At 42.5% G+C, this 72089-nt stretch overlaps 1 protein-coding gene across 1 annotated transcript; it reads left to right on the forward strand.

Moving 5' to 3' along the window:
* Positions 1–5595: 5595 nt before the first annotated feature.
* OPRD1 (opioid receptor delta 1) lies at positions 5596–38968 on the forward strand. Its single transcript, XM_063444450.1, has 3 exons — positions 5596–5930; positions 23667–24019; positions 37579–38968. Exons 1-3 carry the CDS (start codon positions 5695–5697, stop codon positions 38109–38111), a joined length of 1122 nt encoding a protein of 373 aa, XP_063300520.1. The 5' UTR covers positions 5596–5694; the 3' UTR covers positions 38112–38968.
* The last annotated feature ends 33121 nt before the right edge of the window (positions 38969–72089 follow it).

Below are 72089 nucleotides of genomic sequence, written 5' to 3' on the forward strand. Positions count from 1 at the left end.
TGGTCACACTCCCCTTCCTGGTGTGCCTCCTACCTCTATTGTTGCATTGCCGAGCGGAGAAGATCCCCTAAAGGAGCTTCAGTTTTCTGTACCCGGCCAGACTGACAGGGAGTGCTCTCTCTGTGAGCACCTCCTGTCAGTCTGGCCAGGTACAGGAAACAGAAGCTCCTGTACCGTGCTCCGCTCCGCTACACTCTGTACACACTGACAGTCACACACTCAATGACAAACACACAGACGTCACTGACAGACACAGACTCATTGATCTGACACACACTCATTCATTGACACTGACAGACCCACACTGATTGACACTCATTGACAGACACACTGATAGTCACACACAGACTCAATGACAAACATACTCTCACTGATTTGACAGACACACTCATACACTCACATGAACACACACACTCAGTCACTCACAGACAGACGCTGTCACTCACAGACTGATGCTGTCACTCACAGACACACAAGCTGTCACTCACAGACACACACGCTGTCACTCACAGACAGACTGTCACTCACAGACAGACTCTGTCACTCACAGACACACACGCTGTCACTCACAGACACACGCTGTCATTCACAGACACACACACTGTCACTCACAGACAGACACTCACACACAGACACACGCTGTCACTCACAGACACACACGTTGTCACTCACAGACACACGCTGTCACTCACAGACACACGCTGTCACTCACAGACACACACGCTGTCACTCACAGACAGACACACACACAGACACACGCTGTCACTCACAGACACACGCTGTCACTCACAGACACACACACTGTCACTCACAGACACTCACACACAGACACATGACATACATTCACTAATTATTTTAATAAATAAAAAATTTCCACCCAGCCTCCCTACCTGGAGAGCTGGTGTGGATGATGGATCATTCCCTGTGGTCCAGTGGGGCTGCTGGGCGGCGTGTGGCAGTGCTGTGATCAGGCGCGGCGAGGGAGCTCTAATCTCACCGCTCTTCTCCCTCGCGGGCTGTCTGCTGATACCGCGGGAGCTGGAATATGACGTCATATTCCGGCTCCCGCGGCATCAGCAGACAGCGCGCGAGGGAGCAGAGCGGTGAGATTAGAGCTCCCTCGCCGCGCCTTATCACATCACAGCACTGCCGCGCCGGGGTCCAGATGGTGACCGGCAGGAGGGAGAGCTTCCCTCCTGCCGGCCACTGAAATATTGCGCCCCCAGAGCCCATGCGCCCTAAGGCGGCCACCTGTGCCGCCTTATGGACGCGCCGGCCCTGAGTCCAATGATAAATGACTATGGGGGATAATGTATAATAAACACAGGTTACTGGCTATGGGGGGGATAATGTATAATAAACACAGGTTACTGGCTATGGGAGGGATAATGTATAATAAACACAGGTTACTGGCTATGGGAGGATAATGTATAAAAAACACAGGTTACTGGCTATGGGAGGATAATGTATAATAAACACAGGTTACTGGCTATGGGGGAGATAATGTATAATAAGCACAGGTTACTGGCTATGGGGGGGTAATGTATAATAAACACAGGTTAATGGCTATGGGGGGATAATGTATAATAAACACAGGTTACTGGCTATGGGGGATAATGTATAATAAACACAGGTTACTGGCTATGGAGGATAATGTATAATAAACACAAACACAAAAAATACAAAAAAAAAAAAAATTAATGCAGCTTCAGAATTAATCTAAAGTGTATGCTGTCTAGGAGGTAAGAGGGTCTGGGAGGGAGGGTCTGCTGCTGATTGGCTGGAATGTGTCTGCTGACTGTGAGGTACAGGGTCAAAGTTTACTCAATGATGACGAATAGGGGACGGACCGAACATCGCACACGCTATGTTTGCCGGGAACTATTCGCCAGCGAACCGTTCGGGACATCACTATTGATGATATTAGAGCTGCAGAAGTAGCTATACAGTGTGCTTCACTCAATGTTGTCCCTTCTCCTCTTGCAAGGCACTTTGTGTGTGAGAGGCTTTTTAGTGGGCAGATGGAATGTAATCCAATTTACTTCCTGGCAGTTCAACACACATACACTGGAGGAGCTGGGACACACTGAGTTTTACACCCCTAGTGTGTGTGTGTGAGCATACTATGTGTACAGGGAGTGTAGTGTGTGGGTATTGTGTGTGTAGGAGATATAGTGTTTGTGTATATAGGGGTGCTATGTATGTATAGTTGTATAGTGTGTGTTTATAAGTGAAATGTGTATATAGTGGCATAGTTAGTGTGTATATGGGGTGCAGTGTATGTGTATAGGGGTGCATTGGTTGTATAGGAGGTGTAGTGTGTGTGTATGGGGGTATGTGTGTGTGTAAGCTTTCGTTCGTTTCGTGGACAGAGACTGTATTATGTTTGTATACAGGGTGTAGTATGTGTACAGGGTATAGTGAGTGCACAAAGGAGATAGCCTGATTCCTGGGTGTGCATAGGGGGGCATAGTGTGTTGCACCATACATATTGCCCCATATGCTATTATTGTTCCCCTACACTGTATCATATATAATTAAACTGCCACCACTAGTGTCCCATATGCTGCTACATTGACCAGTATGTGGCCAGTTTGCTCTTTATATTGGCCTACCACACAGAGAGACACACACTAGAGAGACACACTAGAGACATCCACACAGGGAGAGTCACACAGGAATATAAAAGCACACACCCAGAGAGGGAGTTGTAGAGCTTTAAAATGATTATATATATATATATATATATATATATATATATATACACACACACACACACACATACATATACACTGTTCAAAAAAATAAAGGGAACACAAAAATAACACATCCTAGATCTGAATGAATTAAATATTCTTCTGAAATACTTTGCTCTTTACATAGTTGAATGTGCTGACAACAAAATCACACACAAATTTAAAAATGGAAATCAAATTTTTCAACCCATGGAGGTCTGGATTTGGAGTCACACTCAAAATTAAAGTGGAAAAACACACTACAGGCGGATCCAACTTTGATGTAATGTCCTTAAAACAAGTCAAAATGAGGCTCAGTAGTGTGTGTGGCCTCCACGTGCCTGTATGACCTCCCTACAACACCTGTCCATTCTCCTGATGAGGTGACGCATGGTCTCCTGATGGATCTCCTTCCAGACCTGGACTAAAGCATCTGCCAACTCCTGGACAGTCTGTGGTGCAACGTGACGTTAGTGGATGGAGCGAGACATGATGTCCCAGATGTGCTCAATTGGATTCATGTCTGGGGAACGGGCGGGCCAGTCCATAGCATCTATGCCTTCATCTTGCAGGAACTGCTGACACACTCCAGCCACATGAGGTCTAGCATTGTCTTGCATTAGGAGGAACCCAGGGCCAACCGCACCAGCATATGGTCTCACAAGGGGTCTGAGGATCTCATCTCGGTACCTAATGGCAGTCAGGCTACCTCTGACTTGCACATGGAGAGCCCCCCCCAAAAAATGCCACCCCATACCATTACTTACCCACTGCCAAACCGGTCATGCTGGAGGATGTTGCAGGCAGCAGAATGCTCTCTACGGCGTCTCCAGACTCTGTCAAGTCTGTCACATGTGCTCAGTGTGAATCTGCTTTCATCTGTGAAGAGCACAGGGCTCCAGTGGCGAATTTGCCAATCTTGGTGTTCTCTGGCAAATGCCAAACGTCCTGCACGGTGTTGGGTTGTAAGCACAACCCCCACCTGTGGACGTCCGGCCCTCATACCACCCTCATGGAGTCTGTTTCTGACTGTTTGAGCAGACACATGCACATTTGTGGCCTGCTGGAGGTCATTTTGCAGGGCTCTGGCAGTGCTCCTCTTGTTCCTCCTTGCACAACGGTGGAGGCAGCAGTCCTGCTGCCTGGTTGTTGCCCTCCTATGGCTTCCTCCACGTCTCCTGATGTTCTGCCCTGTCTCCTGGTAGCGCCTCCATGCTCTTAACACTACGCTGACAGACACAGCAAACCTTCTTGCCACAGCTCGCATTGATGTGCCATCCTGGATGAGCTGCACTACCTGAGCCACTTGTGTGGGTTGTAGACTCTGTCGCATGCTACCACTAGAGTGAAAGCACCACCAGCATTCAAAAGTGACCAAAACATCAGCCAGGTAGCATAGGAACTGAGAAGTGGTCTGTGGTCACCACCTGCAGAACCACTCCTTTATTGGGGGTGTCTTGCTAATTGCCTATAATTTCCACCTGTTGTCTATCCCATTTGCACAACAGCATGTGAAATTGATTGTCACTCAGTGTGGCCTCCTAAGTGGACAGTTTGATTTCACAGAAGTGTGATTGACTAGGAGTAACATTGTGTTGTTTAAGTGTTCCCTTTATTTTTTTGAGCAGTGTATATATATATATATATATATATATATATATATATATATATATATATATATAATATATATATATATATATATATATATATATATATATATATATATATATATATATATATATATATATATATATATATATATATATATATATATATATATATATATATATAAACCTATAACTATTGATTAATGGTTAACAGTGGCAAAGTATCCTCAAAACCCCTTATTGGTTAGAAAGGGCAGATTATGTGAATCAAGCCCCAGGCAACTGTTAAATTACCATTTATCAAGATTTCAGTTCTTTGAACATCCATCTCCTTTTTATCCTGCACTGAGTAGTTTCTATAAACCTTACGTTACAGCTGTCTATGTTTTGCAACCATATTATGTATTGTAAAATATAATTTAACTGACAGCACAGAGATATGCATCAACCAACCTTTATTTGCAGACCTGGTGGGATACTGTATTTATGATTAGTAATTAAGGTATGTATTGGAAGGAAATGAGGATATCATGAAGCCAATGCATTTAGTTGGAATCTGGAGCTTAATATAAGGATTAATGGTCATGATAGATGTATATGTAGATAAGTAACACCTTATGTTGTAGAACCCAAAAGACGTGAAATGCACAATGACTAAGGATGGTGTTAGCAAATAAAAATTGGGGTAAGTGAAGCTATAAGTGGATACATGAGAGAATGCTTGACCTGTGTTGTAAATGAGGGAAGTGGAAGATAACAGCTGAAGGCAGGAGTGCAATGCTGATGAAAGTGCTGGGTGGAGGAAAAAGGGCTGGTTGCAGAAATACTTTGATCAATTGTGTAAAACAAGCTGAAGCTAGGGGAACTCAGTATGCTGGACAGAAACCAATGATTGTTTTTCACTTGGGACTGTGCAAGGGCAAGGGACATGCTTCTGATTTGATTTTTCTGTTTCATACGTGTATGTGAGTATTGGGGAGTTAGGAAAGGCAGTGTTTGTAGTGAGCATGGAGTTGATAGTTTTTCTGTAGTGGAGGGAGGTAGTGGAAACGTGGGTGCAGAAAGGAGTGAAATGCAAGGTAGGGAGAATTTCAGGTTGGGGAGGGTGTCCTGTCTGCTGGGAATGAGGAAATGTATGAGTGGGAATCGAAGGGAGGTGTAAGAGGAGGGCTTGCCTGTAAAAAAGGAAGGAGCCTTTTTCTTTCTCCCACTCCCTCTTCTCCGCTCAGTTGCTGTGGTTCGAGTATCCTGTCCTCAACGTTCTCCTGTCTCCACGGCAACGCGGACTCGGGTACCACTTGCACTTGCAACAGTACAAGGAACAGGAAAGAGCATTTCGCCGCAGCTTAGTAATGGATCTAGAACTGGAGCTGTCCTCCTCCAGTCTGTACCCAGACTTCCTCTTCTCCAATGCGACACAGAACTTGTCCTATTCTCCTTCATCCAATGCCAGCCTCGGTGTCCCGGGCCAGGGATTCTCCAGGAATCATGCTTCCATTATCATGGCAGTGGCTATCACTGCCCTCTATTCTGTGGTGTGTGTAGTGGGGCTTCTCGGCAACATCTTGGTCATGTATGGGATTGTCAGGTATGGAGGTGTGTGAGGGTGGGAAGCGGTAGGGGGCGAGGGACTGCCATTAACTCTTCCTTAACCACACTAAAACAGGCTTCACTTTCTCTAAGATGGGATAGAAAACTCAAGCGGGAATTGAATACATATTTCATTATTTCATGTGCCCGGTAACTTAACTTGCACTAATAGCCAACTTCCTTCATGTATGCCGAAGACAGAGTAAGGGGTAATTTAGATCGATAGATAGATTATGTTTGCTTGTTTTACTTCTAATATACATGTGTTTTACCAGTATCCTTCTGCTCTGTTTGTACCTTTAGATACTATATATAATTACATGATGAGAATATGTGATGGAGTGTGCAAGAATTGTATCTTGTTATAAGAGTGTATATTACTATGTAGTTATGTGTGCATCCTTATATCAGCACCTAATGCACATCGTTATAATTGACCGAAAACTGTGTATATGTATACAATATTCATTCACATTATATATATGAGTATATTAGTATACACACACACATCTTATATGCAGTCAGTCTCAGTGTTGCTAGGTGTACAGTAAATATGCCTTCACATCACTGAAGGTAGAAAAACTATCTTTTGCAATCAGCACTTACAAATCAACCTTAGTCGTGTAAATTCAGGATGGTTTTATAACAATGTCAATCTTACATGGTGACTCTTCAGTGCCTCTAGTTACAGGTCTATCTCTGAATGTTACCAAACACATTGCAGCTTCTTCTATTTCTAATGATAAGTTTACCATATTCCTCATACATTTACATATATCGCTCTATAATTCCTACCTATAATTGTTCACTTCAACTCATCTCAATATAGCTGCTCTAACTCTAATCTCTCCATATAACCTCTCCCCCAACTTCTCATTTAACATCTCCCTATAACTCATTCTATCTCTCTTTATAACCTATCTCTATAACTCCTCCTATCTCCCATATAACTTCTCTCTATAACTCCTCCTGTCTCTCAGTATAACCTTTCCCTATAACTCTTTCTTTCTCTCCATATAACCTCTCACTATAACTCCTCCTATCTCTCTGTATAACATCTCTCCCTATAACACCTCCTATCTCTCCATATAACCTCTCCCTATAACTCCTCCTATCTCCCATATAACTTATCTCTATAACTCCTCCTGTCTCTCAGTATAACCTTTCCCTATAACTCTTTCTTTCTCTCCATATAACCTCTCACTATAACTCCTCCTATCTCTCTGTATAACATCTCTCCCTATAACTCCTCCTATCTCTCCATATAACCTATCCCTATAACTCCTCCTATCTCTCCATATAATCTCTCCCTATAACTCCTCCTATCTCTCCATATAACGTCTCCCTATAACTCCTACTATCTCTCTGTATAACATCTCTCCCTGTAACTCCTCCTATCTCTCTATATAACCTCTCCCTATAACTCCTCCTATCTCTCTATATAAACTCTCTCTATAACTCCTCCTATCTCTCCATATAACCTCTCCCTATAACACCTCCTATCTCTCTATATAACCTATCCCTATAACTCATCCTATCTCTCCATTTAACCTCTCTCTATAACTCCTCCTATCTCTCCATATAACCTCTCTCTATAACTCCTCCTATCTCTCTATATAACCTATCCCTATAACTCATCCTATCTCTCCATTTAACCTCTCTCTATAACTCCTCCTATCTCTCCATATAACCTCTCTCTATGACTCCTCCTATCTCTCCATATAACCTCTCTCTATGACTCCTCCTATCTCTCCATATAACCTATCCCTATAACTCATCCTATCTCTCCATTTAACCTCTCTCTATAACTCCTCCTATCTCTCTGTATAATATCTCTCCCTTTAACACCTCCTATCTCTCCATATTACCTCTCCTTATCTTGACACCTCCTTTGTCTCCATATAATCGGCTCATTTTACTCACCATATCCACTAACATCTTGTATCTGTTTTTTTAAACATAAACACATAATGTTATAGCAGTTAAGAACAGACCATTATAGTCCGCTGGGCAGATTCAAAATTAAATTTCTAACAGTTACTCTGCTATGTTCTAGTAATTAGACTGTTACTAGACTATGCTACATCCAGTTCCCTTTTTTTTTTTTTATTAATAAATGTAATTTTCTTATTTTATGATGCATGTAGCACTGATACAGACTGTTCCACAAGTCCAGCAATCTATTTGTTCAAGAAGATGTTCCGTTCACTAACGTCAATGACATACTGTGATATGACTAGAAAGTGTTCCTACAAAATACTTTAATTTGTCAATAAATTCTCATCCCAAATCATGACCTGAACTCATTTTCCCTGATTGCGATGTATTGGATTCCCTATTTCAGACATCAGAACCTCGGAAGAATTCTATTGATACATTCATGATCCTTCCTGCAAGGTGACCTGAATAATATTCAACCTCTCACTTTCTTGTTAAGGGACATAAGCTGATTTTCTGGAAAAGTAAAGTCCTTAAAATGCATTACCTCTGCAACCTTGCAAACAACTTTATAGCAATTAAAATGTCATCATCACTCATGCACAATTAACAAGACCTATTTGTTATCTGGAAGGTAAATAATATTTTATTATTTCATTTTGCTCGTCAGCTCACTGGAAAATATAAAGATAACAATATTATTAGCTAGAATTCTCTGCTTATTCAACAAGTGTGATGAATGGATACAATTGCAAAATGGTCGATCAGACAGGAAATTGTGGTTATGTGAAAATGTATGCATGTTTCACTCCCAAACAATATATTTCTTATCTGTATATCTGTTGTACAAAAGTATAAGATGATTGGTTAATTATTCTTGTATTTTAATGTGCATAATACGTTATGCATAATCCATATTTGTCTCACACTTTGCTGCTTATTATCCACAATCTTTTCCATGCTGTTGAAACAAATAGCAATATTATGGGACACATACAGCTTAACCCCTTAAGGACCAAACTTCTGGAATAAAAGGGAATCATGACATGTCACACATGTCATGTGTCCTTAAGGGGTTAAATGGACACCATAGTCTCCAGAACCACAACAGCTTAATGTAGTGGTTCTGGTATCTAAACCCTGACCCTGAAGGCTTTTTTTTGTAAACACTGCCTTTTCAGAGAAAAGGCAGTTTTTACATTGCTGCCTCGGAGCACCTCTTGTGGCAGTCACTCAGACGGGGTTAGTGCTGCAGTGGAGGGAGTGAATTGATTCAATGCATTTCTATAAGGAGATGCTGATTGCTGCAGCACTGCATTTTGTTGCGCATGTGCAATAGCCTCCTAATGCTTTCCTATGGAACAGCTTTAGATTGGCTGAGATCAGCAAGACTGGTGATCTCAGCCATGTAGGTGGGGCCAGTTGTGGCGTGACTGGCGCGGCCATGAAGAAAATATTTTTAAACGTTTAGTCTCCACGTAGAGAGGGGCCAGATACCTAAATACATGCTTGTATTCCTCACACTATAGTGTTTCTTCAATCTTTGTTCAAGGAGTGATTGCTGGTAAATTCATCAACTTCCTCCTTCTCCATGTGACTTTTTCCTCCAAACATGTAGAACTTTCATTGATAGATCTCTTGTCCAGGTTCAATTTGACAGTTTGACTGTATCAGGATATTTGTGTATGTATGTAGGTTGCATGTGCCATGTGAATGCTGTAGGTGTTATGGGTCTAATGTTACTATATATGTTGTGGGTGTCATGTGATGTATGCATTATCAGTGTCAAATAGGCACATATGTTAAAGGTGTCATGCGTTCTCTATGTGTTATGGTTTCATGCAGCTTCTATATTTATTATTAGGTTTGATGAGGTCTCTATGTATTTACTTTATGTGCTGTATGTCTCATGGGTTCACTGGGTGCTCTATTTCATGAGTAGGTGAATTATGGGTGAATATTGGGTACCAATACCAATGCAGCATTTGGTCTTAAGCTATGGTGTAGATGTTATAAAAAATGAAGCCATTTATTTTTTTTTATTTAAAAGAGGTGCAGTTTGAGAAATGTCACCATACTGAATGCAACTAAATTTTCCTTTGCAGCTCTACTGGAGTGTTTAAGATGCTTCAGTGGACCTTCAGCTCCAGGCCAAATGTCCCATTACGCAATAACTTCAGTAAACAGTAGCTACAAAACCAATTTTATCTTCATCAGACATGCTAAGCACTACTAGCCTTGCAGTAATAATTTCTGTCCCTCAGACCTAGCAGTGCTTATAATGAAGACATTCATAAATATTGTTTTACTAGGATAGAATAAAAATCTGTTTTGACCCATTATGCCCATCAGTGTGGAATTAGGCGTCCTACATACACTTTACAAAAGGAACCCAAGTGATCTTTTCTGTATTCCCTCATAATTACATGCACCTCTCTAATCTTTATTTCGCCTGATAAGTTGCTGATGTCTCTATTCTCTCACCCATCATTTTGGTTTGATTTCAAATCTACATTTAATTATAGAGTTCATTGGTTTCCTAGATGGCAAATGGCAAAAATGTCCTTTCATTGTACCTGCACTTTAATAATGTATGAAGTGTCCACTCAGTTCTACACTCTATTCCAATTTGACAATTTTTATTTTGTCAGGAATCAAAGTTCAAAGTAATGGGGATACAGAAGAGAAGAAGGGTGGGAGGGAGGGGGGAAGACATAAACGCCATTGTTTATACAGTTATGTTACGTTGTGTGATACATTGTTTGATACATTGATCACCCCTGGACCATTAGGCGTAGTGTGTTGTTATTTACATTACATTACATTACAGTGTCACCTTTTGTTACATAGTAGCTTAGTACCAAGTAGTTAATGTGATACAGCAGTGTTTATATCATAGCAACTGTCTACAATTTATGACAGCTGTCTACATTATATATGGCGTGTAATTTTTTTTTTTTTTTTGGAACAGGGCGGGGGTACAGAAATAAAAAACAAATAAAAGGGTACAGGGTTACAAATGATCAGTGTTTACACAACATCCTTGGGTTTTCCAGTACCTCTAGCTCTTGTGTCTAGTGTCGTGTTTTACAGGGTGCCCCCTTTATAACGGTGTGTGTCTCCGTTAGCTTGGTGACTCGCCCTCCGGGTCTTTGCCTGATTAATGGCTTATATCAGCCTCGGGGTTACCCAAGTTGGGTCCTAAATCCCCGTCTGTCTGTACCTCCCGTGTAACTGTAACCCCTCGCGTGTATTGTGTTTGGACATTCCTCGTCCCCTCTCTTCTGCGAGGTGCAAACCTTTGCTCTTGGTTAACGTAAGTGCATATTGGACTCTGTCTTTCTGACCGAAATATCTCCCCCCCCCCCCCTAACTGAAACTGTACAACTATTTACACATATTTACAATGTGGGTATTCACCTTTTGCGGGTCTCCGGGACCCGAGCGGTTCAGCGAACACAAGAATGGTTGGGTGCTGCTGCGGAGCATGGTATATGTGGGCGTGTATATATAATTCTTTTTTTTTTGTATTATGCGTTTCGCGTATCATTGCCTTCTCGTGTTGTGCGACCTTGTAGGTAGTTATCCCATTTCCCTATAACTTCTTGAACCGACTTCCCCGAACTGAGGTGTTTTCGTGCCATTTGTTCATAGTCCAAGTTCGTGGAGATTTGGCGTGTCAGTGCTACCCATAATGGTGCCTCCCCCTCCTTCCACGCTCTTGCAATCAGAGTTACTGCCGCTATTAGGATATGGAACACGAGAATGGAGTCATTGTGGTCAAATTCCTTTAACCCTATAAATAAAAGCCCAAGTTCCGGTGTAAGCGTGATTCGTTTGTGCGTTATGTCAGCAATAAGTCCCTCCACTTTGGTCCAATATGTTCGGAGGCGCGGGCATGTCCACCAAATATGGAGCATCGTTCCCTTGTCTGTGCCGCATCTCCAACATTTGTCTGTTGACCCTGGATATATGCGTGTCAGTCTTGCGGGCACCATGTACCATCTATATCCCAGTTTCCTAATTTGTTCGAGGTGTGAGGCACATGTTGTTCTCCCCTTGTGTGCAGTAAATGATGCCCTCCATTGTGTTTCTGTAATAGTGGTGCGTAGGTCTGTCTGCCAGGCCTGCTGGTGTGTGGTAAGGGTGGGGGCATCGTGAGTGAGCATCGCATTATAGCAGAGGGAAAGTGCCTTTCTCGGGGGGGCGAGGCCCTCACACACTCGTTCGAAGTGGGTTCTAGTTCCCCGTGGGTCGTTGAGGCTGATTTGGTCCTGCAATATTGACTTGAGTTGTAAGTAAGGGAAAATTGCTCTTTGTGGGAGGTCGAAACTGGTCAGTAAGTCTGGCAGTGGCAACAATGCTCCTCCTGAATACAGATGTCTAGTGTGGGTACATCCTCCCCTCTCCCACATGCGATGGTCAAACGTCGGGTGTGCTAAGTGTATGCTACGGATAGGTGCCACAGGTGACCATGGTCCTCCAGAGCACAGCCTCTGGCGGACCAGGTCCCAGACTTTAATCATCACATTCGTGGTGGGCAAAATTGAGTCCAATCTAGGCCTGTGGTGGCGTGGTATCCAGAGCCAAAACTTCAGTTCTGTCTGTCTGGCCCAAAAGGACTCAATCGCCACCCATTGGGGCGGGTTTCGTTCGACGTGGGTCGTCAGGACAGATGCTACTATGGCTGCTCTGTAATATAATCTGATATTGGGTAGACCTAGTCCCCCCGCCTCCACTGGGCGGTGGAGAATCTCAGTCGCCACTCTAGTCCTCTTCCCAGCCCACACAAATTGCACTATCTGTCTCTGGATGGCGTCTAAGTATGACATAGGCACTTTAATCTGTATCGTACGGAAGAGATATTGAAGTTTTGGCAGTATTGACATTTTAACTGCTGCTATTCTACCTCTCCATGTCAGGTATCGATTTTCCCAGGCTTTTAGTGTGTTTGTGATTTCCAATTTTAATGGTTCATAATTGGAGCAGTATAGGTCGTGTATGTTTTTAGTGAGTTTTATCCCCAGAAATGAGATATGGTCGTCCCTCCAGTCCATGGCGAAGGCGTCCCGAAGTGTCCTCACATTTTCCCCCTCTTTCCCCACCTCCATGGCTTGGGTTTTAAGCACATTCAATTTATAGTAGGAGTTATCTCCATATGTGTGTATTTCTGTCATTAGGTCCGGTAGGGATGTCTCTGGGTGGGTAAGGGTCAGCAGCACGTCGTCGGCGAAAAGGTTTGTTTTATATTCAATGTCCCCTATGTGAACCCCCTGTATGGATTTGTTCTGTCTAATCCGCTGCGCTAGTGGTTCTAGGGCCATGACATACAGTAACGGGGAGAGCGGGCATCCCTGCCGCGTTCCGTTAGTTATTTGAAACGGCTCTGAGAGGAACCCCGCGATCAGCACCTGGGCCGTCGGTCTGTGATACAGTGCCCGTACCGCTGAGAGGAACGGACCTGGTATGCCAAATTTGCGCATGACCGCCTCCAGAAACTTCCAGTGTAGGCGGTCAAACGCTTTCTCTGCGTCTAGGGACACCAGTAGTCCGCCCCCGGCCTCCCTCCTAGCCATGTGGTACGTTAAGTCCAGAACCTTACGGGTGTTTTCCGACCCTTGTCTACCCGCCACGAAACCCACCTGATCCGTGTGTATCAGGTGGGGTAACATCGCCCCCAACCTGTTCGCTAGTGTTTTCGCAAAGAGCTTTGCGTCAGTATTTAAAAACGAAATTGGTCTGAAGTTTTGGGGGGGTGTGGGGGGTTTGCCTGGTTTGGGTAGGGTTATGATGTGGGCCGCTAGGATATCTTTGTGCAATGCCTGATTCTCAACTGCATTTCTAAAGGCTCTGGCTAGTTGCGGGGACAGGACTGTAGCGAATGTCCTGTAGTACGAGTTGTCAAACCCGTCGGGTCCCGGCGCTTTCCCTATTGGAAGGGTCTTGATCGCTACCGCGATCTCCTCCTCTGTGATATCCTCGGTGAGTGTTTTGCTTTGTTGGTGTGTCAGTTTCGGGAGATCCATCGTGGACAAATATGCCTCAATGGTTTCCGCAAGTGGTTGATGTGTGCGTGGGTCGTCTTTTAAGTTGTATAGGGCGGCATAGTAGCCAGCGAAAACATCGCTAATCCCTTTGGGGGCCATAATTTTCTCCCCCGTGGGCGACATTAAATATGCTATCTTTTGATTGGCTTGTTTAGCTTTAAGAGTGTTAGCGAGAAGCTTACTCGCTTTGTTGCCTTGTGCATATGAGGTGGCTCTGAGTCTTCGCAAACATTGCCCGGTCTTTTCTAAGGCGTGTTGGTGGAGCTTCCTAGTGACCTGTGCTATTTGGGTTTTGAGTTCTCGTGATGGGTTAACTTGGTTTTGAGCATTTAGGTGGTAGAGTTCCTTTTGCCATTGCAGGGATAGCTGTTTCTCCCGTTTATGTACGTATGCAGTTTTGCTGATAAGGATTCCTCTAGCCAGGGCCTTGTGTGCCACCCAGAGCGTACCCGGGGAGATGTCAGGTGTGTCATTTTCTAAGAAATAGTGTTGAAGTGCGTGTCTCAGTTCCTGTGCAAATTTTTTGTCTTGTAACATCGTGGGTTGTATCTTCCAGGGGCTCCTATGTGTAAAGTCATATTGGTCTTTCAACTCCAGCGTGACCGCTGCGTGGTCCGACCATGTTATGTCGCCCACCTCACACTTTGTCACCTGGTCTAGGGCTGTCCCTTTTATTAAGAACCCGTCTATCCGGGAATAGGAATTGTGTACCTGAGAGAAGTGGGTATACGCGCGTTCACGTGTATGCATGATTCTCCACACGTCATACATGTGGTGGAGGGCTAGGAGTTTCTGTAATTGTTTGCAACTTTTTTGGAGGGTCTTAAGCCTAAGTCTGGAGCTTGTCAGAGTCGTGTCTACCATGGGGTCTAAAATGTGGTTGAAGTCTCCACAGACGATCTTAATTCCCCCTTGTAAATGTGTCAGTTTCTATAGTATGGAGCTGAGGAAGTTTCTCTGGTTGGTGTTTGGTGTGTATACGTTGGCAATAGTGTAGAGCATATTGTTAAAGAGTCCTGTAATTATAACATACCGTCCCTGATCGTCTATGTCCGCAGAATGCAATGTAAAGCTTATAGAATTGCTGATTAAAATAGATGCTCCTTTCGATTTGGTTGGTGCCGTAGAATGAAACTGCCAGGGATATCGTGATTGTAATGTGTTAGGGTGATCGTTCTTTCTATAGTGAGTCTCCTGGAGACACACTACGTCCGCCCGTATGTTCCTAAGTTCCCTCCCCAACATATGTCGTTTAACCGGGATATTCAATCCTCTAACATTCATGGAGCATATTTTCATGGGGGGTTGTAAAGGAATGTTGTGCAACAATACCTATAGATTACGTCTATGTTGGTCAGGGGGGACACCCCTCCCAGCTCTCTCAAGCGGGGCATCCAACCCTCAAAAACGTGTGAAGTGTGTGTTCGCTGTGGAAGCACTGCTTTTTCCCAGTAGTTCGACACAGAGGCCAAGTCTCCTCCTAGTGAGGTCCAGGGCGGAGAGTCGGTCCCAGCTAGGCCGACCACACGGCCGTAACATTTAACATAAAAACAGTATATGTTTAACCAATACAACATAAACATTAAAAAAAAAAGAACTTAACTGCCAGGATAGTGGCTGGGCACAGTGGAGTGGTGCCCCGGGGCGGAAGCGTTTGGCTTCCTCCCAGAGAAAAGGTCATTCCGTACTTTGGCCATTTAGGAATGGTATATTATGGTAGGCTCTGAGTTCTAGTAAGAGAAGGTTGCTTAATCAAAAGTGAAAGTTGGGCTCAGCAATGCATTCTATCTAGGTGATCTTTTTTTTTTTTTTTTTTTTACTCTTTATTTTATTTATTTATTTATTTTAATTTTATTTATTTTTTTATTTTTTTTTTATTATTTTTTATTTTAATAATTTTTTTTTTTAATTTTTTTTTTTTATTTTTTTTTGGGTGGTGAGCTAGAGCTAGGGTGTACATCTGGGGCATACGGGGACTTTAACCAGAGGTGGTAGCACCCCTCGGGTCTTTATTCCCCTCGTATTCAGCTCCCCTTGATCAGTTAGGGGGTCACCCAACCCCCTGGTCTGTTGGCATATCTCCCACCCACCCCCCTTTCTCTGCCCAGGGAAGAGATCAATATACTTGCTGTGCAATTCAGCCCTTCTTATGACACTTGAAACAACATGAAAGTCCCTTCATCAATGTCTCTTGGATTTCTTCCAGTCCGGGGACAGTCTTCTCTGCTGCGGCTCTGTTTGTGTACTGGTCGGGTCGTCCAGTCCCCAGCTTCGGAGTATCCAGTCTCCTTCTTCTGGGCTGTGGATCATGGTCGTTTTCCCGTTCTTGGAGACCAGCAGTTTTACCGGGAATCCCCATCGGTATGCCAGGTGGTGTGACCGTAGCACTGTCGTGACGCTGTGGAAGTCCCTGCGCCTTTTCAAAGTGGCTGCTGAGATATCCGCAAATAGGAGGATATCCCTGTAGGGATCCGGTAGGTTTTTCTTTGCTCGGCTCGCTCGCAGTATCTCCTCCTTTGCATGATAGTAGTGCATACGCACCAGCACATCTCTCGGTGTTTCTGGGGGCAGGAATTTAGGCCTCGCCGCACGGTGCGTCCTGTCCAGCAGTAGGATGTCTATTGGCAGGTCTGGCGCCACGGAGTGGAGTAACTCAGTGATGTAGGTCTGGAGATCCGCCTGTGTGACTGTTTCTTTAACTCCGCGTATGCGGATGTTATTGCGGCGTCCCCTGTCCTCGAGGTCCGCCATTTTAGACTCGTGTGGGTCTATTTTGGCTTGTAGTGATGTGAGCTTACCTGCGAGCTCATTGTGTGCGTCGGCCATTTCCGCCATTTTATCCTCCACTGTGGAGGTCCGGGTTCCCAATTCACGGACTTCGTTCCTGAGGTCCCCCAGAGCAGTCTGCAGTGTTTGCAGCAGTTTAGTGGAGAGTGCATCTAGCATAGTTTGCATAATCTCCTGTGTGAGCGTTGCTGCTGGCGGTGTCACCGTGTGTGGTAGCTCCGGTTCCTCTTCGGCGCCATCTTGGTCTGAAGTCTGGGCCTGTTGGGCTTTGTGCTGGCTTGCCCTGGAGGCAAAAAAGTTGGATTTTTCTGTTTTCTCGGACTTGTCAGCGGTCCGTTTAGTTTTGCTTTGAGACATGGTCGATAAAGTATGTTCGGCAGAGCGTTAGTGTTCTGGATTATGGCCGTTTTCGTACGGAGCTCTCAAGCCATGCGACCTCTCCGTTCAGAGTCTAGGACACGCCCCCGTTCTACACTCTATTCCAACATTATTTAACATTCCAATCTTGTGCCTAGGTAGTGATACCACTTTCTCTCTTATAAGTTTTATTTTCTGCCTTTCATCTGTCTTGTAGAATTGTATAAACTATAAAAAAAAACACCCTGGTACAGTAAATACAGGTTATTCTCATATTCCTAGGACATATATGAAAGATCACCAGTGTCAAAAATTCATCACCTTCATGGCATGTGTGTCAACAGGTCATGCTTTCAACATGATAGTTTGGTCCTCATGTCACAAGGTTGCAATTGGCCTTATCTGCAACAGTTTTCAAGGGGTATTTACACATGGAAGACATCTATGTGTTTGACATGATATCAGAAGTCTTGCATAGCACTCTAATAATAAAACACACTGAGCAATGAGGAAAATCATCCCAAAATCAATTACAACCAAACCTTAATCTTAAACTCACACAATCCAACATGAAAAATGGCTTTAAGCTGAAAGTTGATGCTGCAATCCAACCTAAATGATGGTGTTAATTTGATTAACATATGTGTTTTCTTTGTAGTGGATTTAATACATAGATGCTACATCTCCTGCATAACAGTGTAAAACATTACCATTTTTGAGATACAGCATATTTACATTTAGCTAAAAACACACTTCTAGTGGGTGTAAGTCAGACAGCAACTAAAGCCAGTTCAACTTTGTAGGGACACTGCCGACTCCTAGAGTTAGCTTGCTGAATGATTTATGTTTGAAGAGTTTGTCCTCTTTAAATATAAATTGGCACTTTTGTAATCTAACCTCGATACACCCCCCAGTTGTCAATCAGAAAACAAGTCATGTTAACTTCCTGGTTTGGTTATCTCAGTGGAGTTAAACCTGAGAGGCAGGCAATCCTTCTAAACACATGCCTTGCAAAGCATTCTCATTGAGCTGCATTGGGAAGTCTGTGATTGGACAGCCATAGAACATCTGGGCAGGGTTAGAAGGGGAGTGCTTGCAATTGCCTCTGGCAAGAGGTCTGCAACTTTTGCCAGCTGATTTTAGATATATCCCAGAGAAAATGCATGCTTAAGTGCATGCATGTTTTCATTGGGATTATATCTACTAAACAGTGCTTTTTATTTTAATTTGGAACATGTAGTGTCCATTTAAGATATGCATAGCATTAATATGCTGAATGCAGCTAGTGCTGCTCAAAGAAAAACATTGCATGCAATGCTTGCTACGTTCCTAAAGAGAAGGCAGATTAGGCTACAGTAAATAAACTCTCAAACCGAATTACATATAGATGTTTTCTTCTTTTATCAGAGGGGTGGCAGTAATTTAAACCTACTATGGTGTACACCCCGCTTTCAAATAATGTTTGTTTGTTTTTTTACAATTATTGTGTTTCTTTATGGAATGTCACAGTGTATATTTGCACATGTTGCAAAGGTTTGTGAAACAGGCAATTACACTTTCAGAATTATTCCGCAAAAAATAATTTCCATAATTGCAAAGTGAATTTAAAGGGTATTTCAACGTTTTAGTCAAAATAACCAAACTGAAAACATAGCTGATTTTGACTTTTTTACCTAAATTCTATATGCACGTTGAGTTTACTTTTCCAAGCAGTTCATACTTTGGTGAACAAACCCGTTCAGATTTTTCCCCACACTCATACTTCATTGTTTTTTACGCATGCAAAAAGTGCCAGCTCATGCACCTTTCTAAACTTCCTCAGACACTCCATGATTGATTTCAATCAACAGCAAAAAACAAATGTGAGGAAAATCCAACTTGATTGACGCACGTCTTTTTTTCAGCCTACGTAGCTATGTAACAATTTCTTGTCAATTTGGAAACTTTACTTTTAAAATCCCTCCCTTATTTTGTCTCTAAATAAATCCCACTCTATATAAAGTCTCTATGCCAATGAGACCTATCCCCAGGGGCGTATTAGCCGCGAGGCAAACAAGGCATTTGCCTTGGGCGGCATTTTCCAGGGGGCGACAAAAAACGCCACCCCCAAATGCCCAGGGCAAATGCCTTGTTAGCCTTGCAGCTAACTGACAAGCCCTCTGGGCGGGCGATCTGCTGGGCAGCGCTGGCGGGCGGCTGGCGAGGGAGCACTTCCTCTGAGCTGTCTGCTCAGCGCCGCAGAGTGAGGCTGGGAGCCGAAATATGACGTCATATTCCGGCTCCACCTCCCAGCCCCACTGTGCTGCGCGCGAGGGAGCTGAGCAGACAGCTCAGAGGAAGTGCTCCCTCGCCAGCCGCCCGCCAGCGCCGCCCAGCAGCCACTGGACCACCAGGGAGAGAGGGACCCCCCCCCCCAGCATTCCCAAAGGTAAGGGGGTAAATAAAATAAAATAAAAAAGTGAGTGTGTGTGTGTGTGTGTATGTCTGTTAGTGTGTGTATGTCTGTTAGTGTGTGTGTATATCTCTTATTGTGTCTGTGTATGTCTGTTATTGTGTGTGTGTGTGTGTGTGTGTGTGTGTGTATGTCTGTTAGTGTGTATCTGTTATTGTGTGTGTATGTCTGTTAGTGTGTGTATGTCTGTTAGTGGATGTCTGTTAGTGTGTGTGTATGTCTGTTAGTGTGTGTATGTCTGTTATTGTGTCTGTGTATGTCTGTTATTGTGTCTGTGTATGTCTGTTAGTGTGTCTGTGTATGTCTGTTAGTGTGTCTGTGTATGTCTGTTAGTGTGTCTGTGTATGTCTGTTAGTGTGTGTGTGTGTGTGTGTATGTCAGTGTGTGTGTGTATGTCTGTTAGTGTGTGTGTTTCTGTTAGCTAGTGTATGCGTATCTGTCAGTGAATGTGTGTGTGTGTATTTAGAAGGCGGGGCGGGGGAAGGGTTGGGTGGGGGTGGTGTGGGCGGGCGGGAGGGGGGCGCCTGAGTTTTGTCCTGCCTAGGGCAGCACAAAACCAGGATACACCACTGCCTATCCCAATGACAAATGTTCTCTCCACATAACCCACAAATGTAAAATGTGCAACCTTACCAGAGCTGTTACTGTCTCACCATATAACCTGTAATTATTCCTCTGCTTAGCGCTCCATATCCTTTCTTTTTAGTTTCTCTGACATCTTCTCATAACCGTTTCATATCTGCCTTCTACACGGTCGTGTAGACTTTCTCAGCACCTCTACTATAGCCATAAACATGTGTTCAAGGTTCTGTCCATCTTACTCTACCTGGAATTGAGCCCCAGGAGAAATGTGGCAGCTGGCCTTATGCTGCAGTCTGTCACAGGACCCAGAGTTTCAATGATTTGTTTTTAGAGACAGACACACTGTTGGGATCCCATAATGCCAAAAAATATTGGAGCTATTGAAATTTGATACATGTAAAAAGATGTAACTCATGTTCCCAATACCCATTTGGTTGTATAAAACAATCGCTAACAAAGAAATCTACATGCCCCCGACAGCCCAGGATTAATCTAAATACCCACTGGAACAGATTTGATCCATCTTTTGATCCTGTGCCAATTGTGTTACCAATAGACTAACTTGGGAACCATTGCTATATAATGATGGAACTGCTATGTAAAAATCACATTTAATATATAAAACATTTAGGGCCATCCATTCCGAGCATTTATATGCTATCAATCTGCTTGCTCTCCTGTACATTTTTTCAATAGAGTTAATAAGCTGCAGCAGTTAAATAGACTCTGTGAGTGCATCCAACGACATTTGTTCTCTTGGCTTTAAGTGCTATATTTTTAATCAAAGCAAAACCACACTGGAATTGTTGCCATAAGCAATATCATTCTTGTTTCATGGAAAGCTTTGAAAGGTGCTGTTCCATCTAGATAAGATATTAACCGACTGCTTTATCATGCTTAGCAGTGGAAAGATAGCTCTGTCATTTTTATTCTTCAGTAGTTTAAAACACTTAAAACCAGATGCTTTTATGAAGGTGTTTTTGCAGCTATGGCAACAACGCCTTTTAACCTATCAATGCCCTCTTATTGAGCCCAGCGACAGCAGGGTACATTTAATCAGGCTCAGAAAAAATATAAAGGCTCCTGGGAAAACCCAGTGAGTTCCCAGATATGCCAGTGATTGGGTACAAATATGTATAGATCTATATAAAACTTGTACTTAAATATGCACAAGTCACAATCTGAATATCCTTTATTTTTTTAACTAATCATGATTAGTGGAGTTGCTTTTTTCCTCCTTGTATTACTAATCAGTGCTCTTTGTTCTTTAAAGAAAAACAGTAAAAAGTTTGTTTTGAAGTCAAATTTTAATTTCATTTACAGTAAGCAGTTGGTGAAATCCAAATTAATCTGATTATCCTTTGAAATATAAAGATTTGATGACCTGAAACAAAAACAAAAAATCTATTTGCCATTTTAACTAACACTACTCTTGGCTATTGGGGCGCCAACTCCTTAGTGATATTATTGGTCTTTATGTTTGCACATCACTTTAGAACTAGTGATAACAAAAATCACATTGATACAAAGTACAATAGTTGCCACACTAAAGCAGCTCTGTCACCCTCCCAATCCCCAGTGAGTATTTCATAAAGATAAAATATTCGTGAAATGCTCATAAAGACTGTGTTGGAATTTCACTGTAATTGCAACTCAGTCAAGAGATAAATAAGACAAAGCATGTGCGAGAGTACCGCACTAAGGTCGGCTCCTGGTAGATGAAGTGCCAGGGGCTGATAAGGACCAGCAAGAAGACGATGGCTGGATAAATTCAGGTAAGTAAACCTCACCTTTCCCTGCACCCCGCAGCCACCTGATTGCAAGCGGCACCATTGAAGACTTTGCAAAATAAGTAAACACCCCGAAAAGTGACAGAGCTGCTTTAAATATAAATAAGTAATAACTTGAAATGATATAATTGAATAAAGCAATGTCAAAAAATACACCTATTCATCTTTAAGTTTGCATTTTAATTAAGTTTAATAATTCAAATCTGCAGCAAGCATTGAAAGTTACAATTTTATTATGTTGACTTGACTTTTCCTGGAAACAGAATCTCTGAAATAGGGCATTTACAGTAAAAAAAAAAAATGCAATTAATCTATATGATGTACAGTAAAAAAAAAAAAGAGCAATGAATCTATAAGATTTACAGTAAAAAAATTGCAATTAATCTATATGATTTACAGTAAAAAATATTGCAATTAATCTATATGATTGAGCACTAAAAACCTTGATTTTGAGCTTTAGGTTTCTCTTCCAGTGCCCCATGCATATTATATATTGTTTTTTTAAAGGACAGAAAGGGCTTTCATTTAATTTCCTGTGTATATCTAACACAACCTTATTTGTGAATACAATTTTAAAAATCAGGACGGGGGTGGAGGGGCATTTTTGCTTATAATCATTTTTTACGCATCTAATGCCACTTAATAAAAATAATTCAACATAGAGTCATATATTAGTCTTGTTACAAGCCTAATATGCCTAAGATCGAAATACATTTTGTTAGTTAATGCTAACCCTATACCAACCATACCCCTTACCTAAAGCCTACAATAACGCTAACCATATTTTACCCTTAACTTTTACCCTACAACCTTAAAACAGTATCAACCCAGAACAAGCATTAACCCTTACCTTACCCTAACACTCACTCTACATTAACGCTACCTCTAAAGTTAACCATAATGCTACGCTAGTACTAACTCTGTAACTCTACACTATTCTTACCCCTAAATCTAACCTTAACCCTACCATAGCCCAAAGCTCCAACACTAACCCTATGGAAACCATCTGCTAGTATCAATTAAGATATTATAAAATGGGGTTCCTAGTTAACACAGTATATAGTGGTATGTGACCGCCATCTACTGCCTGTTTTCAAAAGTACAGTCACTGTAATTATGAATCAAGCCTTCTTCCCAGCCAATTACACTGTGCAAAGCCCAGCACTGGTCACAATTGGCTGGTGATGGGCAGGAAGACCCGGCCAAGGTCAGACCTTTGGGAGTCTCACTCAAGCAGCCTGCAGACCAATAGAAAATTGCAGCTGAGTGCGATTGCTCAGCCATAGCTTTATAAATGAATTTAAAGGGCTCTAAGCAGCGCTGACTTCTAGTGTTTATTAGAGTTCTTTGGTCAGTCCGGGGCCACGAAAAATAGCCCCAACTGACTGAGAAGAGGATTTAACTCTGTTTACACCACAATCTATGTATAGACCTTTAAATGCCTATTTAAAGAGCTGCTTGCAGTGCTGACTTCCAGCACTCCAATCAGCTTATCAAAAAGTGTGATAGTCACTAAAAATAGGCCCAGCAAACAGAGGTATCCATTAATACCTGGGTCACTGTGGTGTGAGCAGGGATATATCCCTGCTCACACGAAACTGCAGGGCACTGTATGTTGTCCTTTAGACATTTAAGCGCACTCTGTGTAGCACGGCAAGGTCCTAACATCGGGAAGGGGTTCAAAATCTCTTTTATGTCCCAAGCTGCATTTCATTTTGTCTAACAAAAAATGTTTAAAAGTGAATAAAGGACCATTCTCACTTTTTATTTCTTCTCTACAGATACACCAAAATGAAGACTGCTACCAACATTTATATATTCAATCTTGCATTGGCAGATGCCCTTGCCACCAGTACACTCCCCTTCCAGAGTGCCAAGTATCTCATGGAAACCTGGCCCTTTGGGGAGATCCTCTGTAAGATAGTTATATCCATAGACTACTACAATATGTTCACCAGCATTTTCACCTTGACCATGATGAGTGTGGACCGTTATGTGGCTGTTTGTCATCCTGTTCGGGCACTGGACTTCCGTACACCTTCAAAAGCTAAAGTTATAAATGTATGCATCTGGATCCTATCATCAGTCATTGGTGTTCCAATTATGGTTATGGCAGTAACCAAAATTAACAAAGGTAAGTAGCAAGAATAGCTGGTAGTGTTATAATATGAAATGATCTGCTTGAGAAGTTGAGGAATGTACATGAAATTGTTTATGGATTCCCTATTATTGTGGTTAGAAACAAGAAACATGTCTCTTCTATGCAGGCTGTATACTGTGCCTGGTGAAATCAGCCATATGTAGTATTGTGCATGTTGTGCACTGGATGTTTAAGAAGATGGTTCCTATATGTGTCGCCCTTTTTTCACCTTGCTCTGCCATCAGGCTGGCATGCATGTCAGTTACATATTTCAGTGACGCTGACGACAGCAAACCTGAGCCTCTGCAGTTGCTTGGAGAACAAGCAACTGCCATCACTCAGTGATTTGTACTTAGTTGAATAGGGGGAATCCACCCAATGAGAGTTGGCCCCTTCCCCACAAGAAAAAAATACTGCACACACAACAAAGATGCAGACTGTATATATATATATATATATATATATAACTGGCGGAACTGCCGTGGTCACAGGGGTAGCAGCTGCCCTGTGACGGCGGTGCCCGCCGCTATGTATGACCGCCAGGGCCACATTGAAGGGGCCCATCGACTGTCCCATGCTGTTAGGGCCAATTAATTTCCAGGGGGCTGGTCAGTGCTGCGGCGCTTTAACAGCACAACCTGGCACCCTGTGGTGATGTCAGACGCTGGGAGGAAGTGACAGCCCCGGTCACTCCTCCCAGCAATCACCGGGAGCCACGAGGAGTAGGAAGGAGAAGAGTTCCCACTCTGACTCCCATCAGGTAGAGTCACTGGACCCCAGGGAAAGTCACCCTCCTGCACCTAAAAGGTAGGAAACAGGAGGGTGACTAAAACATTCTGTATATGTGTGTGTTTGTATGTAAGTGTGTGTGTGTGTTTGTGTGTGTCTGTATGAATGTTTCTCTGTTTGTGTGTATGTGTGTTTGTGTATGTGTGTGTGTGTGTGTGTGTGTATGTGTTTGTGTATGTCTGTATGAATGTTTCTCTGTTTGTGTGTATGTATGTGTGTGTGTCTTTATGTCTGTGTGTGTGCCTGTATGCATGTGTGTGTATATAAAATATAAATATAAATATATATATATATATATGGTGTATACCCTTTAAAGTGGAACAAACATACACCAAAAGGTGAATAACATATATAGGATAATTTACCTATATGTATCTCCCACAATGTAGACAAAAAGGACTCCTCCCAGTCCTCACAGAAAATACAAACAGAAAAAATATATCTACAGAGGAGAAAAAAATAGAACAACTCATAGAATAGTATGTCAAAACCAGTATACATTCATGATTCAAGGTTACACTCACACTAATAAGTTGATTGTAGGCATGTCAAAGTATATGAAGATAATATAGAGCTGATGTGAATGCTTCAAACTCCAAGAGAGGGCGTGTGGGAAACAAAAAATAAAAATAACAATAAGTGCAGATTTTAACCCCTTAAGGACACATGACATGTGTGACACGTCATGATTCCCTTTTATTCCAGAAGTTTGGTCCTTAAGGGGTTAAAGACCATCCACTGCGCTTAAGTTAAATAACACTTACACACTGGAAGTGATGTTCAGGCATATAATGGTCTCAAGAGGCTGTTATTCCAATAATGGAAATTCACTGCTTGATGATGGTATCAAAAAATTATTAAATATAACAAAATAAATAAAATCAAAAGATTAAAACAAAATCAAATATGAATTCCACAGGGGCCCAACCCTACGCGTTTCGTCCGGTAATCCGGACTTCCTCAGGGGTAACGTCTGTTAAGTCCTCCGTGTGAAGTCAATCTGATGGCTCTTTGGTATCCGTTTCTTTTTAAAACCCGCTAGCCATTCCTCTTACTGCCCGTGGACCAATCCGGTATTATAAGCCGCGGCTGTGTATCATCGCTCCAAAATTGAATGACGTCATACATTCATACGAGTGGACGTATGCGTATGCGTTCCATCTGTGTGAGGACTTATACAGTTCTTGCGGCTCATTGCTCGCATTGAGTTGATTCATTCATCTTATATTAGCTCATAATTGGAAACAATATTACAATAAAAGAAAAACAATTGTTACAAGAAGTCAAAACCAAAAGATATTTATGTTTCAAACGTTCTTTTAGACATGCTCTACCAGTATTATAATGACATTGTTCCTTCATTCTTAAATCAATGAAAAATTATTATTATTATTATTATTATTATTATTATTATTATTATTATATCTTTGCTTGTTATTTTCATTCAACTTGGCTGTGGCCTGCTCAGCCAACCCATAAGCCTTTTGTAAGTTATCCTTTAGTTGCCTGACATAGCAATCGTGAGGTCCACGGTTCATTCTATCTGAGGATACTCCCAGGTGGATGTCAATGGGCATACTTGCTTCTCTACCAAACATCAAAAAATATGGGAGAGGCCGGTGTCATGTCATGTACAATTGTATGCATGAACCATTGCTTCTACATGTCGACTCCAGGACCTTTAGTCACAATCACATATTAAGCAGAGTTCTGTTAAATCTCTCAGGAAGAGTATCTCCCTCAGGGTGGTATGGGGTAATTCTAGACTTTTCGTTCCTCCTCACCTTGCGGTATTTGCGCCCAGCGGCCGTGCGTCTGTATAACTGACTCTTGCAACATGTTAATGGCCGCTGGCCGCTTCGGATCCACGCCAAGTTGTACCCTTAGTAATCCTGACATTACGACATGGCCATAGATCCTGTAGAATTGTGTAAGCACATAGCAGCTTGCGAGAGAAAGCTAGAGGAGAATGATCACTGTATGGATCAATTTGCCCAGGCTTTCAGTAGGCTTCTTACTCGCACAGCGCATCTGCAACCTGCGGCTTCTCCAACTGTGTCATCTCTGCCTAGTGTACCTCCACCTATAGTACATAATGCACCTACTATCTCCCTATCTCCTCCCCCGCATTTTGATTGAAATATTCAAGAATGCCAGGGATTACTGAATCAAATTGAGTATCATTATGAAGCCTCACCGGGATCGTTTCCCTTGGATAGAGTTAAGATTGGTTTCTTAATTAATCAACTTAAAGGTAAAGCCTTAGCTTGGGCCAGTCCGTTATGGGAGAGTAATAGGAGTATCGCACACAACTACCAGGAATTCCTTGCGGAATTCAAATTAACATTTGAACCATTAGGCAGGGAGGATGACGCCTCCACTGCTCTAATGCATATCAAACAAGGGAACCGGTCTATCTCAGATTATGCCATAGAATTTCGCACCTTGTCATCTGAGGTAGACTGGACTAATAGTGGGTTGATCTCTGCTTTTAAAAAAGGATTGTCCGAAGCAATTCTGGATGAGATTGCTGCCAAAGATCTACCTAAAAAATTAAATGTTTATAACATTTGTCATGGAAATTGATAATAGATTAAGAACCAGAGAAACTACCAGAAATAAACTAGACGTATGGCTTTTTTTGCTAGCACCTCGTTATTCCATATCTATTGTTCCTGATCCTCCTGTTCAGTCCAAACCCGAACCAATGCAGTTAGGAGTCACCAGACAGTCAGAGGCAGAAAGACAATATAGGAGAAAAAAGAGCCTATGTCTATACTGTGGTAGAAGAGGACAAATGAAGAGTGCTTGTCCCATATGTCCGGAAAACTTCCGCACCTAAGAACCTTAAGGGGACAGGTCTTAGGTGTAACGGATACATCCTCTTTGAATAACAAAAATAGATTCCTCCTCGATAGTAGGATGAAATGTAACAAGAAGAACTTTTCATGCAAGGCCCTGATGGATTCAGGTGCGGCAGCAGCAGGAATCTTCATTGATATACATTTTGTAAAAAAAAATACTATACCTATCAAGGAGAGACTATCACCCTTGGCCGTGGAGGCTATTGATGGGAGACCACTCTCTCAACCCTTAATTACCCACGAAACCTTGCATATTAGCATTTTCATTGGTGCCTTACACAAGGAAGACATAACTTTTCAAGTTATTGTTTCTCCTTCTTGCCCCATCATATTAAGCTTTCAAGGCACAATCCTCATATTGACTGGGCTAATGGGGAAATAATGGAATGGGGCAAGGATTGTACTGAGAGGTGTATGTTACACATTACCAAGAGAGTGGGCATCATTACATTACCCACTACTATGCCTCAAACCTCTGAAGTTCCCAAACAATACTCAGACCAATATTCTACCTCCTCACAGAGCATATGACTGTTCCATAAACCTGCTGCCCGGCGCTATGCCACCCAAGCGTTATGTGTTATCTCCACAGGAGAGTGGAATAATGGAGGAGTATATCAAAGATGCCCTTAGTAAGGGCCATATACGTAAATCATCCTCGCCTGCTGGAGCAGGATTCTTTTTTGTATCTAAAAAAAGATGGTGAGTTACGTCCATGCATTGACTACAGAGCATTGAACAAAATCACCATTAAAAATGCCTACTCCATTCCCCTCATTTCCGAATTGTTTGACAGACTCCAAGGTTTTGCTAAAAACAATGCTAATCATGACTCTTCTGGTCATAGTCCTTTCTTCATTAATAACGGTCGTCATCCTACTGTACTACCACCTGTTTTCTCTGATACGGCTATACCTGCTTTGGATGATCACCTTGCTTCTATCGGTGATACGTGGACCAAGGTTCACTCAGCTCTGGAAACTGCGGCTGATCGTTTCAAGTATTATGCTGATAAACGGCGGGGTGCCAACCCTGTTTACCAAGTTGGTGAGAGGGTGTGGTTCTCATCGCGCAACGTTAAGCTGAAAATTCCTAGCATGAACTTTGCCCCCAGATTCATTAGGAAAATTAATCCTGTCTCTTATTGTCTGGCACTTCCTGCCTCTTTGCGTATTCCCAACACCTTTCATGTCTCCTTGCTCAAACCGCTTGTTTGCAATAGATATACTGTCCAAAGTGCTTCCCCCTACCCCATTGGTTGTTTCTACACAGGAGGAGTATGAGGTCTCCTCCATAATTGATTCCAGGTTTTCTCGTGGCACCTTACAGTGTTTGGTTGATTGGAGGTGGTATGGGCTTGCTGAATGTTCTTGGGTTTCGGCCTCTGACATCCATGCTGGTCGCAAAATTTGTTCTTTCCATGCTAAATTTCCTCTCAAGCCTGGTCCTGCCCGCCCGGTGGGTGGTCTTCGGGGGGGGGGGGGGGGGGGGGGTAATGTAACATATTCCTCCTCACCTTGAGGTATTTACGCCCAGCGGCCGTGCGTCTGTAATACTGACTCTTGCAACATGTTAATGGATGACGGTCGCTGCAGATCCACAGCAAATTATACCCCCACATCCGCCCACGTTAATGACGACGTCACGCGGGAGACATGCGCGCACCTTTTGGGGTCAATGGCCATTTTTGTCCAATCAGAAATGTAAAGCACTTATTTAAGCTCAAATTTACTTTTCCTCATTGCCCTGTCATGGTTTCCGTGGTGGTTGTCCGAGAGTGTGTTCATGAGTGTTTATTTCTGGTATTTGACTTTGGCTTCGTTTGACTTCCCTGTATTCTGGTATCCCTGACTTCTGGCTTTCCATTATCGTTGTGTCTCATTTTGTACCCCCCGACCTCGGCAAGTATCCTGACATTGAAGAGAAAAAAGAGGAGGAACACTGCCATAAATAAAGTAATTAAAACATAACTTTTAATAGTGAAAAAATACGATAGTAAATTACTCTCAATTGACCTCAATGTAACAAATCCTGACATTGGTGCGTTAAGTCTGGCCATTTTAAGACCTGGTAATATGTTACCTTTTAGTCCTAGGTGTGACACAATTCTATGTGATGGATCAATTAGTAATCCTGACCGTTTCAACATCTAATGAATAAACTTACTTTCAAAATCTCTACCTTGATCAAAGTGCAGCCAATTTTGGAACCCATAATGCACAACGTTTGCCACAATTCTTTAGCAACAGTGGAATTTTTCTGGTCTTTTGTTGGGTATGCTGGGGCATACTTAGTGCCAATGGAACAGCTTCTATGCACAGAAAGTCCATGCAGACTAAATCCATGGTGCCCAGACACTTCAAGGGGCCCATGGATCCAGCTCGAGTAGGCAAGAGTCTTCTTCTGAAAGCATCTTTTGCAACTCCTGCTGACTTTCTCATTCCAGGCCAGTAGAAGCGATCTTGTATAAACCCAACGTTTTTTTTCAACTCCTAAGTGACCATGGTGTTTGTGAAGAGACCTCAGGACCATCCCTCTGTATCAGCTGAGCAAGTCTACACACCTTAACTCTGAGAAATGTACAGGCAGCAGAGGTTCACAAATGATAGGCAGGACAGAGGAAAGCAGGTAGAGTACAGCAGCAGGGAAAAAGGTATGAAGCACAGAACAACTGAGCCATGAAAGCTCAGCTGTTCTGAGTTGAAATAGGGTACCAAAAGTAAGGCACACCTATTCTGGCATACCTCCATAACACCATATTGGCGTATGGGGCTGTCAGTCAAAGGTGTTGCCATGGAGAGAGAGATAGTATACTAATGTGTTCCAGCCGCACCTACAGGGTTGTCCTGTGGAATGGAACAGTCGTGAACGTCTTCCAATCGTCTATCATTGCCTGTGAGACGTGACGCAATAAAGATTCAGAGGTTGTGGCTTGCCCCTTGTGTTCATGCATGCGTGTATTTGGGTGGCCGCAGCTCGGATAGCAGCAATGGAATAGAGGTAAGTCGTGACAAAGGGATTCAAGGCAAAACTGAGTCCCCAGGAAACATACCTTCTCCCAAGACTGCAACAGCTGTGATAGCCTTAATATCTCCATACTTAAGGAAAACAGGTTGGGGACCCCAATAATGAAACTGTCTAGTTTGGTTTTCAAGAGCCAATTAATGACATTCTTGCACCATCCATCCTTTTCAAGGAGACATCTCCCACTTCCTCGGAACACACCTTGCACCATTTGCTCAGAACACACCTTGCACCATTGAGTCTTTGTCCCAAATATAAGTGGAATACCAGGCCAACCTGGGTTTGGACACAATAAGGCTTCTACATTCATAGGACACACTATTCCAGTGTCCAGCTGAGAATCACAATCTGCACGCTAAAGATCCCTTCTACAGGTTTGGCCTAAGAGCTCAATCCCCACAACTCCACAACTTTTGCTGGAAACATAGGTAAATGACTTAGTATAAATCAAAGGACTACCAGGTATATGTGCCCCTGGAAACTGTACACACATAGGACCATCTTCCATGTTCAGAGGTCCATAGCCTCTCAATAGAGCCATAGCTAATTCTGACATTTCATCCTTCTGGGTCTGTACTAGGCAAAAATGCTTTAATCCTTGTATCTGCCGAATAGCATCATCAAATCTCTTTCTTTTGAATGCAATGTTGCATATAGCTACAGCTTGGAATAAACGTCTACAATGCAGAATCCCAAACTTCCAGGTGATTAGGTTACAAAGCCTACTAATAATTCCATTAGGAATTATTTCACAGGTGCCTTCATTTGAAACCCCTTTCATTTGTAACTGATCTCACAGGTGCCATTATTTGTAGCCCCTTTTTTCACCTTGCTTCACCATCAGGCTGCCAAATGTGGCAGTTGCATATCTCAGTGACGTTGGTGACAGTAAACCTGAGCCTCCTCAGTTGCTTGGAGATTGGGACAGATTCTTTATTTTTACAATGCCTCCACTCAGTGATTTGTACTAAGTTGAATATGGGGAACCCAAACACTGAAAAATGGCCCCTTTCACTCAAGAAAATACTGCACATGCAACAGTCATGGAAAAAATAAAGTACACCCTCTTTGAATTTTATAAATTTACATATCAGGACATAATGACAATAATCTTTTCCTTATTATAAAATAAGGTAAATGCAACATCAGATGAAAAACAACACATCACATATTGTCTGTTAGGGCCGGTGCAAGGATTTTTGCCGCCCTAGGCAAACAAAAGTTTGCCGCCCACCTCTCCCCCTCCATCACAATGCCTCACCCATATGATCTGCCATATGAGCAAACACCAGTGCTTCACACAGTGTCTTTTCCCTGAAAAGGCAGTGTGTTTACATTAAAAGCCTGCAGGGACAGGCTATAGACACCAGAACCACTACATCAATATGTATAATGTTCTGGTGACTATAGTGGCCCTTTAATGTGAGGTAAATTAGGGATCAGTGCCACTTATAATATACTGGATTGCCTACTTACCACTAGATGAGGACAAGAGAATGTGGAGCTGCAGTCTGGCTCCTATGGTCTGGTGTTAAAACAGGCTCTCTGGAGGCAGTGCTCACAAAAACAACAAACAAGAAGAAGTTCCATTTTTTGGGGCCCCTTACACAGATCACAGTCTGGGCCCCCAGAGCCTGACCGTGAGTATGCCTACAAGGCCTGCCCATAAACCATGACAGGGCAATGAGGAAAAGTAAATTTGAGCTTAAATAAGTGCTTTACATTTCTGATTGGACAAAAATGGCCATTGACCCCAAAAGGTGCGCGCATGTCTCCCGCGTGACGTTGTCGTTAACGTGGGCAGATGTGGGGGTATAATTTGCTGTGGATCTGCAGCGACCGTCATCCATTAACATGTTGCAAGAGTCGGTATTACAGACGCACGGGCACTGGGCGTAAATACCTCAAGGTGAGGAGGAATATGTTACATTACCCCCCACCTGAAGACCACCCACCGGGCGGGCAGGACCAGGCTTGAGAGGAAATTTAGCATGGAAAGAACAAATTTTGCGGCCAGCATGGATGTCAGAGGCCGGAACCCAAGAACGTTCAGCAAGCCCATACCACCTCCAATCAACCAAACACTGTAAGGTGCCATGAGAAAACCTGGAATTAAGACCCACCCATGAGTTTGCTCACAGGGAATGGAGTGTATGTGTGTCGGGGATGTGTTGTGTGTTATTGTAGAGGATGTCATGTGTGTGTGTGTCACACGTTCCTCCTCTCACCCTACACTCTCACCTCAAACCATGTCACAATCACCCTACCTCATTCTGTCACACTCTCGCCCCAACTCTGTCTCTGGCACACTCACCCTGTCACAATCATCCCCTGAAGACAATCATCCAATCATCATACACACAGTCGTAAAACATAGCTTCGCTATAAACTCAGTGCACAAAGGCCACAGGCAGCTCCCTCCCCCCCCCCTTCCCTCCCTCCCAGTACACAAAACAAGCAGCTACAACACACACAAACGGTCCCAGAAACAAACATACACATGTTTAGAGAAACATACATACATATACAAGAATACTCACTGTCAGATACACACTCTTAGGCACACACATAGGTAGACAATGCAAGACATACTCAGAAATACACATTTTAATGTTTGTTTCCAATAACCCATTTACACCAGCACTTATCCATACACAACTGCTAGGCTATGCAACAATAGCCCGCAATCGTGTATAAACCAGGGCTTGACAGATTTGCTTGAAATCTAGGAGCCAGCTAACATATTTAAACGTCAAAAAAGCAATTCTTAATGAGACACTATAGCAGTGATGGCGAACCTTTTTGAGCCCGAGTGCCCAAACCACAATACATGCCAACTTTTTTTTCCTCAAAGTGCCAACACAGCAATTAAACCTGAATACTGAGGTTTAAGTTTAGAAAACACAACTCATACAGTTGTCCGAACTAATTCACAACGTTTGTTTTGAAAGAAACAGAGCTCAATGATACACATTTTAAATAATTATATGAATAGATACAATTAAGCTTGTATTAGTATCTCCAACAAATGCAATACATGCACACAGACTGCTGAACACATTCACACAGTCCGCTGAATACACACAGTCCGCTGAATACACACACAGTCTGCTGAATACACACACAGCCCACTGAATAAACATACAACCCACTGAATAAACACACAGTCCGCTGAAAACACACAGTCCGCTGAATACACACACAGCTGAATACAAACACACACACAGACTGCTGAGTACACACAGACTGCTGAACACATACACTGCTGAATACACACACACAGACTGCTGAGTACACACACAGACTGCTGAATACATACACACAGACTGCTGAATACATACACACAGACTGCTGAATACACACACTTACAGACTGTGTGTGTGTATTCAGCAGTGTATGTATTAAGCAGACTGCTGAATACACACACAGTCTGCTGAATACACACACAGTCTGCTGAATACATACAGACAGTCTGCCGAATACATACAGACAGTCTGCTGAATACACACACAGTCTGCTGAATAAATACACATAGACTGCTAAATACATACACTGCTGAATACATACACACAGACTGCTGAGTACACACACACAGACTGCTGGGTACACACACACAGTCCGCTGAGTACACACACACATTCCGCTGAGTACACACACAGTCCGCTGAATACATACACACAGTCCGCTGAATATATACACACAGTCCGCTGAATACACACACATACAGACTGCTGAATACATACAGACTGCTGAATACACACACACATACTGCATTGAGGGGTGCAGTGTATGTGTTTGTGTGTAAGGGTGTGGAGTGCGTGCGGAGTGCTGTGTCTGAGGGGGTAGGGGTGCTGTGCTGTGGTGGGGAGGGGTGCTGTGTGTGTGAGTGGGGGAGGGGTGCTGTGTGTGGGTTGGGGGAGTGGTGCTGTGTGTGGGTGGGGGGAGGGGTGCTGTGTGTGTGGGAGGAGGAGTGCTGTGTGTGGGTGGGGGGAGGTGTGCTGTGCTGTGGGGGGTAGGGATGCTGTGTGTTGGGGTAGGGGTGTGTGGGGCTAGGGGTGCTGTGCTATGGGTGAGGGGTGCTGTGTGTGGGGGTAGGGGTGCTGTGCTGTGTGTGGTAAGGGTGCTGTGTGTGGTGGGGGTAAAGAGACATAAAATATATATATATATATATATATATATATATATATATATATATATATTTTAAATATGTTTCCCCCCTCCCTTCTTCTTACGTTTGGTGAAGGAGGGGGGGGGGACAGCCAGCCCTGGTGGTCCGGTGGTGGTAAGTATAAGTCAGCTCTTCTATCCTCCCGTGCGATGCTGTGTGGAGCGTTGCCATGGTAATGCACGGCAACGCTCCACACAGATTGCTCGCGGTAGGACAGGAGAGCTGCTTCCTAGAGCCCTCCCCCTGCCTCCGGACACGGTAGCAGAGTAGGCACCTGCCGTTTTGGGCAGGCAGGTGCCTACTCTGCATTGATGCAGGTAGCCAGCAGCCCCCTCCCCCGGTGCCCTATGGCCGCGTGCCCACAGAGATGGCCCGGCGTGCCACCTGTGGCACGCGTGCCATAGGTTTGCCATCACTGCACTATAGTGACCAGAATCACTACAGCTTAATGTAGTTGTTCTGAAGTCCATATCCTTGTATGTACGTAGTGGGGAATCGCGATGCAGCCTAGAACAAAAACTAACCCCATTCAACCCCCCAATAACGACAGACCACTTAGTATGGATGAAACAGGCCACAGCATTATCACAAACTAAATTACTGCATAACACATCCATAACTTTATTTATTAAATCTCTTCTTTTTCTGTAACCAAAAACGTTAGACATAAATAAGCATAAATTAACATATATACATATATAACTCCACACATAGTGTTATACAGTGACCCAACCGTCCTTGCCAATAAACATACAGTGGTTCCTAATCACCACTTCCTCTCACCTCCCCCCTTTGTCATAAAAATCTAATCTTTTAAATGCCCGCCATCAGCCGACCTTATCCACGCTCAATGGGCACGACACCTCAGGCAACCTAATGTTAACCGTTTGAAGCAGGGGAGGTTGAGACCTTAAAAACTTGTTCATCTCATTCCATATACTTAAACGTAACCCCTCAAACTCAATTGGCAAGGACATACCCCTGGCTAGCTGCGACTAAATATACTAATAGGGCGGGAGGGAAGCTGTTTGCTGGCCCGAATCCCAAGTGGCAAGAGATAAGACCTCCCTCACACTAACTTACACAGAATATAATCCCACCCACACACTCTTTCACAACCAATCCCATGCATCTATCCCCACACTCCTACATGTGCCCTTGTCCGCTTAGCTGCGCTATCTCCCCAGGGCCTGTCCCTGCATGCTTTTCAATGTAAACGCTGACTTTTCACCTCTAGTGAAAGTCATTAAGACTTTAGTCATTAAGCCTCAAGAAGTGCTTCCTGGGTCAGTTAATGCTTTCTATAGGGATGCATTGATTCAATGCGCCTCTATGGGAAGAATTTGATTGCGCAACATGGCATTTTTCTGCGCATACTCAATAGTTTCCAAATGGTTTCCTATGGGGAAGCATTGGAGTGGCTGAGATCGTCACGATTGATGATCTCAGCCATGGTGGGCATAACCAGCATGGCGTGGGAAAAAGGCGAGTAAAACACCTTTCCCATATGATTAGTGGGGGCAGGTCACCTAAACATACACACTCACTGACAGACAGGCATACACACACACAGACACTGATTTGATACACACTCACTGACAGACACACTGATTTGACACACACACTTACTGACAGAGACACACTAAGACACTTACTCACTGACAGACAGACATACACTCACTGATAGACACACACACACACACATACTAATACTGCAACACTCACAAATCATTACTTTTTTATTTTTTATTCTTATTTAAATCCACCCAGCCTCCCAACCTTAACCCCTTAAAGACACATGACATGTGAAGTTTGGACCTTAAGGGGTTAAGGCTCCCAGCATCACTGGAGGGCGCGCTAGGGAGCAGAGCAAGGATATTACAGCTACCTCACGATGCACGCTGTCTTCCGCATGCCTGCACATCTCCTTCAGCTCTCCAAAGGCCACATGCCCACCTCAGCCCTGCAAGAGCTGACTGCCCGCCCCCAATCTCAGCCAGACAGTCACCTCAGGGGCTTTGTTGAGCCGTGGTATAAACAATTAGCATAATTGCAAATTTACATTTGTTTATTGCAAATTATGACATAACTATAGTGAGATCTCACGACACAGCGCCACAGTGAGCTGCAACAATGCAAGCCTCTGAAAGATGAATACAGAGACTAGTTCTCTGTATCCAGCGCTGCAAGCTTGCCCTGCTATATATATATATATATATATATATATATATATATATATATATATATATACAGCTTCTTATACACACACAAGTCAACCCCTATTTTCTTTTTCACTAATGGTGTTAGTGGGGACTTCATGTTTGAGTTTCGCCTAAGGCCTTGCAAAGTATAGAGCCGCCACTGCATCCAAGCTTATATTTAAAATAGTTGTCTTGAATTATGAAAACAGAATTTCTTTCATAAAAAGAAGCATCCCAGATTGACAGCAAAAAACGGGAGTGACCTAATTTCAAGACAGAACAAGGTAATGTAACCTGACTTCCCATAACAAAAGGGCATAGTCATTAGGGAGCTAAGGAAAGTTTACATATGACTCAATTGAAAAATCATATGACTCGATCTCTAACCCTAGAAGGTATCAAACTATGATATATATACTCCTGCAGTGCAGTAACATATAATAATATAATTGAGAGGACTGTTTTGCTGAAATGAGATAACACATATTTGTCTTTCCATTTTAACAGCTGGAACAATCACCTGTACACTTCAGTTTCCTCGTCCTGACTGGTACTGGGATACAGTTACAAAAATCTGCGTCTTCATCTTTGCCTTTGTAGTGCCAGTCCTCGTAATTACAGTGTGCTATGGTCTAATGATTCTGCGCCTTCGCAGCGTTCGACTTCTCTCTGGCTCCAGGGAAAAAGATCGTAATCTGCGTCGAATCACCCGCATGGTACTAGTTGTGGTAGCTGCATTCATTATTTGCTGGACACCCATCCATATTTTTGTCATTGTGTGGACCATGGTAGATATTGACAAGAGAAATCCATATGTTGTAGCAAGCTGGCATTTCTGCATTGCATTAGGCTACACCAACAGCAGCCTTAACCCTGTCCTATATGCTTTTCTGGATGAAAATTTCAAGAGATGCTTCCGGGAGTTCTGTCTTCCCTTCCGTTCCCACTCAGAACAAAGCAGTTTCAGCCGAGCTCGCAACACCACTAGAGACCAAGTTTCCACCTGCGCTCAGTCACATGCTCCAGACAAGCCAGTATGACTAGACATGGATGGCCGAAGGAGAGGATCCCGAGGCCGCAGAGGAGAAGATCTGAACTCTGAAGTCACTCAGGTTACTAGTACCACTGAATTTTAGCAGGAAGACTCTTTGTACATTCAGAACTGAGATCATGTTGTCCATTCTTAAAATATTTTCTCAAATGCCAGTCCCTTTCTCTCTACAAACATGCCATTTAGTCTTAAGGTATGGTATTTATCCTTACACCTGTTTATTAAAAACTCTTTCATTCAAATGACAATTCAACTGACAATCAAAACATCTACCATCCAGTGTGTTTGGATGTTATGTGACTTAAAAAATCAAGCAGTTCTTAGATCTTTTTCCTTAAGGAATATTTATGAGTATGGGACATTTGTCTTCAATAGAGACCAATATATTGTTCTAGATATCTGGATACTTGTTTTTCTTGAAACTTTTTGATCTAATCTCAATTTCAATGCCTAGTTGATGGTTACCTAGAGTTTCAAGTTACTGATTCCTCTTCAGTTGCTAGTCCAAAATGCCAGCACATAATTTTCCTGAAGTCTTGAACAGTTTCTGAACTCGAGAATTTTAGGGATGTGAAATAAGTTTTCACAGTAGAGAATAAACTGTTGAGTGTGCACTGGACTGGGTCACGCTTTGTCATCAAGACCTGTATTGAGGATATGTTGAACTTTGCTTTTCAAATGACTGAACAATTTCAAGTTTCCATCACATTTGAATTTATTAACTATAAATGAATAAAATAGACTTTGGTTGGAAGGAGTGTTTAATTAGCTGAGACCATCCATATTCCGAAATATGCCAACATGATTTAACATAAATTTTGGATCTGCTTATTAAAGAAACCTATGATTTTTTTTCAGAACAGTAGCAATAAATGACTGAAAAAAATGAGCTTATAATCAGTTTATAAATAAGTACGTTTGGTAAACGTGTATACTTATGTCACATATGAAATGATACAGAGTCTTCACATTTTTTAAAGTTGGAGCAGTGAAATTAATTTTGAATATTTAGAAGAAGAACATCATGGACCTGATCAGCACTGAATTGGCTTATGCTTTTTAGTTGTACATGGTTTGCTGGTTTTCAGCAGTACATTTCTTGAGTTGTCTTTGTAATCTATTTCAATCTGTAACATACATTTGAAAGAATACGCAAAGTGATTTCCGGATATCACATAAAACCAGCTGTAGACTGATAAACAACAATCACTTTGGTATTCTGATAAGGGCAGGGACAATCACTGAAAACTAAACATGTGCAGTGTGTCCATTAAATGAATATTTTCAGCATACTGCAAAAAAAAAAAAAAATGGCGATAAAATGCACAGTATTTATTTCTATTGCTCAGTCATGACTTCAAGGTGATTTAGAAATGTAGTGATGATCAAAAAACAATAATAAAAAAGCAGGGATATTTCATTGTTGTGAAAGGGATTAAATTACATGGATTTATATAGATGTGGGCAAAGTATGTTGAGACTGTAATATATTTGTTTTTTAAATATATATTTATATATATACATATATAGGTGTGCAAACACATATTTATTATACAATTTTTTTGTAATGATGATATATCTTAAAAATTTGAGAATTATTTTTTTTTTTTTTACCTTAATTCATTGTTATATAATAAATGAATGAAATAAAAGAGGGCCTAATAGATGGAGTGAAAATTCACTTAACAGTGAATTGTGGTGAATTAACAACCAAATTGTAGTATTTATGGCTGGATTATCTTTTTAGATTAAGTCTATACACCACTTACTGAATAACAAACACTTAATTGAAGTCTATATTACAACTGCTCTTCACTAAGGAGAGAAAACCATTACCATTGCCCAATGAATCCAGCTATTTTCTTAAATCAGGCAGAGTTGGAAAACTTGTGAACATTTTATCTAAATTTTGCAGTTTGGCTGTCAATTCACAGACAGAATTATGGGCACAGGTACATATTGACAAAGGTGATATGTCTGGAGTCCCATAGCTCCACCCTTCTATCAGATTTTTTAAATAGTTTAACACTAAATGAGAATCCCCAGCAGTCTGTCTCCCCTGTGTGTCTTGGGCTAATGAAGCTTTAGCCCAAGCAGCAGTGAGTGGTAGTGACTGGCTCAGAGTGTCAGCTGAATGCTTTCAGCCTATTACAGATACTCACTGCCAAAATGAATTGATATGGCGAGTCTTTGCCTTAGCTATATCTCAATTGGGGGCCAGGCTGAGGATAACTAGAGGCCCTCATTCAGTGCTCAACAATTAGAAAATAGTTTAACACTGATTGGAGAGATGGCTCCAGGGCACTCTAGGCACTATAAACAATTCAAATGTTTTTTTAGTGCATGGGGTTTCCCTTTAATTTATAGCACCAATAACAATAGTGATTGGCACAAGATAACCCTCAAGGATGAGCACATATATTTTTAAAGGACACTCTAGGGTGGTCTTTACGGCCCATTGGTACTTATGTAAATAACAGATTTTCCAAAAATTATATATACCTTTAAAACATTTTTTTAAAAAGCTAATACATACCTATTAAATGTGTCTGTCTGTCCTGTAGGTTTTGCTCAAATTCTGACCTGTCTTTTGTGGCATCTGGCACACTTAGAAAGTGTCTGGATACTTCAAGACAATTCCTGTTACACTGTTACATCAATAAGATAAGTAGTAGTGTTTCCCTTTAAAATTAAAGTCACTTGCAAATAATCAAATAATCAATTATGGCTATAATCGAAGTGAGAAGCCAGCCACAGCTGTACTGTGTGCACAAGAGTAGTTTCCATGTGAAAATTACAAATGTGTCCTGCAGTACGAAACATTTTTGTTGTTTTTACTATGGGTCTATTTAAAAAAGTTGGCAATTAAATTGTATAATGGGTGAAATAAGTGACTTGGAGAGAAGTCTCCAAATTGATTTGGCATTAAGTTTGGTAGGACTTATAAATTACCCAATATGGGCTTCAATTCAATATGTTTCCACATCATTCAAGATTATTAATAAACATACAAAATTATTTATCTACAAAACCCTACATACTTTAATGGTTACTTCATTTCCCATAGATTAATCTATGAAAGTAACTATTAAATTGTATTGGATCTTTTTGCACATAAATCATTCGGAAAGTTCATTCAGTTGAGGCCATTATATTTCCCAGTATAAGTCAGCATTCATCAAGTTTTGTTTTGGTGGTGAAAGGTTTAATTAAACTGATGTAGTACTTTAAGGCAGCAACATACTGGGTGCTTCCGATGTCTCAACTTGAATAACCAATTAGTGAAAAAGCCACTTGGCAGTACTGAGCTTCCAGCAGGCATACAATCAAAACATCAACAATAACAAAATCATTGAGAAAAATGTCATCCAATATTTGCCTGTGATGGGGAGACCTGAAATAATGAGCTAGGGTTTCCCAGGTTTTTTTTTTATTAATCAGAGAGAGTAAAATGGTAATTTACCAGTCACCTAGTGTGCGTGTAACTAAGGGTTAGTAGTACAATTTAGTGGAGGGTTCCCAGGCGCTAGTCATCCATGGTGACTGATGCAGTATTGCATGGATCGTCAGGATCACCCATCTGCTCCTATAGACAAGCCTCTACTGGGAGTCTGTCTCCTTTGTCATTCCTTATCCCATGTGCCAGAGATGAGTTATTACCATCCCTACTCTTTCTCTGTCAGATAATGTCTGCTATAACTTAATGAATTTGGGATCAATTTAATTTTAACAAATAAACTGTAAAAAAAAAATATGTGTTACTTGTAAAGGCTAAACAACCACGACTCTTTGTCTTCTGTTCATGGAATAAGTCTAAAATGAAGAAAAAAAAACCCAAAAACCTGAAATAACCCACATGTTATACAGATAAATTGAAAGCCTAAGTAACAAATAAATATAAACAACCTGGCTGTAAAAAGAACAGCCCCTTGTGTTATTAGTGTAGGAGCTGATCTGACTAATAATGTTGATACTGAGAGATTGTGCGTATGTGTGTCATTATTAAACTCTATTAATCATCAAATGTTCACAGTGTTGCATTTAACAGGCAACCATGCGATCCCAATGTATCCTTATTTTATTTGCAAAAAAACTTAAAACTATATATAGTTGTATATGCCTTTATTAAATATCTTTAATAAATTTTCTTTTATCTATGCGTACTTTTATTTACAAGGATGTGAACATGCATTGGACAAGTTGATTACAAGAGTAACATAACCCACACTAGTAAGGGTTAGCATTGACAGATTTTTTAAAATCCAATATTCTTCAAATTTCATTGTACCCTCCTTTAATCTCATATCCACCACCATTTACAGTACAGTTCCGCAACATGAAGGATGTACGGCAATTCTACTATGAGCGTTAAACATTTACTGAACTCAAACATTATTCATAACTGGTCTATGGTAAGATTTAGTGTATTGTTCTATTGGAAGGTTATTGGGATTCTTGATACTTAAAGTGACTGTCACCTCAAACGTATCTGTAACGGATCACCTGGCACCCCGACTGGGTACCTCCGTTGATGGATGCTCCCAGTGCTTCCCGAGGGCTCCAAGCACTCTACTTGACACCATAAGCCCCACAGTTTGGTTGGGGTCTCGCCGTCTCCTACCTACCCTGGACCTACGACAAGGCCACTAAATCTTACCATAGACCAGTCATTGCCATTTTTTATAAACTGCAATAATTGCCACTAGAGGTGCTCTGCCAAAAACAGAGTAAAACTCGGTTACGTGATGCAGAAGCCCCATCGGAAAGCATTAACTCCGTGCTTTCCAATGGGGAATTTTCAATGCATGCACAGGTTGTGGTAGGGGTAATTTGCCACTTTGATTGTTTCAACTGGACAGTTTACAGTCTACCAGATGCTTGGGTCCTGCATTTTGCTGACAGAGTAGATGGGGATTATTTGGAGGCGCTGGAGATGACCCAGCTGTCATGGTCCATATAGTTAGCAATAATAAAGTCAGAGGATGATGTAGGGTCCTAAAGAATAAGTTCTGCAAATTAGGAAGTACATCGAAGAAAATGCACGTACCATGCACTGCAGTAGAAGGGCTTCACCCAAAACTGAAGATGGTTCACTGTGCTGGGAGAAGAGTTGCATAGAAGGTTGGAGGAAAGTTAAAACTAGTGAGGTGGAAAGGGACACAGAAGTCTACTAAATGAAGATAGATGAGAAAAGTGATGGGATTTCGCTCAGAATAGGGGGGGCGATGGGGGACTGTTAAGAGCAAAACAGAGGAGGTATCTAATACAAATTTACTTAAATGACACCAAGACTGCATCTGTCTCAACACAGCGAACAACCTGCTAATAGTTAATTGAGAAATCTTTGCACCACATACTCACTCACGATAGTTGTACCTACCGGAACATCATAGCAATACTTAGTGATACTGTTGCCAAATGGCATTGCTGTTAACTAGGTGGCAATACGTTGTACTAATCTTTGAATACCATTAAGATCAAGGATAGAGCATATAAAATCTTATACATTTTTATGCCGAGACTTGATTGTCAATTGTCACGACGACTGCAATTGCCGATTTGACTCAACACTGGGAGCTATAACAAATATACCACTTCTGCTACAGTAGAATGACATAGCCACATCATTATCTATTCTGGGTAACTACATTTTTGCACTCTATACCCAGTATAATTATTTATACAGGAGTCCTCTTTTGTTGCTAGTATCAAGGAGCATCTTACCCACTGCACCACACTACCATAGATATAGAGGTCTGACACCTTTGACCTATGTATTACCTATTTCGTATTTTTACGATAGTGTAGTAAGGTGCCAGTCTATACTTCTCCTTCTGGTCTATTTTAGCCATTATATGCATGTGTTAATTAATTTTTTGTGTGTCTATTTTTCTCTATATATTGTACTATTTGCATTTTTGTTTGTGGTTTATCTTGTCCCTTTTCGTTCAATTGGACTTTTTAGCCTATTGATTAAATATTAAGTTTTAAATATACATTATTTTTGCATTATATTCATGTAACGGACACCTTCCAGATGCTCCTAGTGCTTCCTGAGGACTCGAAGCACTGCAGCAGACACCACAACCACCGCAGACTCCACAACCGCCGTAGCTTAACTGGAGTCTCGCCGTCTTCCTTCCACCCTGTATGAACCTCCAGCATCCAGGACCGTGTGGGAAAGACCTCTCCTCCAAGGAGAGCGTAACAGGAGCAAGCTCTCAAAAGAGCTAAGTGATTAATGCTCAAGGGAGTATGCAGCGCATAGCAATCCCCAGTGTGAATATAGCTGTCCCCTCCAATCACGAGACAAGACTGCGTGTTGAGGGTCAAGAAGAACTCTGGTTTAATTACACACACTCTGCTTTTATGCAATTCTCCCCTGCAAGGGAGATGCCCACATACAATTATACATTACCCAATCACACAATGGTTACAGTTTAAACATACTTTTTACCCAACTTTCATAACTCTAAAACCATACATCCAATATTAATTAATTAATTAATTAATTAATTAAAGTTACATATTATTAATCAGCACATTCTAAATACAAACATAACCAAAAATCATTCGAATCCGTTCAGCCGTTCGGGAGATAGGTAAGTCCTTTATGACCGACCGCAAGCACATTTTCATGCCCAAAACAGTTCCATGGATTTGGGCTGTGCGGTCGGTCTATTTTACATTGAGAAAATGACTAAGTCCCATTCGAACGAGCATTCGAATCTTCGAACAGGACTTAGTCTCCAGCCGCGGTGTCGAAGAAGGTACGGGTCAGCGGTGTTCGTGCAATTGGGTAGCCGAAAACAGTTCCATAGATTTGGCTGCACACACCGCTGACTGCGTTCGAATAAGTACAAATGGCCGCCGCCACGTGTTCGTTTGTCGAATGGCGGCCACTTCGACGACTTCGGCACTTCGACGACTTCGGCACTTCGACTGCATCCGAAGTGCCAGTTTAAAAGTTGTAACTCTGCTCCAAAGTATTTAAAGGGCCAGGAACAGCATTATAAAAATCCATTATGCCCAAATGCAGTTCTTAAAGGGCAACACATCCTAGGGCCATAGTCGCAGGGTAGGAGGCTAGCAATCAGTCCAAAGCCCAGTGGCAAATGGCAGTTTGTCACAATTCTATTTTCAGTTCATCTGGTCCGGGGTACTTCCTCCATTCCCCCTTTTTTTCTTGTATACCTACACTGGGGTTATCCCCCAATAAGGAGGTACTGTAACGTTTTGGCTCCATTCTTTTTCTATCTTCTTTTTATTAGTAATACAAATTTAAATACAGTACACGTGGCTTGTGACAGACCATCCTGTCCCTGGATTATTATGTGTTTGTTCGGTTCCTCGTGATCATGTAAAAGTCTATGTTTATTTAATTTGAATACCAAACAAAACCAACAAACTACCAGGCCACCTGTATGCTGCATGTGCTGCTTATTAACCTCTATAACCTCGTCAACAATTGTAACCGCAATGTTCTAAGCGGTCAACTCGAGGGGATACCTGATTGTGTTGTGTTTATTTTGGGGTGTAATCATTGTACATGATCTGTACCTGAGAGATAATTTAATTTGGATGTTTGTTTTCAAGTAGGTTTCTCTCAGGTACAGAGAAAACCATGGGGTGGGGGATTACCCTGTAATGTTGATTTGGAAACCCCTTGTAGTGGCTGTTGCATAAAAGACCATGTGTGGCTTTCAATAAACCAGTTCACCCCCAGCATTCAGTCTCTACTAATGTCTGTGGGGTAAACCTATACCTGCTACACCTGCTTTGGATTATCGCTGTTGGGAAACTCTACTTGGGATTACTACAGCATCACTCACCCTTGGGGGAAAAGAACATCTCTGGAGGCGAAAGCCTTGTTCCTACCTGAGTGGCCGCCACATCTGGTAGCAGCGGTGGGATGGTTCTTTTTCCCCAGAGAAAATGCTACACCTGGATATAAAAGCAGCATAGCGGATGGAGAATCAATATGAACGATTAAAAAGATCCAAAAAGATTTGCTGGAAAGCCGTGGCCGAATGGCAAACAACCGTCCCAAACGGGAACTAATTGCCGAATTGATGGAGATGGACCGAACCGCCATTATTCCCGAAACGGTTGTCACAAATGCGGAGGAAGACGAACAGATGTGAACCATTTGGTTACAACTAGCCCTGTTCAGCCCAAACCCTCTAGCCGACATTATTGTGCAAGTGCTGGCCACCATCCACGCTAAAGCTTGGGACAAGCGGGAGTACCAGTTACGCCTGGCAAAAAAATCCAACGGTCAGGGAGCCCAGCAGCTGAGAGTCCAGTAGCTCCACCGGAGCGGAAAAAAGTTACCCTTTGTTGGATACCTTGATTTCGAGAGACAATGTGCTTTACATAAGGTACCCACAGACGAATGGGTAACAATTGTGGCCGGAAAGTTATCGGGTAGGGCGGCAGAGGTGTTCAGAGCGATACCTGATAACGAGATTCGACACTACTATACTGTCAAGGAAGCCTTACTTGCTGGTACGCAGTCACCCCAGAGGCGTACCGCCGATGGTCCCGAGAGTCCAGGAAGCAAGGCAAAGATTCCTACACCGAATGGGAATGCTGCCTCCACAGAACGGCATCCCACTGGGTAACCGGGTGCCAAGCCGTGACGGTGGAGGATGTATTACAGTTATTTCTGCTAGAACAATTCTTTAATTCGCTCAACCCTGAGCTTCAAGAAAGGATCCGTGACTGAAGACCCCTCACCTTGCCTGAAGCTGCTTGTCTGGCCGACTAATATACTGACTCTCGAAAGACAGAGCATCCCCCTGGTAAGACCCCCTCTCCTCCAGAACTTCAGGTTCCGGTGCCCCATAACCCATCTCCTTACTGAGGACCCCCCAGACATCAGCCCCCTCCATGAAGGACAGGGACACGATGCTTCCGGTGTGAACAAATAGTGCATGTTAGAAGCAATTGCCCCCTACAACCACCCAGACCATCGTAGGAGTGCCTCAACCCTACAACGTCCCGGGACCCAGCTCCTGAAGCTCACTGCCTGGAAACCAAGGTCAACCCCAATGAGTACTTGAGAACTCCACGAGGCTGACACTGTTCAAGCAGCCACCCAGGACAACCAGCAACAACACCGGCAAATAGTGCTGCTGAATGGGCAGTCTGCTTGAGAGATACCGGAGCTGACTTTGGTGAAATGGCACTTGGTACAAGACAATGAGCACACAGGACAATCCGTGGCTGTCAGGGTAACTGGGGGAGCTATTTATCGCCTGCCTACTGCCCGCGTTCACCTAGATTGGGGAGCCGGATCCGGCACAGTGAACGTGGGGATCATGAAGGATTTACCAGTCAAAGTTTTGATTGGAAATTATTTGGGACCCCTAACCTCTGCGTATGTCCCAAGAGAACCTGCCAAAGCCCATCCCATAACCACTCGCTCACAAGCTCGAACTGCGGAAGCTGGTCCACATGCAGAGGAGACCCAGGTAAGAAACTAACCGTTGACTGTGACTTTGGACCCGAACGCGTTAGGTTGGGATACACCAGAGGAGTTTGGGAGGGAAACCCGGAAAGACCCTACGCTACACAAGTGCCGGGCCAAGGCAGATACAGAGCAAGGGGGACTAGAGGGGGAAAGATTTATTTGGTAGCAGGATCGGTTGTATAGGCTGGCCAAAAGCCACAGTAAGAGAACATCTTCGTCCCAGAAGCGTCAACTGGTATTTCAAAGGAAATACCGGATGGAACTTCTCCAGATTTGGCATGATGTACCCTTAAAGGGAATCTCCAGTGCCAGGAAAACAATCCGTTTTCCTGGCACTGCAGGATTCCTCTCCCTCCCACCCTCCAATCCCCGGTTACTGAAGGGGTGAAAACCCCGTCAGTCACTTACCAAAGGCAGCGACATGTCCCACGTCGCTGCCTGCTCCTCCCCCACCGCTCCACCTTCTTCCTCCGTCGGCCGGTGGGCGAGACTGATCCCGCCCACCGGCCGAGGAGACCTAATGCGCATGCGCAGCAATGCTGCGCATGCGCATTGGCGCACCCCATTGGAAAGCATTGAAAATTAATTTCAATGCTTCCCTATGGGGAATAGAGCGACGCTGGAGGTCCTCACACAGCGTGAGGACGTCCAGCGACGCTCTAGCACAGATAATCTGTGCTATGATGCAGGAAGTGACCTCTAGTGGCTGTCTAGTAGACAGCCACTAGGGGAGGACTTAACCCTGCAAGGTAATTATTGCAGTTTATAAAAAACTGCAATAATTACACTTGCAGTGTTAAGGGTAGTGGGAGTTGGCACCCAGACCACTCCAATGAGCAGAAGTGGTCTGGGTGCCTGGAGTGTCCCTTTAACAAGGCATCTAGGTGTATGCCGCACGTCTCATAGGATGACCCAGAACTTCTTTTGGACGGGAATCTCTAGGGATGTGCGACAATACTGCAATGCGTGTGACATATGTCAGCGAGTAGGGAAGAGTGGAGATCACCCCAAAGCCCAGCTTTCCATGCTACCCATGCCCATTATTGAGAAGCCCTTTAGCCGGATAGCAGTCAACATAGTAGGGACCCTAGCTAGACCTAGTCCATCCAGTGAGAAGTACATCCTTACCGTGGTGGACTATGCTACCCGCTACCCAAAAGCGGTCTCCCTCATGAATATGCAGAGACCGTGGCAGATGCTCTGGTTCAGATATTTGCCAGGGTAGGTTTTCCCAAGGAAATCCTATCGGACCATGGAAAGCAATTCACGGCTGACCTAACTTATCAGCTGTGGAAGATATGTGGCATCAAGCCCATACTCAGCTCCCCCTACCTCCCCCAAACTAACGGTCTATGTGAGTGGTTTAACGGTACCCTCATGCAAATGTTGAGAACCTTTACCGCCGCTTGCAGAGACTGGGAGAGATTCCTGCCCCACCTATTTGCATATTGAGAAGTGCCGCAGAAATCTACTGGGTTTTCCCCTTTCAAGTTACTTCGGAACATGAGGGAACCCGCATTGTACCATATGTGCTTGAACTCTGGGACCACATGGAGCAGTTGGCCAGGATGGTAAAGGAAACCTCCAGCGCGTCCAGTAACACACTTAGAAACTAGTACATAGCTGAACATTGTCCGGCAACCATTGTCCGGCAACCTGTCCGGCAAATTGTTCTTTTGGATGGGAATCTCTAGGTATACCACAAAACATATGTCAGCGAGTAGAGAAGAGTGGAGATCATCCCAAAGCCCGGCTGCTATTGAGAAGCCCTTTAGCTGAATAGCAGTCAACCTTGTAGGGCATCACCAGTAACTCCTACCTGTCCATCTAAGTACACCTGAGGCAGTTCACTCATCAGCTGGGCATAAAATACTGCCCCTCCCTGAGAACATTGTCACTTTGTTGTTTCTTGTATCCTGTTTCCTAAGACTGACTTGGCCTGTGACCCTTTCTGTTTGCATTATTCGTTATTGTTGTTACTGTTCACTGCCTGTCCTGACTTTTGGAACTGTGTCTGACTACTCTTCTGGATTTGCCCTTGTCTGTTTCCACATACCCAGTTACTGTTCCTGCCTAAGCCCCGTGCACAGATTCACAGCCCAGGTAGCCCCTTATCTGGTTACCATGGGCTGTGTTTATCTGCAAGGGTGTGCAAACATCTCTGCACTTTGGACTCCAAATAAGATAAGCTGGGACAGAAACGACCAACGTTCTCCCAAGAACCAGCGTACACCACTTTAGCAATGCATAAAGTAGAGACCCCAGGTCAAGCCCCACTCCGACAGCTGCCCTACCAGATACCTGAAGCAGTCCGAGAGGGAATGTGGAAGTAAACCTGAAGCAGTCCGAGAGGGAATGTGGAAGGAAATCGAAGTGTTTACATTACAGTCTACTGATACCTCCACTGGCCACTCCTCATATAACTGCTAGAGGTGCTTCCTGGGGCAGTGCTGCACAGTGTCCTGCACTGTCATTCAGTGTATCCACCCTCTGCTTGGAGACACAGAACTTTCAGATCATAACTTTTTCAATGGTTTGTTTTCGATTGTTTCTATCATATTCTCTTATAGTTTGTTTACAACTGTGTGTTTTTTTAATAGGCCAAGCACTGTCCACATCCGTAAAAACTTGCTTGTTCAATAAAAAAAAGTGGAATTTTTATTGTTTGAGTGACTTTTTACTAGTTTATTTCTTATAGTGCACTGTCCTCTATGTATAAAAATTGGTTTGTTGGGTAAGAATTTTTGTAGTATTGGGACAGTCACACACAGGCAGTGACACAGACAGACATACACACACAGGCAGGCATACAGTCACACACACAGGCAAGAAGTCACACACACAGTCACACAGACAGACAGTCACACACACACAGAGACTTACCTGTTTCCAGTATGGCTGGAAGGTGGAGTGGATGCAGTTGGTTGTTTGGGAAGCTTCCTGTTTGGGAAGCTTCCTGCTTCCCCATTGCTGTGCAGCAGTTACCAGGGCCTTCAGGTAGGTATTAGCCCAGCCTCCGCCTCACGATAAGCTCCGCCCCCCGTCAAGCCCCACCACCTCGATTTAAAAAAAACAAATTAATAATACCTGTTTTAGCTCCCCTGCACTCCAGTCGGCCACATGGCGCCCCCTGGTTCATGGCGCCCGCTCGCACACCCCTGATGCCAGCCCTGCATGCAAACACACCCCTACATTCACTCACACATAGGTCATACAAATACATGCAAACACACAGAGACTGCTCAATGCAATAAGATCCGCCCCAGGTGCCAAATGCTCCAGGTACGCTCCTGGTTTCCTGTCTAAACGTAGAATTGGTAGTAAGCTAGCAATGATTAGAGACTTGCTAGACAGAGTGAGTAGTGATCAGAGGATAGTGGTATATTAAATCAAGTTTAAATGTGACATGTCACAGTGTACGTCCAGTAACACACTTAGAAACTAGTACATAGCTGAACATTGCACCCCAGATAGCTCCACCATGAACATAATAGCGTAAATAAAAGTAAAAGTAGAAGTAAAAATGAGCTGAGACATAGAAAGAAACACAAAATAAAATTAAAATTTAAAAGTGTGCAGTAGTTCAGAGGAAACAAAAAAAGCTGGAAGCTAAAGGCAAACACTCATAGTGGGGTTAACCCACAAATAAACTACCAAAGTAGTAATTGGACAAACAAAGAGATTTGAGTGCCCTAAAACAAATGAAAAATAAAAAATAACTTTAATAGAATATAAATACAAATAGAGATAGAAATACCTAAGTGCACAATGCACAGAGAATTCCAATTAGATAACAACAACAGCCAAACATCGAATAGTAGAACAAAAAGTAACTATAAAAGAGGGCTGTTTAGTAGAAGAGTGCTATATAATTGTATAATTGTATCACAGTCTAATTTGTACGGAGAGACTGAATAATTGTATAATTGTATCACAGTCTAATAAGTATGGAAAGACTGTATAAGGCACTATTAATATAGCTTAATGAACAGGTGGTCTAAAGATTATTGCACTGAATAAGTGCTAATAAATAAGACGTAATATTCATAACACAGTAGAAAGAGAGTAATGATCCTGTGTTAACAAAGTGAGTTCAAAAGTCTAGATTAAGTTTAGAAAAACATATGAATAGAGATATAAATTATCATCTTGTGTTCCCATTTGTTAGTGAATGTAGTTCTGTAGAGATATGAGGGTACACAGACATGTAGGATAGCTAATAGCTGGTAGGTCGTATGTCAGCCCAGTGTACACAGCAAAGCAGTATCGGGATTCAGAAGGGAGTGTGGTGGTGATTCGTAAAAAGACCACACTCAGAGCTGGTGTACGGAATCCCTAATGGCACCTTTATATATACTATGTAGAGTCCATAAATTCAGTGAAATGTGACTGAAAAATAGCTACTGGCTTGTAAAGTATATATATAGTGGTGCCATGTATAGAACTCTGAAAAAAATCAAAAAATTATAAATAAAGTATCTCTAGCAAAGTTAGAATTGAACACAATAGAACATTGTTGCAATTTAGTAGATACTTTGAATACAAGATGGTATTACAAATATACTGCAAAGCCTAAAATGACTGACAGTAGGTGAAAATATACACGACCTACTGGTAGAAATAACGGTGGGGAACTGGCCCCATATGTCAGCCCAGTGATACGGCAAAGCAGTTACGGGATTCAGATGGGAGTGTGGTGATGATTCGTAAAAGGACCACACTCAGAGCTGATACCGAGAATCCCTAATGGCCCGAACGCGCGCGTTTCACCCACAACTTATCAGAGGGGAACCGATGTGTGGTAAGTACCCTACCATTTAAAGGACAGAGAAGATACTGATAGGAGGGTTCAAAAAGCCGTTAATTGAAAGTGGCCAATAGTGAGAGAGCAAGGTAAGTTTAGTAATCCTATCAACTATGGTCGTTAACCCCTTGAGGACTTAATTGCTGAAAGAGAGACCCCAGATACAGGTCATGGAACAATTAAACAGAAGGACATAAGAGATACAAGTATGCATTATTTTGTGTGGATCGTAGACTTACACTTTTGTTCGTCAATCAGGAGTTGTTTAATAAATCGAAATCCTATGATTAATGATGTACTACCGGCATATATACCAAATTGTGGAGCTGTAAACATAATGATGGAGTAATTAGCCATGACAGACCCTTCTTAGTAAAAAGAAAACCAAGAGATAATGTGCCAATTCCAGGACAGCCCAATCTAACGTGTAACATGTAGCGATTCAAATCTTGCGGATGTACCGCTCGGAACTATGAATGCTGAGAGTAACAATAACCCCTAATTGAACGACTGAATTAGTAAATAGATCAAAACTTTTTTTGAAGGGCGAGAGTTTTATCAAGGTTACCATTATAGAGTGTTATGATACAGGTACCCAAATAAAATATATACCTATACTAAAGTATATATACGGTGTATGTCAATATTATGAGCAAAGTATAGTGTTGTTCACAGTGTCTGTCATATGAAATTAGTGTGGTGCATACCAATGGTGCCAGAAAGTTCAACAGTATAGTCAACCTGAGGAACACAACTGGTTAACCCGTAATAATTTCGCTTCGAACCTGGAGGTATTAAATGTATCGGAATGCACATCATTTAGGGCTGCAAGCTCCCAAAGTTAAAGCTTTTGATTAAACTAAGTGAAAATAAGCATAATGTGATTGAAGTGGTTCATGCCGATTACGCCAAAGAGTTAAACTAAAAGAAGGAAGGGTTAACCCATAATATTATCTCAAAACCCCTGGAGGTATTGAATGTGTCAAAATGTACACTATTTAGGGCTACAGGCTCCTAAGCTCAAGTTATGATGAAGCTAGATAAAAAAAACATAATAAAAATAGGGTGTTGTGATACCGATTATACCAGAGAGTTTGGCAGTATAATTAAGCTGAAAAACGAAAGTGGATACCCCATGGTCGTTTTTGTTAAACACTGGAGGTGTACATGTCTCAGAATGTACATCAGAAACTGCTTTAGCAGTGAGAGAAAGGGAGGAACAGTCAGTGTAATGTTGTTAGTGCAAAAGTTGCCCAGAGAACCACAGAATCAACAGAAAAGGTAAAGGGGAGATTAAAAAATACCCCTAAATACCCAGTAGTTCAGGCTATGTGGGATGTGTGACATGGCCCTAGAGCTCTGGTCAGACGACACCAGCCATAGGCACTACACAGCTCATCAGAATGGTACAGTTCTGCAGACTCAGTGGCACATTCACCAGCAAGAGCCTCAATTTTAGTAGATGTCTTGACCACCTTTCTCCTCCCCATAGCTGGATCTCCAGACTTGCCTCAGGCTTATGCAGCACAGACGTTGGCCTTGTCATCTTTTCCCTCGAGGTGTGCTGATGTAGCCTTCGCTGCTTTTGACATGCTTTTTTCCACTTTAAGGTCACCTTTGAGGTGAGCTCACAGGCGCTCAGTCAGCTTGCAGAGCAGGTATGAACAGCCTGGAGACTTGCTTCCAGAAGGCATTAAATATATTGTCCAGGTGATACAAATCAGAGGACATTGTTTTGAGATGTAGATGTAGGGGCACACGCACACACCTTGGCCGGGGGGGCTGTCAGTAACCGCAGGAAGCACTCCCAGACTGGTTCGTCGAGTCAGGGATCAAAGCTTGTGTTGCCAACCCCAAGACGAGAGCCCAAAAAAAGAATTACAGTGGAACCTCGGAACTCTAACTTAATCCGTTCCAGAAGGCTGTTCAAGTTCCGATTTGTTCGAGAACCAAATCAACTTTTCCCAAAATGTAAATTTGTTTAATCCATTCCAGAACCCCAAAATTACATGGATGGGAATAGGTAACTATTCTTCTGGCATTACATACAAAAGCATATAAAATGGCTGTATCAGGTTCAAAATATCTAAGACCCTTCTTTCCTCTGCTTGTATCCTTATTGTCAGGAATCTTACATGATGTGGAGTCCTGTATGCAGAGATATAAGGTCACGATTGCAAATAAATAAAGTGATGTCCCGAACTGTTCGCTGGCGAACAGTTCCTGGCGAACATCACTTGTTCGCGTTTGCCATTGACGGCAAACACATGCGCTGTTCGGTCCACCCCCTATTCGTCATCATTGAGTAAACTTTGACCCTGGCCTGTACCTCATAGTCAGCAGACACATTGCAGACATTCAGCAGCAGACCCTCCCTCCCAGACCCTCCCACTGCTGGACAGCATCCATTTTACATTCATTGTGAAGCTGCATTCTTAGTAAGAGTAGGGACAGTGTAGTTGCTGCTGATTTGATAGGGAAATTGATAGCTAGGCTAGTGTATTCAGTGTCCACTACAGTCCTGAAGGACTCATCTGATCTCTGCTGTAAGGACAGCACCCCAAAAAGCCCTTTTTAGGGCTAGAACATCAGTCTGCTTTTTTTTTTTTTGTAATGCAATTGCAGTTGCCTGCCTGCCAGCCAGCCTGTGTGTCAGGCTCACAGCATATACTGTGCCCACTTGCCCAGTGCCACCACTCACTCACTGGTGTCACAATAGCTTGCATTTAAAAAGAAAAAAACTTTTTTGACTGTAATATAATAGCAGTCAGTTTCCTTCACTAGTGTGCGTTTCAGGGCCTGCCCAGTGCCACCACTCACTCACTGGTGTCACAATAGCTTGCACTTTATAAAAAAAAAAACTTTTTGGACTGTAATATAATAGCAGTCAGTTTCCTTCACGAGTGTGCGTTTCAGGGCCTGCCAGGGCACAGTGTCACACCAGTGCAACTCATATCTGGTGTAACAGTAGTGTAAATAAAAAAAATTAAAAAAATACAATTTGACTGTAATAGATTGAATAGCAGTTAGTTGTCTGCCAGCATGTGTGTCAGGCTCACAGCGTATACTGTGCCCACTTGCCCAGTGCCACCACTCACTCACTGGTGTCACAATAGCTTGCATTTAACAAAAAAAAAACTTTTTGGACTGTAATATAATAGCAGTCAGTTTCCTTCATGAGTGTGCGTTTCAGGGCCTGCCCAGTGCCACCACTCACTCATATCTGGTGTCCCAATAGCTTGCATTTAAAGAAAAACTAAACTTTTTTGACTGTAATATAATAGCAGTCAGTTTCCTTTACGAGTGTGCATTTCAGGGCCTGCCAGGTGCGTCAGGGCCTGACAGTGTCACACCAGTGCAACTCATAACTGGTGTAACAGTAGTGTAAATTTTTTAAAAAATAAATAAAATTTTGACTGTAATAGATTGAATAGCAGTTAGTTGTCTGCCAGCGTGTGTGTCAGGCTCGCAGCGTATACTGTGCCCACTTATCCAGTGCCACCACTCATATCTGGTGTCACAATAGCTTGCATTTAACAAAAAAAAACTTTTTGGACTATAATATAATAGCAGTCAGTTTCCTTCACGAGTGTGCGTTTCAGGGCCTGCCAGGGCACAGTGTCACACCAGTGCCACTCATATATGTTGTCACAGTAGCTTGCACGCATAGTACCACTAATCGAAAAAAAAATGACAGCTAGAAGCAGGCCACCCCGCAGGGGCCGTCTGTGATTCCCTTTGGCCTTAGAATAATGCCCAGTGTTCAGAGGCCACGTACCCTAAACTTGAAAAGTTCTGAGGACATAGTTGACTGGCTAACACAGGACACCCAATCTTCTACAGCTTCCGCTCGGAACCTCGACGCACCATCCTCCTCCAGCTTAGCTTCGGGCACCTCTCAAGTTACCATTCGCCCGCCTGCCACCACCACCAACACTAGCACCACAGCCGCTTCACTTGGTTGCCAGTACCATTATTGCCAGAGGATGTAGATAACAGGGATATGTCTCAGTCAGGCAGCATTACACATGTACGGTGTGATGATGATGATGTTGTACCCACTGCTGCTTCCTTTGCTGAGTTGTCAGATACAAGTGAAGCGGTTGATGATGACGATGCGTCCGTGGATGTCACGTGGGTGCCCACTAGAAGAGAAGAAGAACAGGGGGAAAGTTCAGATTGGGAGACAGAGAGGAGGAGGAGGAGGAGACGAGTTGGAAGCAGGGGGAGGTCGTCGCAAGGAGCTAGTGGCACAGGCAGACAGCATGCATCGGCCCCCGTGGTCAGCCAGACAGCACGCCAATCAACGCATGCTGTTGGCACCACCAGAATGCCGACAGTGCAGAGCTCAGCAGTGTGGCATTTTTTTTTTGTGTGTCTGCCTCTGACAACAGCGATGCCATTTGCAACCTGTGCCAAAAGAAACTGAGTCGTGGGAAGTCCAACACCCACCTAGGTACAACTGCTTTGCAAAGGCACATGATCGCACATCACAAACGCCTATGGGATCAACACATGAGTACAAGCAGCACACAAACTCAAAGCTGCCATCCTCCTCCTGGTCCAGCATCTTCAGCCACGTTAACCACTGCTGTCCTCCTTGCCCCCTCTCAACCATCCGCTTCTCCGTCTCTCGCCTTGAGCAGTTCCCGTTCATCTGCCCACAGTCAGGTGTCTGTCAAGGACATGTTTGAGCGTAAGAAGCCAATGTCACAAAGTCACCCCCTTGCCCAGCGTCTGACAGCTGGGTTGACTGAACTCTTAGCCCGCCAGCTTTTACCATACAAGCTGGTGGAGTCTGAGGCGTTCAAAACATTTGTAGCTATTGGGACACCGCAGTGGAAGGTACCCGGCCGAAATTTCTTTTCACAAAAGGCAATCCCCAACCTGTACTCGATTGTGCAAAAGGAAGTAATGGCATGTCTAGCACACAGTGTTGGGGCAAGGGTCCATCTGACCACTGATACCTGGTCTGCAAAGCATGGTCAGGGCAGGTATATCACCTACACTGCGCATTGGGTAAACCTGCTGATTGCTGCCAAGCATGGAATGCGTGGCTCTGCAGAGGAGTTGGTGACACCGCCATGACTTGCAGGCAGGCCTGCTGCCACCTCCTCTACTCCATCCTCTTCCATAACCTCCTCGGCTGAGTCCTCTTCTGCTGCTGCGTCTTGCTCCACATCAACGGCACCCCCCCCAGCTCTCCAGGTACTGTTCCACATCCCGGATACATCAGTGTCACACCGTCTTGGGATTGACTTGCCTGAAAGCAGAGAGTCACACCGGACCAGCACTCCTGTCCGCTCTGAACGCACAGGTGGATCAGTGGCTGACTCCGCACCAACTGGAGATCGGCAAAGTGGTTTGTGACAATGGAAGTAATTTGTTGGCGGCATTGCATTTGGGCAAGTTGACACATGTGCCGTGCATGGCACATGTGTGTAATCTGATCGTACAACGCTTTGTGCATAAGTACCCAGGCTTACAGGACGTCCTGAAGCAGGCCAGGAAGGTGTGTGGCCATTTCAGGCGTTCCTACACGGCCATGGCGCACTTTTCCAATATCCAGTGGCGAAACAACATGCCAGTGAGGCGCTTGATTTGCGACAGCCCGACACGTTGGAATTCAACACTCCTAATGTTCGACCGCCTGCTCCAACAAGAAAAAGCCGTTAACGAGTATTTGTATGACCGGGGTGCTAGGACAGCCTCTGCGGAGCTGGGATTTTTTTTGCCACGTTACTGGACGCACATGCGCAATGGCTGTAGGCTCATGCATCCTTTTGAGGAGGTGACAAACCTAGTCAGTCGCACCGAAGGCACCATCAGCGACATCATACCATTTGTTTTCTTCCAGGAGAGTGCTGGATCAGGCCGTAGATGAGCGTTAAGAGGAAGAGTAAGAGTTGTGGTCACCATCACCACCAGAAACAGCCTTATCAGCATCGCGTGCTGGACCTGCGGCAACGCTGGAAGAGGATTGTGAGGAAGAGGAGTCAGAGGAGGAATGCGGCTTTGAGGAGGAGGAGGAAGACCAACCACAACAGGCATCCCAGGGTGCTCGTTGTCACCTATCTGGTACCCGTGGTGTTGTACGTGGCTGGGGGGAAGAACATACCTTCAGAGAGATCACTGAGGACGAGGAACAGGGCATAAGTAGCTCGGCATCCAACCTTGTGCAAATAGGGTCTTTCATGCTGTCGTGCCTGTTGAGGGACCCTCGTATAAAAAGGCTGAAGGAGAACGACCTGTACTGGGTGTCCACGCTACTAGACCCCCGGTATAAGCAGAAAGTGCCTGAAATGTTACCGAATTACGGCAAGTCAGAAAGAATGCAGCAGTTCCAAAATCAATTAAAAAGTATGCTTTACACAGCGTATAAGGGTGATGTCACAGAACGGGACTCTAACAGTGGAAGAGGTGAAAGTAATCCTCCTCCTCCCACGACCACGCCGGCAAGGACAGGACGCTTTACAGACGTGTTGTTGATGGAGGACATGCAGAGCTTTTTAAGTCCTACGCATCGCCACAGCCCTTCGGGGTCCACCCTCAGAGAACGACTCGACCGACAGGTAACAGACTACCTCGCCTTAACTGCAGATATCGACACTCTGAGGAGCGATGAACCACTTGACTACTGGGTGTGCAGGCTTGACCTGTGGCCTGAGCTACCCCAATTTGCGATAGAACTTCTGGCCTGCCCCGCTTCAAGTGTCCTGTCAGAAAGGACCTTCACTGCAGCAGGAGGTATTGTCACTGAGAAGAGAAGTCGCCTAGGTCAAAAAAGTCAAAAAAGTCAAAAAAGTCAAGTCAAATTTGAAGTAGGAGGACCGACCAAGCATGTTTTTCCATCTCCCGCTTCATAAAATCGATGCCTTATATACACGTCCCCTGATAGGGGACGTAACAGGGATTAAACTGATAGGAATAGTACTACTTAACACACCACTCCTATCTGGTGGCACATTAGATTGCACGCGCAGTGCCCCAAATTTGAAGTAGGAAGACTGACCAAGCATGTTTTTCCATCTCCCGCTTCCTAAAATCGATGCCTTATATACAAGTCCCCTGATAGGGGACGTAACAGGGATTAAACTGATAGGAATAGTACTACTTAACACACCACTCCTATTTGGTGGCACATTAGATTGCACGCGCAGTGCCCCAAATTTGAAGTAGGAGGACCGACCAAACATCTTTTTCCATCTCCCGATTCCTAAAATCGATGCCTTATATACACGTCCCCTGATAGGGGACGTAACAGGGATTAAACTGATAGGAGTGGTGTGTTAAGTAGTACTATTCCTATCTGGTGGCACATTAGATTGCACGCGCAGTGCCCCAAATTTGAAGTAGGAAGACTGACCAAGCATGTTTTTCCATCTCCCGCTTCCTAAAATCTATGCCTTATATACACGTCCCCTGATAGGGGACGTAACAGGGATTAAACTGATAGGAATAGTACTACTTAACACACCACTCCTATCTGGTGGCACATTAGATTGCACGCGCAGTGCCCCAAATTTGAAGTAGGAGGACCGACCAAGCATGTTTTTCCATCTCCCGCTTCCTAAAATAGATGCCTTATATACAAGTCCTCTGATAGGGGACGTAACAGGGATTAAACTGATAGGAATAGTACTACTTAACACACCACTCCTATCTGGTGGCACATTAGATTGCACGCGCAGTGCCCCAAATTTGAAGTAGGAGGACCGACCAAACATCTTTTTCCATCTCCCGCTTCCTAAAATCGATGCCTTATATACACGTCCCCTGATAGGGGACGTAACAGGGATTAAACTGATAGGAATAGTACTACTTAACACACCACTCCTATCTGGTGGCACATTAGATTGCACGCACAGTGCCCCAAATTTGAAGTAGGAGGACCGACCAAGCATCTTTTTCCATCTCCCGATTCCTAAAATCGATGCCTTATATACACATCCCCTGATAGGGGACGTAACAGGGATTAAACTGATAAGAATAGTACTACTTAACACACCACTCCTATCTGGTGGCACATTAGATTGCACGCGCAGTGCCCCAAATTTGAAGTAGGAAGACTGACCAAGCATGTTTTTCCATCTCTCGCTTCCTAAAATCGATGCCTTATATACACGTCCCCTGATAGGGGACATAACAGGGATTAAACTGATAGGAATAGTACTACTTAACACACCTTATAATAACGCAGAGAGAGGCAATGCAGAGAGAGGAGTCTGAAGAAGAGGAGTCAGAGGAGGAAGGTTTTGAGGAGGTGGAAGACCAAACACAGCAGGCATCCCAGGGGGCTTGTTGTCACCTTTCGGGGACCCTTGGTGTTGTACGTGGCTGGGTGGAGGAAGAGACCTTCAATGACATCAGTGAGGACAAGGAACGGGACATGGCTAGCTTGGTATCCAACCTTGTGCAAATGGGGAGTTTGCGGTTGTGCAAATGGACTGTTTGCGGTTGTTTGCGGTGCGTTAAACTGGGAGTTTGGTCTGTCACTGTGAAGCGGGCGTAACCCTTACACTACCTGATTGATACAACATCATACCTGATGTTTTAAAGCAGGTTATTTCAAACAATTTAGGAATGTTAGGTCATTTATGCCCTTTATGGATTAAAACCAGACTCTGCATCAACTATGTAAATTTCCATGGGAGTTTTGCCATGGATCCCCCTCCGGCATGCCACAGTCCAGGTGTTAGACCCCTTGAAACAACTTTTCCATCACTATTGTGGCCAGAAAGAGTCCCTGTGGGTTTTAAAATTCACCTGCCCATTGAAGTCTATAGCGGTTCTCCCGGTTCGCCCACATTTGCAGAAGTTTGCGAAAATTTTATGTTCGCGACATCACTACAAATAAACACAGACCAAGGTGACCAGAAAAGAAGCCATCTGACCTTTGCGTCTGTGCAGGATATAGCTCCAAGTCGCAGTACAGGCAAGGACATAAGCAGGAGGATCGTCAAGTAGTAGTCAGAGAATGCCAGGTCAGTATAAACGAGGGTAAGCCAAGGTCAGAGGATGAGGAGAGGTCTGGAGAACACTGGATCAAGAATACAAATACAGGAACCAGAGTCAATGAACTGACACTGCCCTCAGAGAGAGTCAGTGTTTTATACCTCACTGATTTGACATCTGCTTCATGTGGACTAGGAGACAGGAGCAGCCACAGGAAAAGTCCAGCCCCCTAGTGCTGGAGATATAGCCAGGTAGAACAGGGCTAGAAATTCCCCCAAGGAATGCTGTGGCTTAAAGGCAGGAAAGCAGGCTCAGGGCTGCAAAGTACCCAGGTTCAAATCCCCTTTTGGGCACTTCTGGGGTGACCTCGTCTGGATGTCACGGTGAGAACTGTGACAGGAGCCCCCTGTTAAGAATTCCTTCCAGGTGTGAACATGTTCTTTATTTTTGCAATACACCTCATTGGTTTCACTATCCGAATCAAGAAAGTCCTTGTAGTCAAAGTCCCCAGAGCGGGGTCCCTTATCATTGTGAGACTCGGTATCAGCTTTTGGTACAGCTGGAGAGCAGTCAAGGTCTTTGATGCAGGTGGTAAGTAATTCACGTACCTCAGCAGGAGCGGAGTTCACGGCTTGCAATGCCTTCTCGAACTGTAGTAAATCTTTAGTACAGACTATAGTGCCATTAGAAGCAAAGGCACAATCCGAAAGCAGGTCTTCTTTGGGCTGGCAGGAAGTAGAGATGGTTTCAATAGAAGTATTTACAGGATGAGGAGCAGATGTCTCAGGAACAGAAGGTAGAGACTTCTCAGGAGTACTGGGTTTGTTGTATACAATAGTCCGGGTACCCTTTTGTGTCATGGAATGTGGACAGGGCTTGCAGCAACCTTGGCAGTTTCCAGGCTGTGTTGCCGGGATGACAGGACGGCTCCGTAAGGTACCCAATAGAAGAGCTTTTGGCCTAGGTGGACGAGTTGGGCAGAGAGAGATGATGTGCCCTCTTTCTTCACAATAAAAATACAGGTCATGGACTCTCCTATGGTCTCTTTCCTAAGGAGGCAACCTAGTTCGGATGAATTCGATCTCCATGGGTTCCTTCCTGTCCACTGGAGTTTAGAAACATAGAAACATAGAATGTGACGGCAGATAAGAACCATTCGCCCATCTAGTCTGCCCAATTTTCTAAATACTTTCATTAGTCCCTGGCCTTATCTTATAGTTAGGATAGCCTTATCCCTATCCCACGCATGCTTAAACTCCTTTACTGTGTTAACCTCTACCACTTCAGCTGGAACCGTTGAACCTGTCAGGCATTATTAGAAAGGGTTCTGGAGAAGCAGGTTCCGGGGTTGGGTGTACTGTTCCTTTAAATGCCAATACAACCTTCTGCACCTCCTAAACAGTCTGGAACAGGTTGGTCACTTGCTGAGCAAGGGAGGCGAGCAGCTTGTATATCTCTGCGGACTCCATGGTCAGTTCATTATGTCAGGAATATTACCTGATGTGGAGTCCGGGATGCACAGACCAAGGTGACCAGATAAGAAGCCATCTGGCCTGTGAGTCTGTGCATGGGGGCTGTGCAGGATATAGCTCCAAGTCGCAGTACAGGCAAGGACACAAGCAGGAGGATCGTCGAAGAGAAGCCAAAGTCAGAGGATGCCAGAGGTCAGGATAAACGAGGGTAAGCCAAGGTCAGAGGATGCCAGAGGTCAGGATAAATGAAGATAAGCCAAAGTCAGGAGTCTTCTGGAGAACACTGGATCAAGAACACAAATACAGGAACCAGAGTCAATGAACTGACACTGCCCTCAGAGAAAGGCAGTGTTTTATACCTCGCTGATTTGACATCTGCTTCAGGTGGACTGAAAGACAGGAGCAGCCACTGGAAAAATCCAGTCCCCTGGTGCTGGAGACATAGCCAGGTAGAACAGGGTTAGAAATACTCAGCAGAATATGGGCTGCTGTGGCTTACAGGCAGGCAAGCAAGCCCAGGACTGCAAAGAACTCTGGTTTAAATCTCCTGTTGGGCACTTCTGGGGCGACCTCATTTGGACGTCTGGATATCACGGTGAGAACCATGACACTTATGTCCATAGTCTCTCGTCCCTTTGTCCTATGGTATTATTTTCCTCTTTCGCCATGCATAATAATTCTGTCCATATCCCTTCACACTTTCATTGTGTCCCTCTGCCCTCTTGTTTTCCTCTCCCTACATTCTCCTCTATCCCTTTACATAGTCCATCTGCCAATATTCCCTCATCTCACATTTGTGTCCCATGCTTCCCATACTTATGTCCCTCTGTGAATGCAACGTGATGTGTTCGGGTACCGAGGATCGTTTGCGTACTGAGACATTTTTTAGGCGAATTTTTTTTTTACTTCGGAATTATTGAAAGAACGAGGTTCCACTGTAAGAGGCTTATTTAGCTCATGCATGAGGAGCTCTGAAGAATAACATCCTGCAACCATTAGGTCAGGGCCCACCACATTTATTGTTCTTAGTGTACATGTATGGCAAACTTATTTTATGCATTTTTATTGAAGACTCTCTATTTTTAAAACTATTTTGAGTTTTTAGGTACCAGATTTGTGAGAAGTCATTTTTATGTTTTGCCAGTTTACAGAAATTCCACGACATATAGTTATCTACCAGGCATAGTGAGATGAGATATGCTTGATGAGGAGGGGAATTGTGGGAAATATTTGGCATTAACATGTGCATACAAACTTTCCATCCTAAAGAAAAATAGATACTTGTGTTATTTCAGTACTGATGGCAGGAGCACACTGGTATCTGGTTATCATCTGCTTTCAAAAATTACACATAATATATAGCAAGCGACTTTGTGGAATCCTGGGAAAAATAAATCCAATAATGTCCACAGTTCTACAAATGCAGTTCACATTTCCAGATTTTGAATGAACATATGGAACATATTAATCTCAATAACTTATCCAACTTGATAATGGATAAGGTAGTGGAGTGCAAGGTCAAATAAATCTACTTAAAGTGAAAGTTTTTTGTTTGTTTTGTTTTTTTTCAAATCAAACTAAGGGATATGAAATGGCTAAATAAAAGCAATAACTGCTCAAACACAATCAGCATTCTGTGTTGTATCATGCCTTTATTAGTACCTTTTTATGAATGGAACCTTTTAATAACTTAAATAAAGAAAAAATGTAAAAAGTGTCGAGCCTATCAATATAGCACCTATGAGGTAGAGAGCAGAAAAATGGGGGATAACCCCTAAACAGTAAATACCAATATACAAAAAAATAAAAAAGAGACAGTGCATTTCTACCTACATGGTGTGTAATATGTATGAATGAGAAAGGTTTAAAATATAACTTTTATTGTATTGTTTAAAATATGAAAAATATAATGATTTGAAAATAAAACTAAAAGCAATATAGGAGAAAGAAACTAGCTACTTTCACGGCTGTGGCTTATTTATAGAGACTGTAATAGTCACATTGGACCGTGAAGAGCAATGGTTAAAGTACTCTGTGGGTTAGTACAGAGGTACATATAGCACTTTATAAATTATCTCCTTCTTTTAAACATCACTTCTACTTTTATAGCACTCTTTGATTATGGGGAGAGCAGGTCAGAGCAGGCATTTGGCTAAGGGGTGCCCTCGAAGGCACTAGTGATTTAGAATTTAGTTATCTTTCGCTGTGCAACATTAATCTTTAGTCCAACTTTTACAATGTACTGGTTATTAGAAATATATAATAATCCTAAATAGTATCAAGTTACTGTCTAATACTTGGTTCTATTTCACATTTACTCTGTATAGCTGTCACTGTTTCTGTGCATTAACCCTGTCCAATCGTTACCGTTTTTCTGCTATCAGATATATACAGTGATACATATCCTGTACAGGGGTTACCATATTTGTTATTAGACAAATATTAAGATCCTGCACAGTTACTACTATATTTGCTACCAAACAATACTAAGTAACAGCAATCAACTGCTTAACTTGTTTTACTGTTAGACAAATATGAAGCAGCAGCAATTTACTGCTTAAACACTCGTTTTTTTCTTTGTATTAACCCTGTGTTTGGTTTGTTTCTGTCCTTCTCTCCCCCCTTAGCGCTGCATTTACTTTCATAGAAATAAGTGGCACCAAATTTTTGTTTGCCACTTTGTTTCATTAATTCATAGACCACGTTAACTATTATCATTTTCTACCGCTAGTAATTCTTACAGTGATACTTAGCAGCCGTATTTCTTGCTACATTTATAAAGTGCTATATGTACCTCTGTACTAACCGACAGAGTACTTTAACCACTGCTCTTGACGGTCCAATGTGACTATTACAGTCTTTATAAATAAGCCACAGCCGTGAAAGTAGCTAGTTTCTTTCTCCTATATTGCTTTTAGTTTTATTTTCAAATCATTATATTTTTAATATTTTAAACAATACTATAAAAGTTATATTTTAAACATTTCTCGTTCATAGATATTACACACCATGTAGGTAGAAATGCACTGTCTCTTTTTTATTTTTAGTTTTTTTGTATATTGGCTTTTAATGACTTAGTCAGAAACAAGTGGTGGACATTAAGGCTTGACTTCAAAAGCCATTGCCCCAAACATTCCACGTTCCATTGACCGTCATCGCTCAAGTTTGCAGGGCGGCCCAAGTTGTTGATTTTTTCTAGTTGTTGGTTAACAACATTTAAACTATTTACCAACTTTGGAATTGTAGTGAAGGCGTACAATGTGCATATATTCATTTGTTTTACATTCCTTTCACCGCACAGTACAGAATATGTATTGGACATAAATACAATGCGGACCAATAAACATTCAGATCAGGTGGAATCCTGCCAGTTTAATAATATCCACTGGGAGAAGGATCAAGCAGATGTCAGCATAAGATAAGATTAGATCAGGTCTGTTTTTAGATTAGATTAAACATTTTATAATAATTCTAGAAGTAAATTGATACAACAATGGTAGGCAGTAAGCCACTGAGACATAATAACATAATAAATCCTTAGAACCAAATGGAGTCAGACCGGACTAATATAATAAACTCATCTTTGAGAACATTATTCACACAAACATTAAGCATAATTAAAAAAGAAGGTGGTATTAATATGGGGAGTCAGAGTGTTAGGCCAGACTGTGAGCTCCAGTCTGTACCGTGTATACTACCCTCTTGCTAATTAATAAAGTAAAAATTGCCTTCACCTTATCACTGCTCTGTTTCTTTTCATTGCTACTTTGTTTATTATTTCATTATACAGGCAGTGTATATCACATTGCAAAAACATCAAGGAGATTTATTTTTATTTTTATTTTTTACATTATGTTGGTGGTTCTGTATGAATATACTTTTTTTTTGCTTGTATATTTTTTTTTGGTGGTTCTGTATGAAAATACTTTTTTTTTTGCTTGTATATATTTACTTAGTTTTTATATCAATAAACGTTAAGTTGTATTTACTCTTGTGATGTATTTTGCAAATATTTAGGTCCTAGTAGTCTTTCTGGGGTTGATTTATTTAGCCATATACTCCATTTCCACATCCCTCATAGTTTTTTTTTTTTTTTTAAGTCAAGGTAGTTGTTGTAATCAAGGTTTGTAAAGATAAAAGGAGTAGGCATTTTTCAGATGTTAAGGAGATACCAGAAGATGGAAGTAACATAAAATATGTGTTCATCAAACAGTAAGGAAGAATTACATCAAGATCATGCAAAGTGTGAGCTGTTCAAGGTTGATAGTGACAGGAAGCAAGAATATGATTTTTTTTTTTTGTTTTTTTTTTTTTTTTATAATCATCTTTATTTCATAATTTTGTTTTGTACAGTCAGCCAGTATATTAAATGATATTCATTGAACGTTTCAATAACATTTGTGGATTTAAGTTTTAGTTTACGTCGTATTCAAATCACAGATGTTTTGTCCTGATATAAAGAATATCATAAAAAATTACATCATAAAACGTACTTTGACTGACTTACTAAAAAAGATAAATACAACTTTCACACATTCATTCATACTTTCAGACTGAGAGATAGATCATTCCCAGCTAATCTTCGTCATTCAGGAGTAAAGAGAAAAAAAGAACATAGTGATTGTGCATATTGTTCCTTCAGTATGGGCCGGGGTTTAATAAACGGGAAGGCCTTATTGTTTAGGATGAACATCATTGAGTCTTGTATTGTTTTGCATTGATATAAATTGATATAAATAACTATCTCTGGTTGTTCCTTTAGACAAATTAAGTATTATAGTCTTATCTAATAAGACATCTTGGTATGGGACAACTAATGTTCGTCTGAGACTGTATCAATGATTCTATACATAGAAGTAGTAGATAATAGTAGGTCAGACCCGAGGTTCCCTTTCCTCTTAACAATAGGGTATAAAAGTGTAGTAAAATTACCAGTTTTTTCACCACCTTTGGCTCGTTACAATACTGTTATAATTAACAAATAGTGGGGGTTACCCATTTTCATGCATAGATTGAAATTGGATTATAAAAACATAAGGGGATTGCCCATTTTTTCATCACCTATAGATCATTACAATACTTTTATAGTTCACAAGTGATAGGGGGCTACCCATTTTCATAATAGATTGATATCACTTTGTTTAGCCACAATTTATAAATACCTTTTTTAAGAGTTGAGCTCGATATATTATTAGTAAGATTATTTTCCATCGTGAGTTGGTATTTGATTTGATTAATAAGATGTATTTTTTGAAAGGGAATAGATGATTTCCAGTTTCTAGCAATTATAATTTTGGCAGCCACAAAACAATGAGATGCTATACATTTAATTTCTTGTGTGTCCAAATTCCAGTTATAATGTAATATCGCTACAGCTGGATTTTGATCCAATCTTTTATGAGACAGCTCATACAAAACATCGTAGGTCCATGACCATAATCTCTTTACAATCGGACATTCCCACCAGGTATGTATATATGTCCCAGCAGACGACCCACACCTCCAACATATATTCTGTAAATGTGGGTACATCTTTGATAGTCTAGATGGAGTGTAGTACCATTTATATATTAATTTAAAATGGCATTCTACCAAATTTATACCATGTATATATTTTGTTAAGTAAGAGATAGATGTGCACCATTGTTTTTCTGATATTGATATGTCTAATTCTTTTTCCCAGTAATCTATGATTTTTAAAGGTGTCTGACCCGTTTCTTTTAACAGAACATTCGCCAATGATGTGACTCTTTTCTTGGATCTATTACAAAATATGATTTCCAATTGATTCGAAATTGTAGATTTTTTATCAATAATAGAGGAGTGTAAGTAATGTTTAATCCTTAAATAGGTGAAGATTTCTCTAGATGGTAATTTATAGGAATCTACGATGTGTTGAAATGATATCAATCTATTTTCACTCATAATATCAGAAACAGTACACTATACTGTGTTCAAACCAAATATTCAAGGATAAGTCAGTTACATTCTGCTCAATTACCGCTATAGAACAAGTCTTTGGTATCTTGTTTACATATCCCAACAATTTTTTAATTTTTTGCCAGGTGTTTAACGATTGGCTGAGTATACATGATTCAATCTGTGTAAAAAATTGGGATTTACCCAGTAGTTCCTTCCATATCAAGAGTTCCAATTTATTGGGCATCACAACCTGTGACTCTAAAATATGCCAGGGTTCGTCAAAAAATTGTGGATCTTGGAGACAGAATATATGTCTTATCATATTTGCATAATAAGTGGTAATAATATTAGGAAAATTTAAGCCCCCATTCGTTATTCTCTTAGACAAGATTTTAGAACTAATTCTCGTTTTTGGATGAAAATAGGGGTAATGATGTGCAGACAAGAAAGGTGCTTCAGGTTTAGCTACATTTATTTGAGGAAATTCAAGTTTATTGAATATACTATTTAAGAAGCAGGAGGAGATGCAGATCAAGTAATCAGCCATAACAATGGGAATAATATAAATATGAAAATGTGTTTGGCAAATAAATGGGTATTTGCCCTAAGATGAGATATTGCTGGACAAACAAGTTTTATAGAAAGTGAAGAGGATGGACTAGAACAGGAATAATAGAAGAGATGATTTCTTTGAGAAAAACTGTAGAGGAATTAATTCAAATTTAGAATTAGAATTTAGAAGTGAGAGCAGACCAGATGAGATCACAGGCAGTCAAAGCTGAGAAAAGGATCCATTTTCAGTTTTTGGTCTACAATCTTATATTTTTATTGGTAAATCCCATGTCTATGTTTAAAGAAATGTTGATTTACTGCAAGCATGTCAAACTCTAAGTCTAGCACGGACCAAATAAACAAGATTTAAATGGACACTATAGTCACCTGAACAACTTTAGCTTAATGAAGCAGTTTTGGTGTATAGAACATGCCTCTGCAGCCTCACTGCTCAATCCTCTGCCATTTAGGAGTTAAATCCCTTTGTCAAACCTCCCCTAGTCACACCTCCCTGCATGTGACTTGCACAGCCTTCCATAAACACTTCCTGTAAAGAGAGCCCTATTTAGGCTTTCTTTATTGCAAGTTCTGTTTAATTAAGATTTTCTTATCCCCTGCTATGTTAATAGCTTGCTAGACCCTGCAAGAGCCTCCTGTGTGTGATTAAAGTTCAATTTAGAGATTGAGATAAAATTATTTAAGGTAAATTACATCTGTTTGAAAGTGAAACCAGTTTTTTTTTCATGCAGGCTCTGTCAATCATAGCCAGGGGAGGTGTGGCTAGGGCTGCATAAACAGAAACAAAGTGATTTAACTCCTAAATGACAGTGAATTGAGCAGTGAAATTGCAGGGGGATGATCTATACACTAAAACTGCTTTATTTAGCCAAAGTAATTTAGGTGACTATAGTGTTCCTTTAAGTTTTTGTGGGCCGCAAAAAAACAAAACTTACGTTTTCATAGAAACTTAGGTTTATTTTGAAAAGTGCAGTATAAAAAAAAAAAACAGCATCCCCCTCTACTAAAGCACAGCACTCCCTCTACTAAATCCCATCCCCAATCTCTATAAAATGCCAGTCCCCCACATATACCAAATCCCAGCACCCCCCTCTAGCCAACAAGTAGACTCCACTCACATTGCTGCTGCCAGTATGCGACTACAGAGTCCGGCCTCTTGTATACCCCAAATGGCGCAGTCTGCACCCTGTGTCAATGCAGATCCTCCCACTACTTCTTGAAACCCTGTGAAGGTGGAGCATGTCAATGTCACGTTGGAATGTGACGTGGCATTGCGTGTCTCCGTGCATTTCCAGGTCATCCACTGTCCAGCCGTGGCCATCACAACACTCACTGACACACACACACTCACTGACAGAAACACACAGACACAATCCCTGGCAGACACACACGTACTCACTGACACACACACACACACACTCATTGACTCAGACACACACAGAGACACACACACAGACACACACACACAGACACAGACAGACACACACTTACTGATACACACAGACAAACACATACTCACTGACAGACACACACTGACACTCACTGACACACAGACATACACACACACACTCACTGACACTAACACACATACACACACTCACTCACTGACAGACACACACACACTGACAGACACACACACTGACAGACACATACTCTCTAACAGACACACACACACATTTACACATTCTTGCACACGCTCACATCATTGTATTTATCCCTGGGGTTGAGTGGGGATCTTCTATCTTGAGATCTCCTTCCTGCTGCTCACTGCTCCCTCACTTGCGCAGTTTAGTGATGCCGGGTGCCGGAATATGACGTCATATTCCGGCACCCGGCATCACTACAGACGGCATGCATGAGGAAGCAGTGAGGAGCAGGAAGACTGAGTTCCCCCAATGACTGCTCCTCCCGGCCGGGTCAATTTTAGCAGAGTAGGCACCTGCAATGTGGAGAAAGCAGGTGCCTACTCTGTTTTAACACTAAGCATGTACTCGCGGTTCACTGGGCCGCAATGATATTCATTGTGGGCCGCATGCGGACCACGGGCCATGAGTTTGACATGCTTGATTTACTGCAATATCTAATTTATTGGCATGTATAGTAGAACAATGTTTGGAAATCCTATCTTCCACTGTTTGCGTTGTTTGTCCTACATAGATTTTTCCATGTGGGCACTTCACAACATAACTATATATTCTCTCCCCTCCTGGGTGGTATATATTTTACTTCACATTCTCGGGTTCTCTACCAGAGGCCTGAGAGTCTGAATGTTCTGTGCACTATCTTAGCTGTTCCTATAACTGCACTCTTCTGGACAGTGATCTCAGATATCCAACCTGGAATTTGTTGAAGCATTTTGGAAGTCACAGCCCTGAGTGCTCATATCACAACTGGGACTACTACTGCTTTCACTTTCCACACCCTTTCTAGCTCATCTTTCAGTCCTTGGTATTTGTCCATCTTCTCATGTTTCTTCTTCCTGATGGTTATAGTCACTGGGCATTGCAACATCCACCATTGCTACAGTTTTCCGTTCCACAATGTCGTGTTGGTTGGTCAGCACTTGCTTGTCTGTCCCTGTCATTCTCAACTACCTTTGGTGGTATCTCCCATCTGGATTTAGGCAGCTCCAATATATATTCTGTGCAGATGTTTTGGTACACAAACCCAGCAACTTGATGTGCCTCTCGGTGTATGCTGTTGCTGCTAACATCTTAAACCAGCTACTATGTGGTGGACTGTCTCAGAGGCCTCTTTGCACAGTCTTGC

The sequence above is a fragment of the Pelobates fuscus genome, chromosome 1, assembly GCF_036172605.1.
Source record: "Pelobates fuscus isolate aPelFus1 chromosome 1, aPelFus1.pri, whole genome shotgun sequence".
Lineage (NCBI taxonomy): Eukaryota > Metazoa > Chordata > Amphibia > Anura > Pelobatidae > Pelobates > Pelobates fuscus.

What these genes read in the sequence shown, in the direction of transcription:
- OPRD1 (XM_063444450.1), top strand. Translation starts at nt 5,695, where the DNA reads ATGGATCTAGAACTGGAGCTGTCCTCCTCCAGTCTGTACCCAGACTTC. An exon ending in GTCATGTATGGGATTGTCAG is followed by an intron (nt 5,931 to 23,666) that starts GTATGGAGGTGT and finishes TCTTCTCTACAG; the next exon opens with ATACACCAAAATGAAGACTG. An exon ending in AGTAACCAAAATTAACAAAG is followed by an intron (nt 24,020 to 37,578) that starts GTAAGTAGCAAG and finishes CCATTTTAACAG; the next exon opens with CTGGAACAATCACCTGTACA.